This window comes from Barbus barbus, assembly GCF_936440315.1.
Source record: "Barbus barbus genome assembly, chromosome: 18".
Taxonomy (NCBI): domain Eukaryota; kingdom Metazoa; phylum Chordata; class Actinopteri; order Cypriniformes; family Cyprinidae; genus Barbus; species Barbus barbus.
The window spans coordinates 24,532,701-24,583,654 of NC_136746.1; the positions used below are offsets into that span (position 1 = coordinate 24,532,701).

The 50,954-nt window shown below is 36.2% G+C and overlaps 1 protein-coding gene across 1 annotated transcript; it reads right to left on the reverse strand.

Annotated features, from left to right (window-relative positions):
* Positions 1 to 17,921: 17,921 nt before the first annotated feature.
* Positions 17,922 to 47,076, reverse strand: LOC306884160 (lysyl oxidase homolog 4-like). Its single transcript, XM_079439871.1, has 15 exons — positions 47,036 to 47,076; positions 45,646 to 45,961; positions 42,951 to 43,276; positions 42,326 to 42,540; positions 36,317 to 36,355; positions 35,984 to 36,197; positions 34,638 to 34,818; positions 30,652 to 30,806; positions 29,211 to 29,378; positions 26,439 to 26,601; positions 26,106 to 26,349; positions 23,298 to 23,413; positions 22,521 to 22,657; positions 20,715 to 20,826; positions 17,922 to 20,624 (listed from the first exon to the last, which is right to left on the reverse strand). Exons 2-15 carry the CDS (start codon positions 45,938 to 45,940, stop codon positions 20,554 to 20,556), a joined length of 2,436 nt encoding a protein of 811 aa, XP_079295997.1. The 5' UTR covers positions 45,941 to 45,961; positions 47,036 to 47,076; the 3' UTR covers positions 17,922 to 20,553.
* Positions 47,077 to 50,954: the final 3,878 nt, after the last annotated feature.

A 50,954-nucleotide genomic window follows, 5' to 3' on the forward strand; every position in this document is an offset into this window, starting at 1 on the left:
ACATAGCCAGGCCTAAGCAGAGGTTGTCACTTTGTTCTATCCTGTCTTATATTACTAGCATTACCTATTTCATATTAATAACTCAGTGCAAAACAGCCAGGGCAAAAACAGTAAAAGCAGAGTAAACATGTCATTTTACTGTAATTTATTTAGTGTTTATAGCTTTAACATTCCAAACGGCTGGATAAGGGCAGTGGAACACCAGTGCTCGGAGAGTACCATATGTACTGTCATCTGTCATCGTAATATGATGATGTAAAAGCTTCTCGGATGAGGTGAGAGCTGGACGTGTTCCAAACTAAAAAGTCTTCACAGCTACAGGGTCATAAATCCACACACAGACAGGCAGAGGAACCACAAGAAGAGGTGAATCTGTCCTTGCAGCAGCTCTGCATCTCGAGGAGGCAGTTTGACTAGAAATGATGCGATCAGCTTCATCTCACTGCAGCTATCATCACACAACACACTTACTGCAGTTACAATAGAGATGTTTGATGATATGCATTATGATCTCATATGAACATTTCTCCCTGTTTCATACTATTAAATCAAAGTTTGTAATGTCATATATATAAACAAAATCATATATTATATAAATTTACAATGTTTAATACTAAACCGTAAACTCTCTTTGCCTGTGACCTTCACCTCATAAGTAATATTTACTCTCATCTTGAGTGTGTACTCATGCATTTCTGGTCTCTGATCGGACTGCGACAAACACCAGCACAGTCAGTCCCTCAAGCATCTCTCATCTTGCAACAAGACACTGCTTTAAAGTAAACTTAGAGAAAATATACAGCTTCTCATCTTTAAAAGTTAGAACAAATCTGGGTCTAAATGAAGGTGATGGAGGTTTCCTTAACTAAAGTTTCAAAATATGGTTAACAAAAAATAATTAAATACATTTGTAATAATAATAATAATACTACAACTACTAATACTAATTGTTATTAATAATAATAATAATAATAGTCATGATGATGATGATATTATTATTATTGTCATCATTATTAAAACACGCATGCAATTCATGCTTGAAACTATACTGGAAACGAATGAAAAACATTCTTGTGATGTTTCGTATTTGTTTAAAAGTCTTGAAATCCGGTGAGCAGAACAAGTGACCATAGAAGTAAATAAAGAAAAATATGAAAGAGCAAATGGACCTGATGCCGCTCATTCTCTTATGATCTCCCGACTATTTATCAATACAGTCTCGTCTCATCTGATCGGCTGAGAACATTTAATTAGATGCGCAGTGAAAGATCAGATCAAAGGAGCCGCTTTAACTTCAAAGACGCTGCGGCAAACATAAAAGCACCGGTACTTACATGAATGAAAGTCCAGCGCCTCTCATAAACGACTTCCCACCTCATAGATTAAGAGATTCCCTGTGGACCTTGAGTATATCTCTTAGTGATTTTACACAACTTCCCAAGAATTTGCTTTATGAAATCAGCTGTGTAAGAATCCATCCAATTACAAGCCCCTGCGGTGAATATTTAAAATAGGCAGCCAATGCCTGCTTTGGAAGGCGGAGCGATGCGTGCTGAATGACGCTTACCTGAGGCTTCCTAATTAATAATTCATAAGCACGGGTTTAACGCACAGTAGAGGAACTTATTTTCATGAATTTAAATAATTTTAATATTCAAAACATTTTCAATTTGAATAACTAATAGCGTACAAATAAAGAAAAAGAATCACTTAAATAATCTGTTACATCTTGCATTATGTGCATTCGACCATATTCTTTAAAAAGAGCTCTTTTTAATTAATGTAATGATTGCCACTCTGATCATATAACCATTTTATGAGAACATTTTATGGATCCATGCCATTTATAGTAAAGTGACGGCTCATCTACTTTCTTGGACATTGGCAGAAGTCCATCTTCCCAATCCTTTTTTGCCCACTGGTTTAACAAATATTCATTAACAACACCTCATACAGAAACCTCAGGCTCACATTTAAATGTTCAATCTCACAAACAAGCTAGAAATACATCTTTAAATGAGGTCAAATCAAAAGGAATCAAATGTTCCTTGATCTTTTGAGATAAAAGGATTTACTATGAAAAACATTCTGCAACCTAGATCTCAAAACGTCCTCCTTGGTCCAAATAAGTTCATTATCGACAGCTGAAAAACTCTGGATTTCTGATGTTAGAAACCTGAAGTATTAAGATATGATCGCCCATTTACAGTATGTCCATCTTCTCTACAGTAATAAATCTATGCAAAGCAAAGGGGACTTGTTTCACACTGAAGTGGTGATATTCTGTGATAATAACTGGCTGAATGTACTTTGTCCCTTTTTGTACCAAATAAATAATGCATGAAATATTGATTTGTGTTGAAATTACTTTAAGCTTACTTATACCGATGATGGAGAGGATACAAGGACAGCTAAATATTAAACACTGGTTTCCTACAGTGCTGCCCTGGACAATGCTATTTTTTTTCAGAAACATCTGACCACTTAATGCAGCGATTCACCAATCACAATCAAGTATTCCAGAGAACTGTGTAAAAATTAAACTTCAACACCAAAAGAACCAGTGAATAGTAAACAATGGAAAATGTATCAAACCTTGAGCTGTTCCAAGATGTGTATAGCACACACAGCTCTGAATATCCTTCTGATAGATCCCAGTGTTAGGGAAAAGAGGTTGAAGGATGTTTTCGTCAAGACCCACAATTATTTCACTCTAATCTTAACAGTTTGTGTGGCACATTTCATAATAACAGGCACATGTTGCTAGCATGCTAGATAAATGCTGCTGTTCTTACTAGCACAACTGGTAGAACATGCAAGAAAGGAAAAATCATGCTGTTGGCATTTGTCAAGTAACATATTTTTACATTAAAGAACAAGCAATTAACAATTAATCAATCAAACACATACCTGGCTTTAGCTACACACATGCTCCACTCACCAAAAAAGTCTAGCTCAAAATCACCTAAAATGGCATTACACATGATGGGAATTAATTTTACTTTACAGTTTCAACAAAATTACAACAAAAATTTCCAACCAAATTACTTCTGTAATAAAATTATATTTCAAATTCAGTGAGCTGTATAGGTAAAATTATATATGTCGAATTCAGTGAGCTGATTTTTATTTATTTTTTTATTTTCATTTTCCCCTTTTTAGTTAACTTTATTAGATCCAAGAGCAATTGCTTAGTTTTTCTCAAGGGGATATAGTAGTCTTAACACTATGTGTCAGAGAGAGAACATGGCTATATGAAAAACTAAATTATGACTTTAAAATTACATTTTAACATTATATGGGGATGATATTTTATTTATCCGTATGAAAACAGTATTACTAAGCACAGAAAGGACTGCTAACACTAAATTATTCTCAGGTTTAGTATCTTGTTCTCTGAACAAAGCAAGACTTTTCAAATCATTAAACTTCAATTAAGGCTCCATATGTTCTGTCTTCCTTTGCATTTCATTCTTCTTGTTGCACTTCAGCATAAACATTTTGACCAGAACAGCATCATTTGACACTACAGGCACTGCATACATGTGGAGACCTATTCTATCTCCAAGAAGAACTTCTAAACCCCCACAAGAAATGATCCACAATGGCTCAGCCATCCTTGAACGAAGCCAATTACTTTTCTGAAGACACCTGATGTGATTCCATCGCCAATGAAATTCAAAGTTAGCATGCCATCACCACTGCCTCACGTGCCCCATTTGACCTTGCTTTTGCGAAGCAAGCAGGGTTACTTCATGGTGTAAATTGTCCTTTACTACTGTTCTAATTTTCCAATGCTGGGTTTCTGCTCCATTATGATTTTCTCTCTGTAGATTTCCATAAATTTGGGATTTGAGAAGAGAAAAGCACCTGCTTGGATCGAGAATTTCGTTTAGCCTTTAGCAAATCCATGCATCACCTTCCTCTGACAACACAATACAATGTCCTTGGCAGAATCTCATGGGCTTTCAGTGTACCAAACATCTGATGGATGCCATCGTGTGTCTCCTGCTCTCCCCAAACGCACCATCATCATTGGCTCCCACAACGCATGACATTACAGGCCTAATCTATACAGATCCTATTAAGAATCACTGGCAAAATGAGTCCCGCTGGGCTGAAACCAGGAAATGTGACAAAGCACTTTGAATTAATTAGTGCACTGTAAGCTGCAAATAACTCTCTGCTAAAAGCAATTAATGTATTTATTTTGTTTGGATGAGATGCTGCTGATTTTCATAAGGTGATTTAGTGATTTATATGCTGTTATATACATATGCTGTTCACAAGCTGTCTCATATAAACTGATCAATCAATCAATATTTGCCAAGGATATGTAAATAAAAAGTATATAATTTTTTTGAAATTGAAAACTTTTTTTTTTTTGCCATATGAACTCACAGATTTTCTATATATCTCCAAAAGACTTGAAATATGGCGCAAGTCATATGAATACTTTTATGATACTTTTATGGTGCTTTTTGTCAGTAAAGGGTGGCCAGGATAGCCTTTAAAATATTATCTTACACTGTTACAAGGAAGACAGAAAGTCATATGGGTTTGCAGTGGCATAAGGATGTGTAAATGATGACACGATTTTCATTTTATGGTGAACAATCCCTTTAAAATTTTGGCTCACCTTGCTTGCCCTTTAGTCTACTAAATGTAAACGCACTGATTAGATTCTTATTTTATAGGATTTCAGCAAGTAAAGCACTCTAAACTGGACCCTCCTCTGATATGAGAAATGCCCTTCAATTGCCAAAGAGAAAAAACTCCAAAAATGGGATTAGACTTATTTTTTAATACTTATTCCTGTCTATTGCACTAATATTTAATCTGCTTGTATGCCCATTTTTTCACTCTCTCTGTCTAAACACCATCATTCACTATTTTAATTTAAAATAAGAATAAGTGATTTATTTTTCGATGGCATGGAGCATTAATCTAATTTGCTGTGTGATAACAGAGGTGATGTCCCCTATATTGATCGGGAACTTAATAGTGTTTGTTCTTTATAGCTGATCTCGGGAAATTAGAGGAATATACAGTTTTGAATGAGCTCTCTCATGGTAACCAGCAGAGGGATGGAGCTACACTGAAACAACACACACACATTATTTTTATATATGGCAGCACTGCAAAAGAATATTCTCAGAGAAGTGAACTTTAGTTCAAAGTAGCAAATGCTGGAGTATTTTTTCATAAATAAAAGAAGAGAAATAAAGAGACTCGAATCACTAAAGTTTCAGAATCTCAACGATGTCTCAGCTGTGCTTAGATTTGCCAAAATATTAAAGTCTTCAATCAAAAGTCAGTCAAATTTCCCAACAAATGCTTACAAAACCAAATGAAATGTCTTTTTTTGCTATTCTCTGTACTTTAACAAATTAAATGAAGACTATTTTTTATTTTATGCATAAGTAATCAACACTTGTATTTTTGATAATTTAGTCATATGGATGAAAGTAACTTGTGGCAGGAAAAAAAAACTATTAAGATGTCTAATTTTGGTCAGCTCAATCATGTCGGTCCTGCTCTCCTGGAGCCGTAAAATATCAGCCTCTTCTGTGTGTTCTGTTAGTTATCTATTATTCTGTTAGACAAATACTTTATTTCAGGGGGGATATCTGCTCTATAGAACACTGTATCTATCATGGTAGTGCTATACCATCATGTGCTTGATAAATGGATGGAGAAAGTTTTCTGCCATTGGCCTAAAAGCTTCCAAACTTTCCTAATTATTTTTCTCTGTGTTTGTTGCATTCACTTTATTGCCTGAAATCCTGCTTGTTGAGCAAATAAAACACACAAGGCCATCATTCTACCTCTGCTCTCCATGCCAGAGCTTCATGGCCTGAGGATCTGTCAAATCAATAAGAGAAATCAAAGAGTGATTCCCATAGTCGTGGCACAGACAAGCTGGTGACGAATAGAAATGTTCCAGATGTCTCAGCACATCAGAATCACAGATAAACCCTGTGTCAAATGTCCTAAAGGTGATGTGTCATTTCTGCTATTAATATTCCAGCTTAATGCAGAGACTACAAGAAAACCATTTGTAGATTAATTAGCCCAGTTTAACTCTGTGGTCTGACCAGCCCAGTACAGTGACATTTTTCATATACAATAATACAAAACAATTTTAATATATAATAATGACAATAATAATAATTTGGGGTGGGACTATATGTTTGCTGACCAATAAAAGGTTTGTTATTTTTTTGTACTTTGGTGGCACACAAATTAAATATGAATGTTGGCTTTAGCACAAACGTACACACTATAAAGATCCAGGAGTGACAACTGCATTTAAATATGGGAGTGAATCAGTCCCCTAAATCATCGTTTTGTGTGTGTACGGAGCAGAACTTACTTTCGAAATTGCCATTTTTGACACCGTGATGTTCTGGCATCTCACACATTTGTTATCCACTTTTTGTGAACCAAAGTAACATTACAGTGACCATTAGACTCATCAAACTCATTTTAACTAAACCGTTTTTGATAGATCCATTGTGTTTTGTGTATATTTGGAAGGCTGCTTCACCAAGCACACTTTTGAAGTGTTGCCATGTCTACTTATTATGTCTTTGGGCTTGGCTCATAAAGCAATCCAGTTTATGGAGTTAAGGCAGGTGCACATCATGATTTCTTGTGGCTTATTTCCAAAATTTAATTTAATTATGGGCTTGTTCTTATTTACTTTACTACTTTCTCTAGCCTGATATGACTCAATAGCCTACTTCTTGCACTGCGCATACAAAAGAAAAACACAAAACTGTGATACACATTTAAATATGCAAGTAATTGTTTCCATATGCACTGTGTAGAATTTTTGTAAATGCGGTTTGTCAATACCTGAAGGCTACATACTCACTGAAAAGTTCCAAGAGTGACAACCACATTTAAATATGGGAGTAAACCCACTAAATTATGGTTTTGTGTGTGTACGGAACAGAACCAAAGACTTTAGCTATACCAAGATGGTGCCTTGCACTCCTTTTACTTACAAATGGAAGAAAGTGTAATGCGCAATTATAATATGGCTGAATAATATATTTGAGCATAACAAACAACATTTATAAGACAGTTTTTGTCCGATTTCATTGGTGATTTCAAATATGAAATTTAATCGTAAGCTTGGCCAACATCTTTGGAGAATTCAATGTTTCCCCATTCAAAGAGGTAGGAGCTGTACTTGCATGACTGAAATAGTTGCCCGAGAGGCGTTTCAAAGATGGCCGCCGAGTGAAATGACTTGCCCTAAAGGGACTTTGACCTAATTCACTCTCGAAATTTCAGTGAATAACAACTTTGTAATCATAGCAACATTTTGTTGTCCTGCATGTTTGTTATCTGTTATTTTTGACCTAAGTAATATTACAGCGATCAAAGACTCATTACGTTTGGTGATTTTAAATAAACCATTGTCAACAGAACCGTCATGTTTTTTAGGTTGCTTCGCAGAAAGTGCTCTTGAAGTGTCGCCATGCCTACTCATTATATGTCCACTCATGTCCTCCTATTAAGCATCTTTGGGCTTGTTGTTTGGGCTCAGCTCATAAAGTGATTCATGCATTGAGTAGACTTTTTGTAACGTGGTTGCCATTGCTGTAATTTTTCTGGAGTTAATTCAATTGTAGAATGTGGTTGTGAATCCTGTAAATTACACAGTGTGTGTAGCCTACAGAATGGAAAAAGGTGACTAAAATGTATACTGCCAACCAAATTTAGCTGTGTAAGTAGCCTATGTAATGCTTTAGAAGAGTGAAAAATTAGCCTAAATAACATGTTTTTCTTTTCATATAGCGCATGTTGGAAAACTCGCTCACGTGCAGGAGCAGAGCAAGTGGGTGTGTCCGAACAGATAAATCAGTGCAATTACTGACGGCCACTCGTACCGATGGACCCGCCTTCAGCTAACCCAAACATAACTTGTTGTGTTTAGACAAAGCTGGCTGTCAGCGTGAGGTAAAGAACTTTCTAGCGTGTCATCTCTCTACTGATGCCTGTAAATTAATTTTCCATCGATTTGCAGAGGTCTCGGAGAGGAAACGGGGGGATGATGTCCATCTCCGGGGAAAGGGGAGTGTGATGCAGTAGCAGACTAGATATCCGTACGGATACCACCGCATGTGAAGTCTAGAGGAGGGAATCCATGACATTGATGAATCATTGTAATCTCTGTCTTTCACAGAAGATGAGTAGAAAAGCAAGAATGTCTACAAAGACCTTTGCTGACTTTTTTAGATCAGCACGAGTTTGCATCGCAGACTACTCTTGTGGGAGGACATACAATTAATATGTTACTTGTTAAATGTTTTTTCTAGTATGCATATTATTCCGGCTAACAAGAAATCAACTGATTTTACTTTTAGAAATCTGTTTTGCATGCAGGAAATGTTCTGTTGTTTCCCAGGATTAGAGTGAAAGTGATTATAGATTAGAGGTAGTCTTTACCTCTAATCTTTACGAGTGTCGTCGGAATGAGTCCAAACAGCTGACGAAAACATCAATCCACAAGTAATCCAGACGACTCCAGTCCATCAATTAACATCTTGTGAAGTGAAAAACTGCATGTTTGTAATAAGCACATCCATTGTTAATCCAGGAATCCAGGAAATCACATTGTAGGATTTTTAAAGAAATTATTTGCAAATTATGGTGGAAAATAAGTATTTGGTCAATAACAAAAGTTCATCTCAATACTTTGTTATATACCCTTTGTTGGCAATGGCAGAGGTCAAACGTTTTCTGTAAGTCTTCACAAGGTTTTCACACACTGTTGCTGGTATTTTGGCCCATTCCTCCATGCAGATCTCCTCTAGAGCAGTGACGTTTTGGGGCTGTCGCTGGGCAACACAGACTTTCAACTCCCTCCAAAGATTTTCTATGGGGTTGCGATCTGGAGACTGGCTAGGCCGCTCCAGGACCTTGAAATGCTTCTTACGAAGCCACTCCTTCGTTGCCCGGGCGGTGTGTTTGGGATCATTGTCATGCTGAAAGACCCAGCCACGTTTCATCTTCAATGCCCTTGCTGATGGAAGGAGGTTTTCACTCAAAATCTCACGATACATGGCCCCATTCATTCTTTCCTTTGCACGGATCAGTCGTCCTGGTCCCTTTGCAGAAAAACAGCCCCAAAGCATGATGTTTCCACCCCCATGCTTCACAGTAGATATGGTGTTCTTTGGATGCAACTCAGCATTCTTTCTCAATACAAGTTGAGTTTTTACCAAAAAGTTCTATTTTGGTTTCATCTGACCATATGGCATTCTCCCAATCTTCTTCTGGATCATCCAAATGCTCTCTAGCAAACTTCAGACGGGCCCGGACATGTACTGGCTTAAGCAGAGGGACACGTCTGGCACTGCAGGATTTGAGTCCCTGGCGGCGTAGTGTGTTACTGATGGTAGCCTTTGTTACTTTGGTCCCAGCTCTCTGCAGGTCATTCACTAGGTCCCCCCGTGTGGTTCTGGGATTTTTGCTCACCGTTCTTGTGATCATTTTGACCCCACGAGGTGAGATCTTGCGTGGAGCCCCAGATCGAGGGAGATTATCAGTGGTCTTGTATGTCTTCCATTTTCTAATAATTGCTCCCACAGTTGATTTCTTCACACCAAGCTGCTTGCCTATTGCAGATTCAGTCTTCCCAGCCTGGTGCAGGTCTACAATTTTGTTTCTGGTGTCCCTCGACAGCTCTTTGGTCTTGGCCATAGTGGAGTTTGGAGTGTGACTGTTTGAGGTTGTGGACAGGTGTCTTTTATACTGATAACGAGTTCAAACAGGTGCCATTAATACAGGTAACGAGTGGAGGACAGAGGAGCCTCTTAAAGAAGTTGTTACAGGTCTGTGAGAGCCAGAAATCTGGCTTGTTTGTAGGTGACCAAATACTTATTTTACAAAGGAATTTACCAATACATTCAGTAAAAATCCTACAATGTGATTTCCTGGATTCTTTCCCCCCATTCTGTCCCTCATAGTTGAAGTGTACCTATGATGAAAATTACAGGCCTCTCTCATCTTTTTAAGTGGGAGAACTTGCACAATTGGTGGCTGACTAAATACTTTTTTCCCCAACTGTATCTAAAAACGGAGTAAAAGCATTGCTCTGCAAATAGCATACACACAGTGTATTGAACAAAATTGTTGAAAATATTAATGCTTACTATTGACTCCATAAAAAAGGCATAAACAGTCACACAAAATAATTTAGCATGATTAATTACAGAATGTAATTAATCATGCAGCATTTTCAAATCATGCAGCTGTCATTTATGTAAAAAGGAAATTACTGTCCTTTTTACATAAATGACAGCTGCATGATTTGAAAATGCTCCAGAGTTTATATGCATCACTGCAAGCAAGATCATCTGAAATTTAGTAGAAAGGAGTGGTCAGTTTAACAATTCTAAAATTCACATGTGGATTCAATAGAATAGAATAGAATAGAATAGAATAGAATAGAATAGAATAGAATCAGCAACATCATAAAAAACCCAAAAGCATCACCTCTACACGTGAGCAGTGCCAGACAGAACATTGTTATGGCTCTGATTATTATGTTCCACTAAAATGTTTACAAGTATGCATGGCTTGACTAAGGATGCCTCCGGGTTCCACCTGCCTTGCAGGGAATTATCAGCTTTAGATGCGGAGTTTGCTTCGCTTTGCTCTACGTGAATATTCATGCACCGTAACAGCAGCAGTGTGGCCTGCTGGGGAAATTCACTTTCGTTTTTAATTTCAGGATTATTGATCTCGACTCGCTTTATTGCTGTATGACATCCATAATCAGAACAACAGACCGACAGAGGAGATTAATAAGACAGCAGGAGGAAGCAAGGGGAGCAAGGGAGGGGAACTCGAGTCCATCTCTCATAACCTTGCTTTAATTACACATTTCCCTGATCTTGATGGATTCCACTCCACCAGCCATAAATGTGCCTTTTTCCTGCATGATATCTGTTTGTTTAAGAACACATTAGAGTGTGGAGATTCGCCGTGGTTTAAATTAAGCAGATGGCTGCAATTATGGTAAACTAATTATGGTTTACATCATTAATATAATTATTCCTGAAGTCATGGTTAAAATGGGGGAATCAGTGCAAGTCATTGTGCCATATAGGCACAGCATCTACAATCTGCAAAAATATAGATATAAATTTATATATTAGTCCATACATGTGATTTTGTTTCAATGATAAAATAATTATCATTTATTTTCTTTCTCTAGTTTATATAGAAATATAAAACTTCTGAACAAGGTATTTGGCTGACCTTTTCCTGCAGCCATTCTCTTTGCAGACAAGCGTTGTCCAATCCAAATTAATATGCAGAGACAACTAATTCATAGTAGAAAATGTCAGAGATCTAACTGCTAGATTTAGATCTACATTTAGCTGCTAAACTGAAGGGCAGCCTTCTGGAGAGTAACTTGTTCGATCTTGTTTTCCACTCTCCGCTCACAGAGGGTTTCTGCTCACTGTTTAGTTAGTATGCTGGCTACAGGCTGTAGGAAGCCATGTGTCACTTTACTCAGTGTTTGCATACAGTTAAGCTTATCAGTGCTTAAGATGAATTGAGACACTGGGCTATGGTGCTTAATCTTGGTCAGGAGGGCATGCATATCCTTGGAAGACATAGCATCATCCCCATCTTAAACATTTAGCTTTCAAGAGCAGGCTCCTAGTGTCCTTAAAGCAATGATGATGACTGCATGAGCAATGGCTATTTTTAGTCTGGTAAAGTCATTTTCGGAAAATGCATAATAAATGTTAAATTTATCATTTTCTCTCCTCAATGTTATATTATGGGTAATTGTTCAGACACAAAATTTTTTTTAAAGAGTTAATGCCATTTGAAAATTCTGGTAAATCCAGTGATTTGTGTGCAATATGCATCAGATGGTCAGTGAACAGATGGAGATGGTCTGTGGACCATCTGAGGCTGAGACTATAAAAATGATGGCCCAAAATTTATCAGGCCTGAATGACCTTTGGTATTATGAGTTACAATAATGTTTGTACTCAGTGTAGTTATTGTAATATGTGTGGGCAGGTGGGCACATTGCAAGCTAATTGAAAGGAAGAGGAAACAGCAGGAGTGAACTGAGGCTGGTGGGGGAAGTGACAGGATCCCACCAATAAAATATTGATATAAGCCATTTGGTAAGGATGGAGGGTTTTAAAGGTGTACGGTAGAGAGTTTTATTTTTGAGTGGGAGAGGTCAGTACAGCAGCAGGGCAGAACACAACTGGATCTCACAACTCCTCCAAAGAGCAGAGGAGGGGCTAAGAAAACCCCACCCTCTCATGGTTTAAGTGACAGTGCCATCCCTCTGAATCATAAAATCACAGCTGGAAATTGCGAGGCAATAACAATAAATCATACACTTCAGATGTCTGGCAACTGTGTAAACTGTAGTTAAAAAACTTCCTGGATTAATTTCCTGGCTTCAGCTGGCATCCTTGTTTGTTGTTTCCTTATAAATTATTACCTTTGATTAACATTTAGGACGTATTAAGCCCATGTCAAGCAGCAGTTAAAAGTGTGTTTTTCCCCATGACCATCACCAAATAGAACTGCAAAAAGTCTTTTTTTTTTTTCTTTCTAGCATGTTTCTAAAAACACTTTCTTCACATGTTTATTTCCACCACCACAAAAAAAAAAAAAAAATATTTTATATATATATATATATATATATATATATATATATATATATATATATATATATATATATATATATATATATATATATATATATCATTATTTAAAAGGTAATTGCTACTTTCTAACTCCTAATTCTTTTTTTCTTGCAATTTTCAGTTTATATCTCACAATTCAGACATTTTTTTTTCTCACAATTATAAGAAAAATTTTGAATTGTGAGATATAAATGCAGAATTACGAGACAAAACTCACAATTGTAAAGATTAATTAATTCAGAAATAAATAAATAATAAAGATACAATTATGTATTTATTTAATTATTGTTACATTTCATGGCATAAACACAAAACATAATTCTGACATTTTTACTCAAAGTTGGTAGAAAAAAGTCTGAATTGGAGATATAAACTCAGACACAAGATATAAACTTCGTTGGTGAGAAATAATACTTTTTTATAATTTATTGTGTGGGGTAAAAATTCTGACCTTTTTTTCTTAAAAAAGAGAGAAAAAAGTCTGATATGTTAGATATAAACTCAAAATTGCAAGAAGAAAACTGAATTGTGAGATGTAAAAAATATAGAAAATATAGATTTTTTACATTTTTATTTTCTGGTGTAAACACACAACACTATTTTAAGACTTTTTTTTCTCAAAATGACAAGAAAAAATAATAATTGAGAGATATAACCCCAGAATTGCAAGAAAACGTCACAATTGTATAAAATGCATACATTAAATACAATACAAATATATTTTTATTTAGTTTATTTCATGGTGGAAGTAAGCTTCCATATTCTCATCTGCCATTGGTGGACAGACGCGACTGGTTCAAACTCATACAGATTGGGCTGGTCAGGATGTTTATAAACAACTACTTTAAAGTAATTTCTTACATTAAACTAGGCTAGGAAAAAGCATTTTAATCAAAAATAAAAAAAAAATGCACACTTCACCTTTAACATCATGTGTTAAATGTCTTTTCTAAGAAATCTGCCCTTGATATAATTTGCCATTGATATGCCATCTTGGCTATATCTTCATGCATAGGCACTTTCAATTATGCAGGCCAATGGAGGGAGACAGAGTGTGACGTTTCTGAAGTTTAAACCCAGCCTTATACAAAACGTGTTCCTACAGGACCCTAGAGGGAACAGTTTCACACTTGAGAGATGGTTAAAGGGGAAATCTCTCCACTGCTGCCGTTTCCATTAACTTTCACTGAGTGAGGTTCAGAGATGAAGCAGGGATATGAGATAGGACTTTTGGAGGCCTGCGGGAAAGAATACGTCATTTCATATTGTTGCAGTGACACATTTAAGGTGACAGAGCATGAATAAAGGAAAGACCACCAACTGTTCTCATTACACTAGTGTATTTGGGGGAGATTTTTCTTTTTTATTTTCCAATAATGTCTCAAAATGTGTGGTAGTGGAAAAACTGGGAAGATTTTTGGGAATCCTTTGTTTAGAAGTCCCAAGCAACCAAGCAGATCATCTGAGCAAATGCACAGCAATGCACCGGCAAATAGCATCGCGGCGGCAGAGTGTTTATTAGAATCACTCCATGTTTATGTTCATGGCATGTGCATCCAACACATCACATCTCTGCTTGCCCTCAGGTGCTGTCATAAAACTTGAATTTTAAAACAACAACCACTAGGTGGAGACACACATTTAAATTGAGTTTATCCCTCACTGTCAGATTACCAACAGTCACATCTGGAGAGGAGAAATTGTTTAATGGCATTGCTTTATGAAGTATTGACTCTCAAAATACAAACCAAGTATGACAGCAGTGACTTAAAGGCAAATTCCGCCAAAAAAAGAAAAAGGAAAATGGTGTCATTAGTTACTCCTTTGTGTCGTCCCAAACCCGTATCATCTCCTTTCTTCTGTGGAACACAAAAGAAGATGCCCATACAGTTTTGGTTCCCATTGACTTATAAATATGGAAGTCAATGGCAACAAAAACTGTTAGGATACCAACATTCTTCAGAACATCTTCTTTAGTGTTCCACTGAAGAAAGAAAGTGACACAGGTTTGGAACAACTTGAGGGTGAGTAAATCATGGCACAATATTCATATTTGGGTGAACTATACCTTTAAGCCTATCATTTAAACTAAAAAAAATATTTTATCAAATTAAGTTAGCATCTTGCTCAAAATACAACTATGTAGTTTGTCTTGAACAATGATGTTGTTTTATGACCTGGCTGTTTTAATACAGCCAACTTGGCATACATATGCCTGTCTACTCTACCCCATAATGATGGTGTAGGTAAAACAATATAAATTGGCAAATGCACTTAATCTGTTATCAAATATAATACCTGTGTATGGGATAAAAAAAATAAAAAAATAAAAACCTTGTGTGATAAAAAATAATGCATGCATAAATAAACATTTTGCAAGCTAAATAAATCACATAATTTTGAACAAAAGCTTGAAATGGACAGTCACTAGTATTGGGCTTGGGACAATACATGTTCTTTTTGTGCCATCAGCCAATCAGCATTGTTAGGCTGCCATTTTATTCCTGTGATTAGGCACATGACATTTACGGCTCATGTGATTGGCTCAACAAAACCTATGTCCAGATATCATGGCTATATCTGGATATGTGTACTTCTGCTATTTAGTAGACAAAAACATACTTCTAAACTTTATAGCAGACAAAAAAAAAAAAAAAACAATGGTTGCATCCAAAATTGTAAACTTTCCTACTACACAGCAAGCTAAAAACAGCATGTGTGTCTTTATTCATAGACAGAATGCATGTATGCACTTGCAATTTTGGAACCAGCCATTCATACTCTCTCAGTATGTATTTTATATTGAATAATAATCACTATGTGACCCTTAAAATAAAGTATGTTCTGTAGTATGAATGTGTAGTATGACTATAATACTGTGAATTTGGACATACGATTCTGTTCACATACTGTTTTTCGTCAACTATGTAGTAGGGAAGTATGAGATTTCGTATGCAGCCTTTGAAATGAATTGAAATGCTAACACACTGCTTTCTTCAGATAGCCTATCAGACCCTAGCTTTGCTACTCTCTCATGCCCCCTGCTGGATCCCACAAAGTGTTAGCACAAATCTACCTTTCACAGCTAACAATGCTAAGTTATTAGCAAATCTAGAGTGTACTCAGTCCTAGTACTATCCCATAATCCTTCTGTGCGTGTCGGTTTGTGGAGCTCTCAGAGGAAGCCTCCTGGCTCGTCTCTGTGACATGGGCAGAAAAACGGCTCTGTCCCAATTCCACCCTATAATCAGCGCTTTTAACAGCTCTCATTTTCTGCTGTATATATAACTGTAATTGTCAGGCATGGCAATGCATATGTTCTGCCGTTCGCAGTAAATGTCAGAGCAGAACTGTGAGGAACCAAAGAAATGTACTCAAACGCCTTATAACTCAAAACCTGCACACAATATGACAATATGTCATCTGAGTGTTTGCTAAGGAAAATATCAAAAGCCAACATTTATTTTTATGAAATATGAGTAAATATAATTCAAAAAGACATTTGTGACCCTGGACCACAAAACCAGTCATAAGGGTCAATTTTTTTGAATTTGATATTTACATCAATGGAAAGCTTATTCATTCAGCTTTCAGATGATGTATGTTAGGATCGGACAATATTTGACAGAGATACAGCTATTTGAAAATCTGGAATCTGAGGGTGCAAAGAAAATCAAAATATTGAGAAAATCGCCTTTCAAGTTGTCCAAATGAAGTTCTTAGCAATGCATATTACTAATCAAAAATGAAGTTTTGATATATTTACAGTAGGAAATTTACAGAATATCTTCATGGAACATGATCTTTACTTAATATCCTAATGATTTTTGGCATAAAAGAAAAATCAATAATTTTGACCCATACAATGTATTTTTGGCTATTGCTACAAATATACCCCAGCGACTTAAGACTGCTTTTGTGCTCCAGGGTCACATTTATGCAATTCTAAATGTCAAACCGTGTATATGAATATAAAATTACCCTAAAAAAACTTTCACAAACATACATTTCTTGATGGTGCATTGATACCACCTCATTTTTTTATAATGTTTTTATAAATATGATGTGTTCAGAAGATTGATGGTTTAATGGGTAATGAGTGATAAGTTAATGTCACAATTTTGATAAAATTAAGTGGAAAAAATATATAAATCTCTTGCATCAAATTATACATTTCTAGCATTAAAAATTCTGTCCCATTTCTCAAAAGTCTGCGATCATTATTTTATCTCTTTCATAAAGATTTTTAATCTGTATTTTTAATAGAGCTATAATTCTAATTGTATAATAATATAATTAGAATTATTTGTGTAAGGCCTGCTTCTTAGGTTTTCCTGACACACTTTCATAATTATTGAGTTAAGATTTAACAAAATAACTTGGGCTTCATAAACAAGTCTGAAAGTGAATATATAACAGCTCTTTCCTGACCTAAGCTTCACTTCTTTTATTGCTTTGCTCTGCAATACAACAGTTCCTTCCCAGTGAACATAACAAAGCCATACAAAATTGACTGTTGAACTGCCATATACTCTCATAAAAGCGTCACTTCTGTTGATCAAATATAACGTGCCACCTAGTTGTGCCATGTGCAGAATTGACAAATACATTGAAATGAGGGCTGAACTGTGATTTGTCTCATAAGTGTCCAATGCTTTTAGCTAGACAGGCATGCTGAATTTGCACAATGTCCTCAGTTCTGTTCTGGGCAAAAACCCCATGTCCATCCATGCCGCCTGTCATGAATGAGCAGGGAGAGCAGCAATAATAACCCCCAAGTGTAAACAGAACAGAACAAATATCATTCATGTACTTACTGATATTTAAGTGTAACACATTATTCAAGATAAAAGGAGTCTGATTCAGCAAGGAATATCAGAAAGTCAAGTCCTGACTGTGGCAAAAGGAGGAGTTGGGGATGGAGGAGGGTAATTTGCTCCTGAAAAAGCTAAAAAGCTGCTGAATAATAATGAATAGAGCTTATATAGGAATTCCGCTATAGGTGTCATATACCTATAGGTAGATGTGATCAGCTGAGAATCAGTCGATGCAAGCTTGAATCATGTGATCTGCCAGAACTAACGCCATATGCTTAATATGTTGATTTAAACTTTGCCTTTTTTGGCTTCAGTTGGATTGTTTCTCATCTGAAGCAGCCATTTAAATTTATTTGGTACAAAAACAGAAACCCAAAGAAAAGTCTTTCACAAACACACATTTATTGTTAATGGAGTCCCTGTGCAATGGATCATGGTACACAGTGAGCATAAAAACAGAGTACAGGCAGCTAAATGAGACCTGATGAGTGATATTTATTCACATTTGAGATAAGTTGTTTGCATAGACTAACTACTGTAACACCCATCACAAAACAGTTACAAGAGTTTACATCACGTTGCAGTTTCTGGAATGATTTTGGTAATACTTTCCCATTTATATCTGTCCTGGCCGATCTTAAAAATCATTTTGAACAAACTGGAAAAGACACACATTTCATCCCTGAGAGTATTGCAAATTAGAGCTTAAACTCTCAACAACTCCCAGAAAAGTGCACAATTACCACCAGAAGATTATATTTTTAAAAAACATTTGCTTTGAATTATTGACTGAGAGCTATACAAGAGCTAAGAGTAACGTTAATTATAAATAAAAGCATAGGTGAAATAAATCAAGAGTTATGGTGAAAGTAAAGTACACAATACAGGGACAGATGTTGTCATATTTATGATCTTACAAATGTTAAAAAACACTATATTGTGAAAATAGAAAGTACATAAGTTGAAGTCCTTAAGATAAATAACACAAGGATTTAAGATACACAGTAGCTATAAAGTCAGTTCATCAGTTCATCACATGCACAATAACCGTTGTTAAACATACCGTGCAAAAATTACAAAAGTAAAAACTGATACAGTACAGCTCAAAAGGGTTCACTACTTTAAGAATATATTTATGGGCCATACATAAGAATATAAGCTACGGGCCATACATATTCATTCCCAGCATCACTATGAATGCTTTTCAGGACTGTTTGCAACATTGTAACAATGTACTCTTTATACTCATGGATGTTAAAAAAGCTTCAAGTACATACTAAACAAATTCCAAACCTTGAACATGTTAAATATATTAAAGCAGCCAACCTTTTAGCAAGCATTTATTAATACAATGAATTATCAAAATTTGTTTAACAATGTATTAAATAAATTAATCTTAAGCATATACAACAGCCATTGTTACATTTTAGGATTGAGGAAAGTCACCGAAAAATATGAACAAGGTCTATTTAAAAATGGAAAGAAGGCATAAATACTTCAACATGTTAATAAACAAACAAACAGAAGTGTGTGTTGAAAAATGGTAGTGAATGACCTATTTCTTCCAGAATACTGACGTCCATCAATAAAGTGCATAACTCCAACCGAAGAATTGAAATTAGATATAAAACTCATAAATGAACAGAAAAGGTGAACAAACTGCATTTTGATGTCAGGTAAAGTAGCTCAGAAAAGGACTTACTAAGATTTCTTTGCTTTGATTTTTTTTTTTTTTTTGGTAAAATGTAGTTCAAATTAGTTAAAAATGAAAAAAAAAAAACATTGTACAAATATATGTATTCTATAACGACACATTTATTCTATAGTTAATCTATAACATCAAGAAATAAATATATGGGTACATGAAAATAATAAATTCATTATTTTCTAATGCTAGTCTCATGGTCCCAAGAACTACAGATTTTACATGATGTTTTATTTTTAACCAGATGATCAACAACAACTGCAGCTAACATAGACTCTGAAAACAATGTCCTAGTTATTCAATTGATAATAATTAAAGGAACAGTTCACCCCAAAAATACAGATTCTGTCTTTATTTACTGACACCACTCATTCCAAAGCTCTGGGCATTAATCCGATAAGAGCAGAGCCGATCCTCCCTATACGCAGAATACGCAAGCTGCGTAGGGCCCCCGAAACACCTGCGTAGGGCCCCCTTGCTCTCAAAAAAATTTTAATTTTAGTTTCGTTTTTTTAATTTGACCAGCGGTTATGAAAACATTAATCCTTTCTTTTAATGCGGTGCGCTATCACACTCTCTACGTAAAAATCTGTTAAATCATGTAATGTGAATGTCGTACAGTCTCTTGCTCGGGACTAAAAAAAAAAAACGTAATTGAAAGTTGAAAGTATTCCAAGCTGCAAAAGAGATACTGTTTCTCGAGCGCTTTCCGTGAGTGCGATTTGAGACGGAGTGAAACACGGACAAATGCTTTTCATCCATTCTTTCACTCACTCTTTTCAATAAAATGAAAGTATTGACTGGAACTATCAAACTCCAAAATTACAAACAATGCACTATAAATATATGATAAAAGTATATATCAAATCTTCTGATACAAAACCATGTGTGCCAGGCAGACTGACTGAAAATGAAGTTATTTACTAAAACTTTTGGCATCCGTAATAGAGCTCAAGAGAGGAATACAGATATCCATTGTCTTAAATATAGTTCCTAAAAACAAGCTCCAGTCTCTATTCATTGCAAATGGGTGAAAAAGGACAACCAGTATGCTACTGTACTTAAAAACAAAAGTCAAAATCATGACAGAATCTAATTTTAGGTGAACTAAGCCTTTTCGTTTGATTTCCAAACATCTGGAAGAATTCAGTTCTATAGAGAAAATCGTTTAGTGATGTAGCCTCCACTCATTAGTGCTACTGGTAGACTGTTCTGAGATCAGCTAAGATCTCCTTATCTTTCACCCAGTGTATTGTCCAATTAGCCGCATTTCTGGGAGCCATTAATGAACATCCTCTCCTCTCACCTCTCTTTACCAGGCTCAAATGAAGTTATTGCTGATCTGACGCTGATGTTCGAATAAATCCTCAGTTTCGGCACTGTAGGCATCACCTGTGAAAGAACAGTAAATCAGAATTTAGATACGTGCTTGAGTATACCTACACATATATCATGGTTCATTCAGTGTTACGGGGATTATACCTGCATGACAGCCATACATAAACACTCTGTGTCCATCATATTTACATCGACAACGCATGACATTGTTCATAAAGTCTGATTCAGCCATGTCCAGAGACGGATTTACTTCAACCTGACAAAACACACACAAGAATGAATAGAGCGGTTTGGTAATTAGGTCAATTTGTAGGGCAACCCAGAAGGATAATTTGCCCTGGGATCCCTCAGGAATTACTAATGGGTAAAAAAAAAAGTGTGGTTAACATTACTAACAGACTTTCAATTTTTGTACACCGAAAATCAACACAATTGTACCTCAAACGTGAATTTCGAAGCTGCTTAATTTTTTTTAATACATTAAAAAAAAAATTATATAGGTTTGCAAAAAAATTGCTACATAAGGACCATCTAAATAAAATTAATTTTATATTAAAAAAATATTAAATATTATAATTTTAATAATAATAATATAAAATAGCATAGATAGATAGATAGATAGACAGACAGACAGACAGACAGACAGACATACACACACACACACACACATATATATACATACATACATATACATACATACATACAGTATTACATTATTAAATACAAGCAGTTTTATTATGGCTGCCTGAAATAATATTTTGTCATTTGGTGTCATTTAATCGTAGCACTGTAAAAGTTTCACAGTTCCAGACATGCAGAACCATCAAGGATATGGAGCTTATAAGAAAATGTTATGCAGTCAGATTGCTCATCAAACCACTTTACAAATTGGCTCCACCAAATCAGGCTCCCAAAATAGTTATATAGTCACAATATAATAATTTATTAGTATGAAAACATGCTGTTTAAGCAGGGTATGGGGTCAAACGAGTAACTCTGAGCTACATCATTCTATGGAAATTTAATGTGATTATGCCTGCAAGGCTTAAGAACTTTTTAAATGCTGAAACAACAGTTCTTTTATTTTATTCTGGAAATATTTTTCTTGCCGAAGGTAATTATTTTGTGAGCAGTCTCGCTTATCTTTTTTTCTTTACGCTTTTAATGACAGTGTGCTACTTTTACTCTGGACTGTGGAGCTCTGGGTCTGTCTGACCATATGTTTGAGCGAGAAAGTGCCTGTAAAACAGGCGGGCGTAAATTCCTCTGAACCTAATTGACCATGTCTAATAGACGGGAATATAGCACGCCTTGCTCCTCCAGCAGGGAATGCTTAACATTGGGTTATTTTGGGTGCAGAATTAAAGACAAGCAACTCAAAGAAAAGCAACAGGTTTGCTTGGATCATAATGTATAGAAGCTTCATTTACGCAGCGTCTTTGCTCAGTTGGGCTGGCATGAGACAGTTGGCATTACTCTACATGGAGATGGGAGCTCTGACCTTTGAGTATCACTATGGCTCGCTGCTATGCCATACATAGCAGCAGCCCGATGCCGGTTTGTAATTAGCATCTGCCAAACGTGCTTAAAATACATGCAAATCTATCATGGCGACATTTCAAGCAAATAAATCTTCAAAATTGTCAAGGCACAAAGGTACACTGTAATTAAAACAAAGCTTCAAGTCAACCTATATTTTATGACTGGGATGCATAAAAGGCCTCTTGATTGGCTCCTAAAAGCGGCTCTTTGATTGGCTGGTTCTACATGTGAAGCTCAGCTGCGGAAGTGCTCACTGTGCCCACAGTGATTCGGATGATTAACACGTTCCAAAGTTAATGACAGAGAAAAAGTGGCTAAACTGCATCCTGAAAAGAGAATCTACCGTGTAAAAAAGTTTTGTGCTGTGACTGCCATCTTCTACAGTTCAGATGTTCTAAATCATTTCACCTGCATGATGTAGTCTCCAGGTCTGACATCAGTGATGTCTATCCACTGGCAGTCGATATCGTGGCGGTAAGTGTCCCAGCAACCCACCGAAATGCCTTGATCTCCGTAATTGTAACATGAAAAGCGCTTTTGAAGTCCTGAAGAAAAAAAAAACAGTTATGTGTGGTTGCTCTAGTAAACCAAGGGAAGCTTGTTTCTACCACTCAATACAATTTTTTAAAAGGTAACTGCGACTTTTGAGCTCACAAACTTTTTTTCTTGCAATTCTGAATTGTTTTCTCAGAATTGCATGATATAAACTCTTTTAGACTTTTTTCTCCTAATTGTGAATTTATACCTGGCAATTTTGACTTTTTTCTCGCAATTGCAATTTTATATCTCACAATTCTGACTTATTTTCTCAGAATTGTGAGATATAAACTCAATTGCGAGTTACCAAGTCAGAACTGTTTGACATGAACACGCAATTGTAAGAAATAAAGTCAGAACCGCAAGATATAAACTATAGATATAAAGATTCTAAAGATATAAAGATTGTGGCTTTTTTCTCACAATTCTGACACAAACAAGAGAAAAAGTCATAATTGTGAGGTTTATATCATGTAATTCTAAGAAAAAAGTCAAAATTGAGATATGTAAACTTGCAATTGCAAGAAAAGAAGTCAAAATTGTGAAATAAAAATTCAGTTACCTTTTTATATTTATTAAGTGATAGAAATGAGCTTCCATATAAACTGAATGACATTCATGTAAGATTTAACACAACTAGTCTTTTACCATCAGGGCAGTAGGTGTCTTCCAGACAGAAACTGGCTTTGTGTCCTTCGGCCACTCGGCTTCCGTTGAGTGTGAGGAGGTCATAATGTGTGAACACTTCAATGCTGTGATAATGCCTGAAACAAACATATTCATATCAGCAGAATCAGAATAATTCAGTGGTGTTTACAAGACAAAAATCATTAATACTATTCCTCATAGTTTTTTAACAACAATGATCCCATTTAAATCTATAAACAAGTTAGGTCAAAAGTAAGGAGTGCACAATATTAGATTTTTGCCGATATCCGATATTTTTCTAATCTTTTTGGCCGATAGCCGATATATATTTCTGTTTGTTTTGAAACAACACCAAGTCTCCCCTGTGCAGAAATTATAAACAATTTATTTTTATTTTTTTATTTTTTTTTTCAAAAACGTGTTTGTTAGAACTTATAAACATTATTAAAGTTCTATTTTATAATGAGAGTACGTTGTATATACATTTTCATAATCCATTTGAAAAAATATTTTACATATTAATAAATGTATAATGTATATAACACGTTATTTAATTTACAAGTGTTTGTGATTTTTGTTTATGTAAACTACAGGCTCTAGCCTGTAAATCAAAGCAGACTCGTGATTTTATGACATTGATACTGCTTTATTTATTCAGAAATAAATAAAGCAGTATCAATATCTTAATGATATTTATGTATTTTACATTATTACAAGTAGGCCAACAGTGCCCCCTAAGTAAATAAAACGCCTTGCGTACAGGGATTAGGACCCGGGGGAAGCTGCTACTGCTGCTTCTGCATGTGCTAGTGACTGTATTGACTCTATCGCACATCGGAGGCATCGTTCTGTATGTGCATTCTCAAATCAAATGTGGCGATCCAAAACAGTGAATCATTCAGGCAAAAGTTTGCTTCAAGAATGATCACACTGCTGACGTGTTCTTATCACTATCACACCCTGAGCATATGTGAGCCATCTGTCTTATCGGCAAGGCATATCGGCATAATTTATAATAATGCTGATTAAATTTGAAGCCATTATCGGCGATTCCGATAACCTTCCGATAATATCGTGCCATCCCTAGAAAAGTAAGCTAAAAGTAATCCAAAAGCAGTCAGAATACAGTGCCTAAACCGAGTAATCTAGATTACGTTACAGACTACAATTCTCATCATTTAATTTGTAATCAGTTAATCTACCAGCACTGCTGGGACCACCCACAACACCCTAGAGTCATGGCAGCAGTTTTGCTGATGTTTTCCAGAATGTGTAAAAAATCTTACATTTCATGCTGTCTAGTGAACATGGGAAGAACAAAGGTTCACTATGGACCACTGCCTAATGACCTCACTGCTCCTACATGAAGGTGTTGGCCGCTACGGCAACACCCTTTACAGGAAGTTGTTGTTATGCTGACGGGGCTGTTTATTCAGCTCGTCTGAATAGATGGCTTTCAAATGCCAACTTCACTGGTGTTGTTTTAAAAGATTAATAAAAACAGGTTTGGCCTGCGAACACGCAAAGCCCACAACTCCTCCACAACAGAGTGCCTTGTTCCCACAGAATGGGTTTGCAATTATTTTCAGAACACATGTAAAGGGAGTGGAGGTGCTCAACGCAGCTAATTAATCTGAAAGATGACGGCAAGCTTACTGACCACCCATGACCCGTTTTAGAAAGAAGTGGACATTCTTTTCATTGCAAGCTGAAATGACTGATTAAACTGAAAGGAAATGTAACCACAAATACTCTTCTAGAAAATAGTGTGTCATGCGTCAGGGTTATTCCTGAATTATTTAAATCCATGTGCTGCCCCTATTATTTAAGTACCCTATTTATTAAAAGAATATATGCAAAAGCTGATCCTGAGTGTTAGGGTTAGGAGGATGCAGTGGATTACTACTATGATCTGGTGTTCTGAATGTGCACTTGACTACATGTGACACTCTATGCCTGCATATATATTAAAATAATAATAAAAAATAAATTTAATATATTTTTAATTTAAATAAATATGAAAGAAAAAAGTAATACTATAAAAATATTAAAAACAATACAAGATAATAATAATAACCTGAATTGAGTTGCTTAATGAATGTGCACTTTACAACAACGTATGTCTGGATTTATATAAAAGTAATACAAATATTTTAAATATTAATAAAAAAGTTAAACATTTTAAAAGTGATGTAAATTAATAAATAGAAAAGAAAAAATAAATTTTAATATAAAATATTTAAAACAACAACAATAATAATAACCCGAAATGTCTGTTTAAAACACTGAAAGCTACACTCAATGTCTGGATATATATAAAAATTATTATAAACATAAAAAGTAACTTCAAGATGGATTTAACTGAATAAAAATAATTATAAACATAAAAAGTAACTTCAAGATGGATTTAATTGAATAGAAAAAAAGTTATATATAAATAAATATATATATATATATATATATATATATATACTACAAATAACTACTATGACAACAATAATACTTTTTTAACAATAACTTAATTTAAGTACTCACTGCACAGCACTATTTAAGTTCATTGAGCACCTAGTTAAACTGGATTTCAGGTATCCAGTGGTAGCCAAAGAATAAGATGCAGGTTTTGCACCAAAACATCATGAATTCATTGTGGAATGACTATTTTTATATTTTGCAGGTTCCTTTATGCATCATGCACTCTACAATGGGAATATTTCATAAAAAAAGATGACAATATTTTTGTAAGAGCACTCAGGCTTCGGTTTCATTCTGTATAAACATTAAAACAGAAGGAAGAAGTAAAACCCTCACCTGTGGCACTGGTGCCAGGTCCAGGACTCTCTTGAGGCTCTCGGACGGAAGTCGGCTCTGCCCAAGTTCATGATACGGGAGGAGAAACGCAGAAGGCGGCGGTGCCCGTATGGCCACTGCATACGGCTGGCAGAGGAGGAGAGACAGTTCTCCTCATGCGCACAGGTGAGCAGGTGCAGAGGCCTGTCTTCCAGGTAAGCGCTCTCCTGCACGAGCTGCGCATCCAAAACCAGGTCAGATGCCGCTAAAATGGGAAGTTGATTTATTCATTTGGATCATTAAGTGCAGATAAAATTGTCAAACACATCAGATTTTGTCATTCCAATGACTTACTTTCAGAACAGGTGACGCCTGCTGCTTTAGCTCCACCTCCTCGAGGGCAGTGGACGTAACTGTTACGACGGCACTGCTGGATGGACATTTCTGTTCCCACACAGTGAGTCCCACTCAACAGCACTTCTTCAGCTACAGGGTTTCCTTGCCAATAATATGTGTCCTAAACACAGGAAGGCCACATCTTATTTGTCTGCATATGAAGTATTAATATATACATTTATGCATAGATAATGTATAGATTTTACAAGAAGGGTATTTGACATGAAATACTTTTTAGGAAGTTGATATGCCCTCTATTCATATGTTTCCTGTTTTTCACATTTCATATATTTGTTGTACTGATTTAAATTTATGGATGGTTGCTAAAATGCTTAACTGTTATGGCTGCATTTTGTTTATTAAAAGTATTTATTTTATTGTGTTTTATTATATTTTTATTTAAAAACAAATGCTATGCATCTCATGATGTTAAGATTTTACAAATAGGGTATGAATAGGGTATATGACATTAAATACTTTTGGGAAGTTAACTTGCTCTAGTTATAAATAATCCAATTTTCAGGTTCAGAGGATATTATCAGAAATAAGGTAATATTATTATATATTACAGTACACAATTTTTTTGCATTGGGACATTATTTTCATGGCAATAAAGCACATTAACTGTCTTTTTCTCATGATAAATTGCAAAAAAATATATATATACATACAACCCGAATTCCGGAAATGTTGGGACGTTTTTTAAATTTGAATCAAATGAAAATTAAAAGAATTTCAAATCACATGAGACAATATTTCCAGGTCTCAAAATAGTTGGGACGGGGGCATGTTTACCATCTCCTCTTCTTTTCAAAACAATTTGAAGATGTCTGGGCATCGAAGTTATGAGTTTCTGTAGTTTTGGTGTTGGAATTTGGTCCCATTTTTGCCTGATATAGGTTTCCAGCTGCTGAAGAGTTCGTGGTCATCTTTGACGTATTTTTCATTTATGTCCTCTAAATGTCCTCTATAGGTGAAAGATCTGGACTGCAGGCAAGCCAATTCAGCACCCAGACTCTTCTACTATGAAGCCATGCTGTTGTAATAGCTGCAGTATGTGGTTTTGCATTGGCCTGCTGAAATACACAAGTCCTTCCCTGAAATATACGTCGTCTGGAGGGGAGCATATGTTGCTCTAAAACATTTATATACCTTTCAGCATTCATAGTGCCTTCCAAAACATGCAAGCTGCCCATACCATATGCACATATGCACACCCAAACCATCAGAGATGCTGGCTTTTGAACTGAACGTTGATAACACACTGGAAGGTCTCTCTCCTCTTTAGCCCGGAGGAAACGTCATCCGTGATTTCTATCAAGAATGTCCAATTTGGACTCGTCTGACAATAGAACACTTTTCCACTTTGAAACAGTCCATTTTAAATGAGCCTTGGCCAACAGGACACGACGGTGCTTCTGGACCATGTTCACATATGGCTTCCTTTTTGCTTGATAGAGCTTTAGCAGATGGCATGGTGGATTGTGTTTACCGACAGTGGTTTCTGGAAGTATTCTTGGGCCCATTTAGTAATGTCAATGACAGAATCATGCCGATGAGTGATGCAGTGTCGTCTTAGGGCTTGAAGACCACGGTCATCCAACAAAGGTCTTCAGTCTTGTCCAGATTTCTCCAGTTTCTTTGAACCTTTTGATGATGTTATGCACTGTAGATAATGAGATTTGCAAAGCCTTTGCAATTTGACGTTGAGGAACGTTGTTTTTAAAGTATTCTACAATCTTTTATGCACTCTTTCACAGATTGGAGAGCCTCTGCCCATCTTTACTTCTGAGAGACTCTGCCCCTCTACGACATCACTTTTATAACTAAACATGTTACAGACCTGATGTCAATTAACTTAATTAGTTGCTAGATGTTCTCCCAGCAGAATCTTTTCAAAATGTCTTGCTTTTTCAGCCCTTTGTTGCCCCCATGCCAACTTTTTTGAGACCTGTAGCTGGCACCAAATTTGAAATGAGCTCATTTTGTGGATAAAAGTGTAAAATTTAACTGTTTAAACATTTATGTTCTCTATGTTATATTGTGAATAAAATATTGGCTCATGTGATTTGAAAGTCTTTTAGTTTTCATTTTATTCAAATTTAAAAAACGTCCCAACATTTCCGGAATTCGGGTTGTATATCATTTTCATTATCATTATGTGACAAAAATAATATTTAAATTATACAGAATTTTGCATAGAAATTGTACCTTAATTTATATTTAATGCAGATTAAAAAAGACTTCCATTCCATTTATATGACAATTGTTGTCCACATTAAGTTTAATTTAATAAATTGTGATGCATTGTTTTTATGAAAAGTATAAATTATTATTGACCTTATAAGCTCGACTGTACTGCACGTGTGGTAGAGAGACAGTATTAAGGTAAACAATGTGCCCTTAAAGTATAACTGTCTTGATACCTGTTCTCAACTATTGCTCTGTTACTATTGCTAACAGTTGAAGTGTGTGCAGGACGCATACCAAATGTACCTGCCATTCTGTCTGAAAATAACACAGTTTACCGTTAACCTGTCCCACCTCTTCACCTCCACAAAACAAGTACTGTATAACACTAATGTTGCGCAGAAATATCCTGCCCTGTGCCCCTAAACATGCACAGGAAGCTCTCAAATGCACACAGACTGAGGCAACCAAAGCAAACAAGACAAAAGACATATTCAGAGCGATATTACTGGAAAACACAACATTCTTCAGCAGTCTCACCTGATGGGCACTTGCAGCGAAACCAAAGCCCAGCTGCCTGCATACCACCATGGCTTCATTTATTCCCCAGTTCTCACTGCAAATCGTCCCCCAGCGCTTTCTATCCCCCACCTCCATGAGCACCTCCACACGACCCTCAGCCCGGTCCCTGCCACCCGCCAGCCGCACCTGAAACACAAACACGCTCACAGACATCAAAACTACACATACAGTGCCCTCAAGAAGTATTTCAATACTTTTGGACACTTAACTCACATTTAAAAATGTCAAAATGTCATGGCATATGCTAGAGCTTTTCTCAGAACTGACTTCACTTTTTTGAGCCATTTTTTAACAAACTAGTTTAAAGATGAGGTTTAATGGATTAAGTGCGTATATTTGAAATAAATACTATACAATTTACACATTGCATTTAAAGGTACATATTTAAATGCATACATTTATGCATTTGGAAGACACTTTTATCCAAAGCAATTTGCATTGCATTCAAGGTATATATTTTATCAGTCCATGCATTCCCTAGGAATTGAGCCCATGACATTGGCATTGCTAGCGCCACTTATGCCAGGAATTAATAATGCATTATACATATGCAAATAATGTTAAAATGCCTTAATGTGTAATGATCAATACAAGTCAATACATTTATTTTAAATAAATGGCATAATCATGCATTATATTTTCCAAAGACATACAGAGTGAATATTAAAAAATAATGCATTATAATGGTTATATAATGCATTATGACATTTAAGTTTGTATATTTATTTTAAATAAAATGTAATTTAATGCAAAAATTAATAATTGCCATATAATGCAAACATTAAATTGTGTATATTTAAAACATAATATAATATAAAAAAGATAATAATGGCAAAACAATGCATTATATAACGCAAATACATTTTAGGTCTGTACAATTATTTTAATGAAACATAATTTAATGCAAAAACATTTATCTGTGTATATTTACCATAACTGCTATATAATGCATTACACAAATGCAAAGACATTTTAAGATTGTAGATTTATTTAAAGTAAATGCCATATAATGCATTATACTGTATAATGCAAAGATATTTTAAGTGTGCATATTTAAAATAAATGTCAAAAGGCATCATATAATCCAAAGACGTTTTAAATCTGTATATGTATATAAAATAAATGCCCTTTATTGCACAAATATTAGTGTATTTTTAAAATAATTATCCTATAATGCATAAAGACATTTTATTCTGCACAGTTATTAAAAACAAATGCTATATAATACAAAGACATTTCAAGTGTGCATATTTATTCTCAATAAACCCAATATAATGCATTATATAATGTAAAAGTCTTAAATATCCAAGCATCTTTGGAGGCTGTGCTAGACAGGAGTCAACATATTTTTCACAGCATGTAGAATCATATCAGAGTAACCTGTGATCATTTTGCTTACCGTGGTCTCAAAGCCTGTTTTAGGAACATAACATTTGACAGAAGCATCCTGGCTGTGTTTGAATGTCCAGGGAGGGACTTCCTGGAAGTAACAATCCAAAATGGAGCGCTCTGTGCCAGTGCACTGCACTGAGTTCATGTGGATTGGCCCCGTCCCTGTAAAACAAACAAACAAACAGTAAAAGTCACTGGCGCTTCACAAGTTAAAAGTCTCAAATATAAAACAAAATAACAAACACTGCCTATTTGAGTACTTTCAGCCACAGAGAACACTACATACTTTCTAACTGACCCTTAAACATTGCCTTAAAAAAAAGCTGTCTGCCATTTTCACAGACTAAATATTGTTCTTTACTGATGTAAATCTATAGAGGATCACTGTGTTTTCACTCCATAGCTCTGTCACTGGAGCGGTACCTTTTAAAAGGTATATGTACACTTTATGTACTACTAAGTAGATTGCTTACAAATTGTAGTCTGCTACTGATTACAAATTACATGGCAGAAATTATCATTTGAAACAATCTATTGGATTACACTTAAGTAATGTATTCTGACTGCTTTTTGATTACTTTTAGATTGCTTTTAACCTTAAATAGATTCCATTCTTTGTTATCAACATCATGAAGTGTATTAAACATTACATCATGCCAGGTTTTTCCTAAACTGGCGTTCATGAAAGAACTACAAGGGGTTTGTGGGTTGATGAAAAGCTGTGAGACTTTACAAATGTATATAAGCAAATGTATAAAATAAAAGTAACTGTAATCTGATTATGAGCATTTTAAAATGTAATGTAATCTAATTACAAGTACATCATTTTTGTAATACATAATCCAGATTACATGCAATAAATTACTAGCACTGCTAATATTTTAAAGTACTTTTAAATTATTGTAGTATGGCATTTAGGCTTAAACATGGTACAAAGATGTATCTTTTAACTTTTGTATCCTAGGGTACCTTGTACCTTTTTTTCTGAGAGTGTATTCTTAAAGCAGAATTCCTCAGCCACACATGAATCTGAGCAGATGTGATTATTTTGTAAAATCGTTATCATCACATTCTTGAAGTTCTATTGATATAAAAGAGCTTGACTGCATATCAGATGTCACAGTTCATTTCCCTCTTGCTTACTGTGACATAAAAACATTGGTTGTTTCAGCCTGAGGTGGCCGCTAAATTAGAGCCTAACGTGAGCATTGTGCTAAAACTTCAGATATAAATTTCACAAGGATGTGAAATCAACTACACAGCATAAATATACCACAGCAACATTAGCGTAAGAGTAATTATATAGCTTTTCCCAATCTCAGAAATACATGCTAGGGAAAATAATGGTAAATGAAGTAGAAAGCTGTATGAACTGCTGTGGAAAAACTGTGGTTACGTGCTAATGCACTGCACTCGGCTAAGTTCAAAAAGTCCTATTCCTACCAAAGCAAAGAAATCATGACCATCTGTTTAGTTTTGAAACAAAATTGATAGAGCCCAAAAGCAAACACAGCACCCTATTCAGCCTCGCTTCTGGGAAGCAAATTGCTAGAGTTTGGCTAAAACCCTGAGGGTTAATATGAAAATGTTCCTTCACAGAGAATATTACATATAATCAAGGATGTAATCAAAGATTAGGGACCGAAGAAGAAAGTTAAGAGTCACTGAAAAACCCATTGATAGACTACAGAAAAAAAAAAAATGCAAGAGACATTTAAATTTAGCTTACTGTCACTTTTGATTAATTGATGCATCCTAGCAGAAAAAAAAATAATTTCTTTAAAGGAAAAAACTTAAATATAAATCTAAGTATAAATAAAACACAGTGTATGCACAAAAAGGCAAGTAAATAAAAGCAAAATAGAAACAAAGACTAAGTAGTCCAGAAGTGGCTGATGGAAAGGGAGTGGTTCTGTGACCAACTGCAACGAACAGTTTCACTAGAGTGTGGTTTACGGAAAATGGTTTCTTCTCCCTAAAATAAAACAACATATATATTCCGCATTAATGGTGTTTTCCTTTCATGGGATGACTATAATCCCTATTTTAGGAGCAGATTAAATTGCTATATAAGAAATATTTCTCTCAGTCAAGTGCAATGTCAGCATCAGTTCGAAGCCAGAGAAAAAACTCAGTGTGTGCTGCATACAAAAAAAAAAGTCTATACGCTTATACGTTTTGCCTGTAAAGTGTGAACGTGACTCATCTATAGTGTCTAACTGAAGCAAAACCGGCTGATACAGCATTCAAGCAAATCCTAAGACATGAAGTCATCTAGGAAATTCAGGAAAGATAGGTTTACTTTCATCTTACTGGGAGGTCGGGCTTAGAGAATGTGTTATTTCATGCTGCATTGGCCTTAAAAAAATCCACATTGTCATACAGAGTTCAACTCAAACTCGATAAAACCATTTCTGAACAAAAAATATCCACAATACAGCCACAATGACAGCACATCTTCGAGCATTTTAAAGGGATAGTTCACCCAAAAATAAGAGTAAATAATGACAGAATTGAAATATTTTTAAAGCTGTATAGCTCTTTCTTCTGTGGAACATAAAATAAGATATTTTGAAAACATTTGTCCATTGGTGTCCATGTTGTTTGGACCCCAATTTTCTTCAAAATATCTTTCTTCATGTTCCACAGAAGAAAAAAAGGAAGGTTTTTTTCAGTTTTGGATGAATTAATGTTACATTAAATGTCTGGAAAATCAGGCAGGGAAATGAACACTGTACCAACACCATTATTCAGGATCATTTCTAAATGTGGTAACCACAGTCTGGTGCGTGTAGCCCATCTCAATAAATTTCCTATTTTTACCGCCTGTCCCAAACAGTCCAGCTCTGTTCTGTCATTGAAAAGTTAATTTGTGTCTCTCTTCACTTACTATATGTTTTTGTGGCCTCGGCTGTACTAGGAAAATTATACACGACAATAAATATACCTAAAGACCTCAACGATACAGGCATGCAGAAATCATAAGTTGTGATCTCTATTCCTGTTACTTCATCCAAATGGCTAAATTCAAAAATCAGCAAGTGGAGTCACTTTCTAAAATATTTTTTCCATCACAGCTGCCAATGTTGGTTGAATTGAGAATGGCATTTCTAATAAAATTATCAGCCAGGCAAGTAACACATCAAAGACTGTTTGCACTTACAGTATTTGGCACTTGGGAAGTTAAAATGAAACCTTGACTGGACTATTTTCAAAACATGAAAGCATCAACCTTACGCAGGTTCATTTCAAGTGTCTTGACTCTCATATGGGCCACTACCAGTGCAGTACATCTTATATTTCAAAATAACAGACCCCTAAAATCGTCATTATCCATAAATCAACATTTCATTCTTTCACTTCTTTGAACGGTGGCACCTGATAAAACATAATTTATGAGTCAAAACCCTTTTCACTTCCTTTCTTTAAATAAAAACTGTGAAACACTGCAGCTGTGTTTTTCATCACAGCGATATTGGGAAGTCTTCAATAAATAGCTACTGTCATGGCTTCTCTTTGGCAGAGCAATTATCCCATCTTGTCAGATTGGACCAATTCCCTTGGAATACAGATCAGCGGGGAGCTTTGTCTCACTCAACCAAAGTAAACTCACATGCAGTGTGGATCTGAGCCACAAAAAGTTCAGGGAAAGTTCCTTGCTTTAAAGCTTTATTACTGATGTGGAATTCATGTTTTGCACCTGGAGAGTGTGATATCGCATGATGTATAACATCATCTCTGACCACTTTCATATTCAGCTGCAGACAGGCGTATCCCATAGATAAGCACTGCTCACAAATTAAGTTCAGACTCAGACTACTGTGGAATCACATGGCAAACTCAGTATGATCATAATCACGTTCGTAGTTATGAATCACCTATAAACACCATATTGCGGATTAAGGAACAGGTCATCAAAAAATGAAAATTCTATCTTTTACTCGCCCTCTAGTTGATCTAACTGGTATCCTTCAAGCTTAAATTAAGTCTCACCTTGACCCATGTATGCTCCGGGAAGAGCCTCTTTGGCAGTGCCGAAGCCCAGCTCTCTGCACACCACGCTGGCTGAGATCCGGTCCCACCGGTGGTCAGCCACGGTTCCCCACTTTCCCTCACGGAGAACCTCGACTCTTCCTTCTCCCAGACGTGGTCCTGCCTTCAGACGCACTGACAGCTATGAGAAGGGAAGAAAGACTGACAAGGTTACATTTTAAGTACTAGGGTTTTAACCACAACAGACATATGGGGAGCACCAGAGGGGTACATGGCTTCACCAATCTGAAGATTAGCGGTCGACAAATATGGGTTTTTAATAGACTGATTCTAACATAATATTAGCCCCAACCCTAAATATGTGGTTATAGCTTTACAAACTGCTAAGCCTAACTCTAAAAGCACTACATTATTACCCCCTAACAGTAAGTTTCATACAAAAGGTATCACCCCAAAGGTGATAAAGTTACATAAAATTAAATGCGTTCTGGTAACATCACTCAGTTTCAGTGTCTAACTGAACTAAACTAAGTAAACTAAACTTAAAAATCACTAAATGTAACTGGAAAAAAAAATGTAACCCATGACATTTACCGTAAAATTGCAGTAAAAACTGTCAATTTTGTGAAATATTACAATTTAAAACAGCTGTTTTCTATTTGAATCACATGAAACAGAAATAATTCTAATATGCTGGTTTGGTGCTAATTAAACAATTCTTATTATTATCAATGCTGAACTTTGTGGAAACCATGATACATTTTTTTCAGGATTCTTTGATGAACAGAAAGTTAAAAAGCACAACATTTATTTGAAATAGGTTTTTTTGTAACAATCTAGCAATCTGTGAACAGTCTTTACTGTCACTTTTGATCAAATTAATGCATCCTTGCTGAATAATAGTAATAATTTGCTAATCTTTTGAACAATGGTGTATATGCTTATTCTATTTCTAATTCTATTATATTCAAGTCATCAGGGTTTAACAGGGTTGAAGATCAGTGCAAAAAGTCAAAAATCATAAAACCTCACCATATTATTTAATTACTTATGTTTTGTGTCAAGAACGATATTTTTTCTTTATATTTTGTCAAAAACTGTATTTTTTTTCTATAAAGCTTTTTTTAAACGTATATTTTAATTTCAATAACAGCATAATGAGGGTCGAATTTGAGTCTTGTAATTATTTGTGGGGTTTTTATTACTTTTTATTCGGTATGGCCCATTACAATGTAATTATGATGACTGATAAACTTTTTTTTATTAAAAAAAATATAAATATTTCATTTTTTTTAAGTCATTAAAGCCAGTCATTAACTAAAAAAACAAAATGTTTTTAGGATTACCTCTGCAGGGTGAGGTGCCTGGGGTCTGCCAGAGGACATGCGAGCAAACTGTGGTCCTGGGACACAGCGGGCCACAGCATGGCGACCGTTCTTACAGGGGCCGGGGCTTCGAGGGATTGACAGCTGAGCATGACACTCCGCCAAACTGGGCTCTGTGCCTAGACAATGTACTTTCTCAACCCAGAATCCCTTCTTCTTGGTCATCTGACTCAATCTAGGAGACAAGAGCAGTAGTACATTAAGGGTTAAATTAAGAATACAAGAAGATGCTCCGATGTGTGGTAAAGAAATATGTTTTACTATAAGTGCCAAAGAAGAGTCAACTGAATTCACCTGGTTGTTGAATCCTTGACTTTCTTATCCCATATTTTTCTGTAAAATAAGAAAATATTAAAAGTTGAAAAGAGCTGGGAAAGAATGTGCAATTTATGGAGCTGTTCCTCCAGACTGACCAGCAAAAATATTACACTGGCAATAAAACCATATAAATGTACAGAAAGCCATAGGCCACATGAGGTTTTATCATTAGCAGGCAGTTAAAACTCACTGTTCCAGATCTTCATTAACATTTATGTCTTTATTCAAGATAATGCAAAAGTCAGCACTCCAAACTAAAGTTTCATCCATTTACATTGCTTTTTTTATAATAATAAAAATGTATGGCCTGCAGACTAAGACATCAAAGAACATACACATATGTTTTAACTTAATCTACCACTAAACTGGCTTTCAAATATGTACATTCTATAAACAGATATTTCCTCTGGCATGTTGGTATCCCAGAATGGGCACAGCAAGACTTCCCATAAAACAAACTGAGACAAACTTATACTCAGAATGACAGCGAGACAGAGAGAGAGAGAGAGAGTGATCCACCCAAGAACACCTGCCCTCTATAACACACCTGTTATCACAGTGACACATGATATCATCACTGTCATCATCACCGTCTGTCCAGCTAAATGTGGTAGTTATGGAGGATTTAGCCTGGTAACCCATTGGATGTATGTTTAACACGCTGCTCTGTTTTTCTGACTGCACTCCCAAAATAGTTTAATTCAAAATAGGAAAATTAAATAAAAATGTAATACAATCATTCTCGTGATGGAGCTGTCTTAACGAATGAATTTCAAATGAGAATATCAATCAACAGAAAGAAACCAAATTTAAATGCTGTGGAATCTCCAGCTTAATGATCTCATAAAATATTCTGGATGTTTCTACCATATGACACTCTGTAGCACAGTAACATTATAGTAAGTCTAAAGCTGCAGAACCGCAGGCTAAAAATGATCATTTACAGCGGTCATGCCAATAAATAACTAAACTTATTTGATGCATGTAATTTACGTTTTTTTTTATTCCTATTTTATATAACAAGTTGCTCTTTTATATATCAAATGTGCCTCTCTGAATGTGAAGAGATACTTCAGACAATACCAGTCTGTTTTTTCATTTGTTGTTAAAGTTGCTAGCACTGAAATGCCCACCTGCTCATGTAATTAGTCCAAGAGTTCCACCCTTGGTTTACTGCTGAACCAAGAAAACTTAATGATAGAGAGGGTTGGTCTGTTTGGAGACAACAATCATGCCACTGTTTTAAGCATTAGTCTATACACACACAAATCTTTCTCTCTCACTATGTCTTACGAAACATGCTGTTTAAGCATTTATTAAGCAATAGGGCACTCTAATCTGTGATACAGTGTGAATATACAGTCATAGCCAAAAATATTGTATTTGAGAAAAACATTTATTTCATAATGATATTGCTCCCCATTTTAAATTCTTATTATCCAATGAAAGGTTAGATTTTTGTGATTTTTTTTAAAATAAAGATGAAAAGGATTAACAGTGTAGATTAATTTTCACAGCCTTCTTTGATCATATTTACCAAGGGTGCCGATATTTTTGACCATGACTGTATATTCTAAATATATCTCTGACCAATCTCTGTAGTCATTACACAATATACTGTAGCTATTAAGGATGCACGTTTTCATTTAAGCGTTTCAGTCTTTTATGTCTCCAGGTTTTTTTATAATAAATAAATAATAGTAAAAATTATAAATATTAAACATGCACATTTGATCAAAAGTTAGTGGACTTGAGACGGCAGCGTTAGTATGGAAGGCATTTTTGCTAAATTATGTTACAAAAATTTCGAAAAATTACATAACCCTAGCAATTATTTCCTACTTTGTGCCGGTCATATATTTAGCCACTGCCTTTTATTTAAGAAAAATGATTTGTCTCATCCTGTTCAATATACGTGATATGATAAAATCATCAATCACCACATCACTGAATGCCAACACCCTGAACTTGATCACGTTTTGCTGATTATAGTGTTCTAACCTCAAAGGTGATATTCAGTGGACTGAAAATATAAAGCTTAAAGCCTGCCATTAAATGACACTGAGCCAATTATCACAATACAAACTCCATAAACCCAGAAGGGGATTTTTCTTTCTGTACACAGTCTGACTGAGGCACTGCTTTCTACTGAAAGGACAGAATCAGACTCGTTAAAATATTGTCTTTCGTTTTGTTAGATGTTCATCTAAGGATATCCGAGCCTAAATAGTGGCTTAAGTCTTTCAATTTCCTCGGTGACACAGACAGAGTGTCCTCGGTGACACAGACAGAGTGTGTCCTGCTGACACAGCAGCCAAAGGGCGCAGCTATAATTATAATCTGCCTTTCCCTTACTCGCCAGAAACGTGGAAATCTTCTGAGTGGCCCAACAGTTAATTACAGCATCTTCAGCGGAGGATCCAGAAGAGGCAGTGGCGGGCAGGCCGGCTCGTGCTCCCTGAGACGCGTGAGCGATCGCTACTGCCAACTCTGCTGCTATGTGGAAACTTAACAAAATGCACGTACGACATGGTGAGGTCAGGTGCTGGGCACGCTCACAGACGAGAAGGAGCCAAATGGAGATTCCCTAGGATGTAAGCCACGAAAGCCACAGCTAGCTCTATAAGCTCTAATTTGAGTTCAAACAGCATCTTTGAGTTGTTGTTTGTGGCATGTCTTTTAGTCATGCATAAACAAAAGCTCGCTTAGGTGTTCCTGCGACCTCAAGATTAGGGTTCTCAAGGAAAAGGGCATTAAGTCTAAAAAGAGATAACATTAACCTGTCAACAGTCTTATCTGCTAGGTAAAAATCTTTTTTAAAAGCACAAAAACGTGGAAATTGCTCAACGCTCAAGCACATTTATCAGGACATATTGTTCTACAGTGGACACAAATCATAGATGAATCATCAGCAGAAAGCACGTACAACACTTACAACGCCCCAGCACAAACCTTAGACTAAAAAAGCTTAGAGACCACAGACCCATAAGATTAAGGTGGTGCTTTTTATAATGAGTACATGAGTCAACATGCCAGCAAGGCCAAAGCCCATTCAGATGATGGGAATTAAATAGTTGTGCTGTGAGTGTGGTTATTCAAAATATGCCTCTAAACCACAGCAGCATTCTATAAGAGAAGTAAAAAACGAGGCAACAATGAAAAGGAAATAACAAATGAAAGCAAAATGCAGGTAGTAAGCCTGTTCCATTAGGCAACCAATTTCAAAGCAAACTAACTAACCTAAGAGATCCTGCTCAGAGTTGGTTTCACGACTCAGCATGTTCATGAAATCAAGATGTGCTACAGACAGGAGTGTAAAGTAGGTAAATAGACAGCTCAGTAGGTAGTAAGGTATTTAGAAATAAACATTGGTAGGTAAGTAGTTAAACAGATATGTGATTAAAAAGGTGGGAAGGTATATAGAGAAGTACAGTGGGGAAAAAAATAATTTGATCCCCTGCTGATTTTGTACGTTTGTCCACTGACAAAGAAATGATCAGTCTATAATTTTAATGGTAGGTTTATTTGAACAGTGAGAGACAGAATAACAACAAAAAGTATTTGATCCCCTATCAATCAGCAACATTTCTGGCTCCCAGGTGTCTTTTATACAGGTAAAGAGCTGAGATTAGGAGCACTCTCTTAAAGGGAGTGCTCCTAATCTCAGTTTGTTACCTGTATAAAAGACACCTGTCCACAGAAGCAATCAATCAATCAATCAATCAGATTCCAAACTCTCCACCATGGCCAAGACCAAAGAGCTGTCCAAGGATGTCAGGGACAAGATTGTAGACCTACACAAGGCTGGAATGGGCTACAAGACCATCGCCAAGCAGCTTGGTGAGAAGGTAACAACAGTTGGTTGTTCGCAATTATTTGCAAATGGAAGAAACACAAAATAACTGTCAATCTCCCTCAGACTGGGGCTCCATGCAAGATCTCACCTCGTGGAGTTTCAATGATCATGAGAACGGTGAGGTATCAGCCCAGAACTACACGGGAGGATCTTGTCAATGATCTCAAGGCAGCTGGCACCATAGTCACCAAGAAAACAATTGGTAACACACTACGCCGTGAAGGACTGAAATCCTGCAGCGCCCGCAAGGTCCCCCTGCTCAAGAAAGCACATGTACAGGCCCATCTGAAGTTTGCCAGTGATTCAGAGGAGAACTGGGTGAAAGTGTTGTGGTCAGATGAGACCAAAATCCAGCTCTTTGGCATCAACTCAACTTGCCGTGTTTGGAGGAGGAGGAATGCTGCCTATGACCCCAAGAACACCATCCCCACCGTCAAACATGGAGGTGGAAACATTATGCTTTGGGGGTGTTTTTCTGCTAAGGGGACAGGACAACCGCACCGCATCAAAGGGACGATGGACGGGGCCATGTACCGCCAGGGCATTGAAAATGGGTCGTGGATGGGTATTCCTGCATGACAATGACCCAAAACTCACAGCCAAGGCAACAAAAGGAGTGGCTCAAGAAGAAGCACATTACACACTCTGTGATTGCCAACAAGGGTTTTGCCACCAAGTACTAAAGTCTTGTTTTGTGAAGGGGTCAAATACTTATTTTACTTATTAAAATACAAATCAATTTATAACTTTTTTGAAATACGTTTTTCTGATTTTTTTTTTTTTTTTAAAGGAACGGTAGGTACTGTATGCAAATAAGTTGATGATGTAGGTAAAGATGACAAACATGAGCACAAAATGGCTCTAAGAAAATAACTTTTCTAAAAAGAGCAGGACTGGACCTTGTCATCTCTGATCCTGTATTTATGCTCTAGAATAGATTTCTAAATACAAATATCCTGTCTAAGCCACACTGCAAGAAGAATCTGTAGGCATCAAACTCCAGTAGACGTCACAACACAATAACTGCTATAAGCATAAACCCATTAAAAGGATCTGAGGATGCAGCACACAACCTGCATAAATGCTTTTTTAGAATAATAGCCAAAGTCCAGAACCCCAAACAATAAACTGCTTTTTACATTATTAAAAGAACTGACCAAGTGAGACAACAATGACAGTACAGCTCAGTTGGGAACACTGTTCAGGGAAACATTCTGTGAGGAGGCAGGAGAAAGTCAAGAGTGGCAATGACAATAAAATCATTAAACAAACCTGAAACGCTTCCTCCAACAACAGACACTTGAAGGCTTTAAAACTGATGTCCCTTTCCAATAACAATCAACAGGGATATTAGACTTCTCACTTAGACCTAAGCGTTCTGAGCAGGCTGTTCATTTCAGTAATGCTGAGATCCAGATAGCATCAGCAGGTTTGAAAGATCTTTTAATCATTGGTTAAGTGTTTAGGTTTGTGAAAGGTGCCTGGGGAACAAAGATAAGGAAAACAGATGTGCAATTCCAGCCAAAAGAGGCAGTGAATCTTTCACTTTCCGCCATATGCAGAGACAAACATCTTCCAGTGCTTAGACATGAACTATGTCTACATAGAATATTATCATCACTGCACCCTGTGTGGTCCAAAAAACACAGCAAATCCAAAACAAACAAACAAAAAGATGATTAAAGAAAAAAAGACATGATTCTGAAGGATCTATTTAGTAGTAAGTGTAAGCATGATTGTTCAAAAAAATATTTGTTTAAATTTTAAAAGATCCCACATTTTTGAACAGTAGCATTTAACCTGTATTTACCCTTACAAAAACAGCATATAAAAATAAAACTATAGCTGGTTGATACAGTTCTGCTACATGTCAGCCAGACAGTCGTTTCCTGTACAAGTGGGCAGTTTTTGGCTAGAATCAGCTGCAGTCTGGACTGGATATTATGTTGTTAGTTAAAACTCTGGGAGGCCCTGTAGTAACACAATGAAATTTAACAAAACTAACATCAGCCAATAACAGCAAATTAGTGCAAAATATTGGGTTTTAATATGATACTAATTCTCTCCAAAACCTCAGAGACTCATGCCAGTGCTCATGTTGTTTATTTAATTAGAAGCGCAGGACTCACTTGTAGGTGTTCATGTTGGGCTGCTCCGCGTCAGGAAAGCCAAGCATCCCACACACAACTCTGCTGCTGTTCAGACTCCAGCCTTTATCACACACCTGTCTCCATCTCCCAGCATGCTTTACTTCCACCACACCTTCCGTAACAAGAGCATGCTTCTTTGTAACCATCAAGACCGGCTTGAGGCGGACTTCCTCGATCTTCACCCTACTGGCAGACTAGAGGAAGATTGAAAACATCTCATGAGCATAACCTGAAATTGTTCACCCAAAAATGAAAAAAATCTGCCATTGTTTACCCTCATATTGTTCCAAACCCTGGGTTCTTTGTATATGTCATGGCATGTATATGTCATGTAAATGTTAATAAAATGGCAAAAGATTACAATAAGAGAGTAACAAAAGTAATCAATTGCATTTTATATTCCAAGTCTTCAAGGAATATTCTTTAAAAAAATCTTCTTATATGTTCCACAGAAGAAAGAAAGTCATACAAGTTTGGAAGGACATTAAAATGATTAAAACTCTTTATTTAAATGTTTAACTAAAACTAAATTTAAAGAAAATGCACATTAGATGAATTGTGTATGTATTAAAAGAATTTCAGATCTACTGCAATCTCTATTTACCGGATTATGAAACTGCTGTCTGGAGAATTGATCCCATCTGGTATGATCTTGGGAATGTCCGTTGCCTTGTCCGAGATGTGCAGGTGTCCTCGAACTGGAGTAAATGTCTTGCCAACGGTTTGAGGTGGCTGCGTTTGGCCTGAGAGAGATGGTGTGTCCTCTTCTGGTGACTCCAGGATGCACTTGGTCCAGCCTTCTCTCTGGACTGCAGACCACCCCGAGATCCTCAGCGTGCTTGCAGTCATGAACACCCCATCCGTTCGACTTGCAGTCTTTCAGAGTTTTCTCCGTTCCTTCACACCTCACATTATCCATCCAAATGGGGCCTGTGACAGATGTTAGAGGTTACAAAAGCACTGGAACAATAAAAAAACATCAATTGTGTCTTAAAAGGAAAATTCAGTCATCATTTACTCACCCTCATTTCAAACCGCAACGACCTTTACACTTTTCAGACTGATTCGGTTCTCAAGTTGGTTATAGGAATTGTTTACCCAAAAATTAAAATGAGCTGAAAATGTATTCATGCTCAGGTCATCCAAGATGTAGATGAATTTGCTTCTTCATTGGAACAGATTTAGAGAAATTTGGCATTATATCACTTGCTCACCAATGGATCTTCTGCAGTGAATGGGTGCCGTCAGAATGAGTCCACACAGCTGATAAACACATCACAATAATCCACATGTAATCCACATGACTCCAGTGCATCAACTATCATCTTGTGAAGTGTAAAGCTGCATGTTTGTAAGAAGCAAATCATTAAGGTGTTAATCCATAATCCATCATTATAATGCTTCCTAAAGTGAAAAAGTCCATCCCCCCATTGTATAATTCTTTATGAATATTTATGTACATAATACATAAAATATATTTATGTATATTTCTCTCCTGTTTCAGAGAAGATGACGTTTTCCCTAGAGAAAACAATATTATGGATAGACTTAAATTTTTTTCAGAAGCAATAACTTGAGGTTACCAGCATCTTAATGATTGATTTGTTTATTACAAACATGCAGCTTTTCACCTCACAAGACATTAACTGATGGACTGGAGAAGTGTGGTGGATTATTCTGATGTCTTTATTAGGCCACGATGGTGCAGTTGTGGCCTAATGGATAGAGTGTCGGACTTGTAACCCAAAGGTTGTGGGTTTGAGTCTCAGGTCCAGCAGGGATTGTCGGTGGGGTGAGTGAATCTCCAGCGCTCTCTCCACCCTCAATACCGCGACTGAGGTGAGACCCTTGAGCAAGGCACCGAACCCCCAACTGCTCCCCGGGCACCGCAGCATTGGCTGCCCACTGCAGCGTGTGTTCACGGTGTGTGTATGTTCACTGCTGTGTGTGTGCACTTGGATGGGTTCAATGCAGAGCACAAATTCCGAGTATGGGTCACCGTACTTGGCCACATGTCACTTCACTTCTTCACTTCTTTATCAGCTGTTTGGATGCTCATTCTGACGGCACCCATTCACTGATCTGTTGGTGAGCAACTGATGTAATGCTAAATTTCTCCAAATCTTGAACTATTCTTTTAATGTTCAAGGAAAAGATTATCAATGAATAATGACTTACAGCAGAGGTGGGGAACGTTCATCCTGGAGGGCCGGTGTCCCTGCAGAGTTTCGCTCCAACCCTAATCAAACACCTGAACCAGCTAATCAAGTTCTTCAGGATGCAGTTAGGTATTTTTTCCAGGTTTTTTCAGGGTTGGAGCTAAACTCTGCAGGAGAGTGGCCCTCAGCGTTTCCCACCCCTGACTTAGGAATGCAAGACTTACATGGACCACTTTTATTATATTTATTTGGTACGTTGTAATTTTTTAAGCTTAAAAGTTTCTGTCTCAAATCATTGTAATTGAATTTTTTAAAAAGCTATCAGTATTAAGTTCTTTTTTGCTCCACAGAAGAAAGTCATACAGGTTTAGAACAATGAGAGGATGAGTAAAAATGACAGAGTTTTTAGATGAACTGTTACTTTGAACAAGCCACTACCAGCTGCTCCATAAACATCATAAAACACTTTTTTAAAGAAATGGTACATAATACATATGTATAAAGTTGAAGTCTGCAGTCTTCATGTACACAACACTAGTAAATATGGGACAGAAGCGTCTCTATCAAAAGCATTACAAAAGAGCTCTGGTGAAGCTGTCTGAAGGGTTTGTTTTAGATTTAATGACAGTGTTGTCTTGCCAACTAAGTGTTATACATGCTTTGGGTTAGTGGCTGTCTTTATAGCGGCCTTAAAGTGAAATTACAGGGAGCGATTTGGGCGATGTAAAGAACAGTAGCTCTGTGCACTTGCACTAGTGAGAAACGGCTATTTAAAACAGCAATGTGCCCTTCTTACACAATTGTGCTCAAGTCTTTCACGTAATCCACAGTATTTGTGAAAATAAAATATTAAAATTCCTAAACCTCAGCTATTCAGATAACTCTTTAAAATACTTAAAGGAATAGTTCACCCAAAAACATTTTTGGAGCTTGATGGCCCTCGGTTCAATTTCATTTATCAAAAAGAGCAGCAAAGACATTCTGCTAAACAGCTCCCAAAGAAAGTAAGTGACACAGCTTTGGAACAACATGAAGGTAAGCAAATGAGGATAGATGAGGGTGATAAAAAAAAAAAAAGATGAGGTTGATAAAAGATTCATAAGTCACAGTTCACGTATTTTACCAGAGAAATTCACTCACCTTCTCCCTCTCCGTACTTGGCACTGTGCGCCCATGTTATGCCACTTTGGAAACCCAGCTCCCTGCAAACCACATTAGCGAGTTTAATGTTGACCTCATCGTCGCATACGGTGCCCCACGTCCCGTTATGCAGGACTTCAACTCGTCCCTCATTTTCTCTGTGGCCGATACCTGCCAGTCGCACTTTGGCAGCAGGAGCACGCCTTGAGCGGCCTGGCAATTCAGGACGTGCGCCCGTGCACACAAAGAGGAGAGCAAAGAGAAGAACACAAATGGGACAGATAGCCCGAATCATGATTGCACAGAGCTGAGGCTTCTGGAAAACAAAACAAAAAGTGGCAATGTTACAAAATGAAATTTTGTAAATTTGAATTTTTTTTTTCTTAAATTGCATTGAGTAGGTTACAAAGATAAATTAAGGAGGTCATGTGATCTCAAAATGGCAGCCTCCATGAGGTGACCCACTACAGGTGAAATAAAATAGCCTCTTTATCTGTTTATCTGGACATACTTAGCAAAACTACTTTTTAAAGAAAGGGTTAAAAAAAAAACTAATGAGCAGAACATTAAATAGCTCCATTAAAAAGATAAAGTTGAAAGACATTTTTTTTTTCAAATCTAACTAACAGGGTCCCACATTTCTCTTATAAAGCAAAAGAAAACGTAACAAATATTATACAATATGTATATTATAATATTTAAAATACAATAACATTTATAATAACAATATTTTGCATAAAGACAATTAAGTCTATTTAAAGATCATTGGGTTTTTTGCATTATGACTTTACCTACACTTTTAAATTAAATTAAATTAAATTAAATTAAATTAAATTAAATTAAATTAAATTAAATTAAATTAAATTAAATTAAATTAAATTAAATTAAATTTGAAACTAAATCCAAAATTTAATATCTGGTTTCATTTATATGACCCGGACATTGTCTGAGCAGGTTTTTGTGAGCTTCACCCAACAGATTTGTGCATATTGCATTAGAGCAAGTGATGGATGGAAGAAAAGTATGATAACAGGAAAGTTAAACAGGAAAGTAAAAATTAAGAAAAACAAGGGTCTACTGTTTGTGTGCAGAAATAGCAACATGATTATATAAGTATCCCAACAACAAACAGGAATAACTATTATTTCACCATCTCTATGTGGAGACACATATTTAGAGATACAAACAGATATCAATGTATATACTGTTTTTAAAATGTACAATGTATTTCACCACATTCCAGTATTTATTCATAAACCAATAAATAAAACCCATTATGACATAAATCATGCACTAGAAGAGAAGGAGAGACAGAGAACACGTTTAAAGAATATCATTAGGAACCCAAGCAGATAAAGAGCACCAGTGAGTTAAGTCAAATTTCACTCACCAGGCAGCCACACGTATGTCACGTCAGTCACGGACTGGAGGAAAATGAATGAAGGAGAGAGTTGAACATACACTCTGTCCCTCTCCTCCCCCTCCCTCTCTCTCCCTCCATCACTTCTACATCCCTCCCACAGATCTCTCCATCTTTATCTCAACGCGTTTCACATCAATGCAGATGCACGTTCCAGCAGAACTGACTTTTTTCTAGTTTTATTATAGTATAGTTTCACAAAATTTTGACAAATATATATATATATATATATATATATATATATATATATATATATATATATATATATGTGTGTGTGTGTGTATGTGTGTGTGTGTGTGTGTGTGCGCATGTTTATGTGGTTTATGAGGACACAAATTTGTATAATGACATGGGTATGACAGAGGTATTACAATATGAAGGTGGTTTATGAGGACACTGCCTATGTCCCCGTAATTCAAAAGGCTTAAAAAACATACTAAATTGTGTTTTTTTGAAAATCTAAAAATGCACAAAGTCTCCTGTGAGGGCTAAGTTTAGGTGTAGGGTTCGTGTAGGGCAATAGCACACACAGTTTGTTTAGTATAAAAACCATTACGCCTATGGAGAGTCCCCATAAACCACAAAAACCAACATGCGTGCGTGTGTGTGTGTGTGTGTGTGTGTATATGTATATATATATATATATATATATATATATATATATATATATATATATATATATATATATATATATACATACAGTTGGGCAAAAAAGTATTTAGTCAGCCACCAATTGTGCAAGTTCTCCCACTTAAAAAGATGAGAGAGGCCTGTAATTTTCATCATAGGTACACTTCAACTATGAGAGACAGAATGGGGGGAAAGCAATAGGCAAGCAGCTTGGTGTGAAGAAATCAACTGTGGGAGCAATTATTAGAAAATGGAAGACATACAAGACCACTGATAATCTCCCTCGATCTGGGGCTCCACGCAAGATCTCACCCCGTGGGGTCAAAATGATCACAAGAACGGTGAGCAAAAATCCCAGAACCACACGGGGGGACCTAGTGAATGACCTGCAGAGAGCTGGGACCAAAGTAACAAAGGCTACCATCAGTAACACACTACGCCGCCAGGGACTCAAATCCTGCAGTGCCAGACGTGTCCCCCTGCTTAAGCCAGTACATGTCCGGGCCCGTCTGAAGTTTGCTAGAGAGCATTTGGATGATCCAGAAGAGGATTGGGAGAATGTCATATGGTCAGATGAAACCAAAATAGAACTTTTTGGTAAAAACTCAACTCGTCGTGTTTGGAGGAGAAAGAATGCTGAGTTGCATCCAAAGAACACCATATCTACTGTGAAGCATGGGGGTGGAAACATCATGCTTTGGGGCTGTTTTTCTGCAAAGGGACCAGGACGACTGATCCGTGTAAAGGAAAGAATGAATGGGGCCATGTATAGTGAGATTTTAAGTGAAAACCTCCCTCCATCAGCAAGGGCACTGAAGATGAAACGTGGCTGGGTCTTTCAGCATGACAATGATCCCAAACACACCGCCCGGGCAACGAAGGAGTGGCTTCGTAAGAAGCATTTCAAGGTCCTGGAGTGGCCTAGCCAGTCTCCAGATCTCAACCCCATTGAACATCTTTGGAGGGAGTTGAAAGTCTGTGTTGCCCAGCGACAGCCCCAAAACATCACTGCTCTAGATGAGATCTGCATGGAGGAATGGGCCAAAATACCAGCAACAGTGTGTGAAAACCTGGTGAAGACTTACAGAAAACGTTTGACCTCATTGCCAACAAAGGGTATATAACAAGGTATTGAGATGAACTTTTTGTTATTGACCAAATACTTATTTTCCACCATCATTTGCAAATAAATTCATTAAAAATCCTGCAATGTGATTTCCTGGATTCTTTCCCCCCCATTCTGTCTCTCATAGTTGAAGTGTACCTATGATGAAAATTACAGGCCTCTCTCATCTTTTTAAGTGGGAGAACTTGCACAATTGGTGGCTGACTAAATACTTTTTTGCCCAATTGTATATGTATATTTATGTGTATATATGTGGATCTCAAATTTTGATCTGTTCACACACACTTAAACTTCTTATGGCCAGCTTTGTAACACAAAGCCACAGGAAGATCTCAATTCCTGAATAACTCCATATGTCAAAATTCCAGGCAACTAAAAGAAGCTGCATAACCACATAGTAGATGTTTCTTCAGTGAGGAGACCACAAACCTCACTCCCAAAATAGCAAGACATACTTCTTTTTAAACCACAGTAAGGATTGTCTTAAATATCTCAAGGCTCATTTTCACCTCCATCCATAATGCTTTTCTCTATAGATAAAACAAACAGCTACTTGTTTTTATTTGTACATACTTTAAATGTTTGCATGTCTGTGAGTTTGTGACCAAATTAGCATGTTCTGTTGATATTCAGTGTATTTAGCAAACCTCAGAAGGACTGTTTTAGATTCATAGGAATATTTCTAGCAAATCACATCCATCACCGTGTGCAAGGTGGGCTGCACCTCAGCAACAATTACCGTAACTTCCATGTACAGATTTAGAAACAAACAAGAGAAAAATGCGAGGGGGGGGGCTACCATCTTATGAAAATATTTAACAGCTTCCTCAATTATCTAACCTCTGTTCACGTATTCGCTGTCAATTGAAAACTAGCAATTAAGTTGTTTTTGTGCCAAAGTTGGTGTGACTGTGTACTTGAATGCAGGTCCCTCCCACAGGGTAAACCAAGACAGGAAGGGGGATCCTGTTAGAGCAGCTAATCAAAGAGAAATCTTGCAAAATGACTGAAAGAGAGAAGGAAAAGTGACAAAAATATACATACAGCACCTCAACAAGACTGCTATTACTGCCTATATACATATACATTATATCTGACTCATGGGTGGCATATATGACACAAAAAATTTGGACAAACCTATTCATTTCTTATTGCTACTGTTTTTCCACATTTTATAATAATGGAAAATATATCAAAGCTATGAGATAACACTAACTGAATTATGTAATGACAAAAAAAACACTATTTTAACTTTCTCAAAGTCGACACCCTTTATCTAGAGCTTCTACAGCTTTACTCAAGTCAGCAATCACTTAACCAACTTGAAAATTTATGAGATAGTCACAGTGACAGATTTTGAGTTATAAAATTGTACCTACAAATTATTCACATTTTGAGAAACAGAGTTGCATTTAGGAGAGAAAAGTTGCAATTGTGATGTATAAAAACAGATTAGGACATATATAGTCAGAAATTAGAGATAAAAAGTCGCAACTATAAAGTTGGCAAGAATAAAGTCACAACCATGAGATATAAATTTGCTGTGAGATATAAACTAAATAATTAGATAAAATAATGTAAAAAAAAAACTTTTGTAAAGGAATTAACATAGGCACAATTTATAAGTTTGGGGTATGTAACATGTTTGTTATTTATTTTTGAGAAATTAATACTTTTATTCAGCAAGGATACATTAAACTGACCAAATTTGACAAAAGATTTCTATTAATAATACTGATCTTTTGATATTTCAATTCATCAAAGAGTCTAAAAAAAGTATAACGATTCCAGGAAGAAAAACTTTAATGATAGTAAGAAATGTTTCTTAAGCAGCAAATAAGCATATTAGAATGACTTCTGAAAGACACCATATGACACCAAACACTGGAGTAATGACTGCTCACAGAAATAAATTACATCTTAAAATATACTAAAAGTAGAAAGTAGTAGTTATTTTAAATTGTAAAAAATGTCACAGCCTTACTGCTTTTACTGTATTTTTTAAGTAAATGCAGCCTTGGTGAACAAGAAAAAAGTTTATATTTGTCTGCTAAGTCATTTCAAGCATTTAAGCACAAACCTTTAGCTCAAAATGTTTCTAAGAACACTGGAAAGAAATTTAGACAAGTCCAA

Excerpts from the sequence above, each read along its gene's own strand:
- LOC306884160 (XM_079439871.1), bottom strand. The coding sequence starts at position 45,940 with ATGATTCGGGCTATCTGTCCCATTTGTGTTCTTCTCTTTGCTCTCCTC. Across the intron at positions 26,350-26,438 it reads AGGCGTCACCTGTTCTGAAA|CGGCATCTGACCTGGTTTTG; the intron begins GTAAGTCATTGG and ends TTCCCATTTTAG. Across the intron at positions 23,414-26,105 it reads ACCTGGCACCAGTGCCACAG|GCATTATCACAGCATTGAAG; the intron begins GTGAGGGTTTTA and ends TGTTTGTTTCAG.